Below are 68,862 nucleotides of genomic sequence, written 5' to 3'. Positions count from 1 at the left end.
TTCCTGCAGGTGGGTGAGATGGAAGGGGGGACCTGGAGATCTACCCCATTCCACAGGAAGGCTCCCTAAGGCAAGGCTGGGTGACAAGCCTGATTAAATCCATCCTGTCCTACAGCTCTGTTCATCTCCTAGCCCTCAGACTGCTAGGAGAGTCTTGTGATCCAGAGGTTTCTGGAAACTTCCAGACTTTGTTTTGTCAGTGGTAACCAAGGTGTGGGCTCCTGGGGTCCACTCTGTAAGGGCACTAATGAGGCTTTACCCTCACAGCCCAATCACCTCCCAGAGATCTCATTTTTTTCTTTTTTGGTGTAGGTCCTAGGGCTTGAACTCAGGGCCTGTGTGCTTTCCCTGAGCTTTTATGCTCAAGGCTAGCGCTCTACCACTTGAGCCACCGCTCAACTTCTGGCTTTTTTGTTTGTTTTGTAGTTAATTGGAGATATGAATCTCATGGTCTTTCCTGCCTGAGCTGGCTTCAAACTCTGATCTCACATCTCAGCCTCCTGAATAGTAAAGATTACAGGCATGAGCTACCAATGCCCAGTAAGAACCCATCTTTTAATACGTATGAATTTGTGGAGGACTCAAATATATTCAGTCTGTAGCAATATATGTGTGTGTGAGTGTGTAGTTGCATGTGAATGAGTGTGCATGTGGGTGTGTAATGTGTCTGGATGTGTGAAAACACTTGTGTGCATGAGCAGTATGTCCTGAGACTTTACTGACCTGCCTCCTCATCTAGTTCGTGTGCCTCCAAAGCTTATTTGGGCCAAGAACACTGATGGTGCAGCTATAACTGTTTTAGCATGCATAGGACCTAAATTACTCTTCATTCCTTGGATTCAGAGTGAAAAATGAGGTATTTTAAGGGTAAAACTAAGCTATACTGAATAATAACCATCAGGACCTACACAGAACACCGTGCAAGACTGTCTGTCTGCCAGTTCAAGACTATAAGGTTACTCTAGACTTGAGAGATGGCGGTCAGGGATGCCTGCTAGGCCCTGCCCCCTTTCCCTTTTCCTCTCCTTCAGTCCCTCAGCCTGGCCCAGTTTCTTGGTGTGGTTGCTGTGGTGCTAGGTCTCTTGGGAACCGGGACTTTGAGCTTCTAGTGTGGCCAGCATGGAAATTCTGTAGCAACTGACCATAGTGATCTGCTGGGCGGAGTCTCCTTTCAGGGACCCCAGGTGTGTGGGGAGGGGCAGAGCCTCTCTCCACACCCATAGCAGCCTTTAAAAGCCCCTTCTATATGTAGAGATCGATACAGAATTTTTTTTTTTGGTCGGTTATGGGGCTTAAACTCTGGGCTTGGGCACTGTCCCTCATCTCTTCAGCTCAAGGTGAGCACTTTACCACTTTGAGCCACAGCGCCACTTCTGGTTTTCTGGCGGTTTATTGGAGATAAGAGTCTCACGGACATTCCTGCCCAGGCTGGCTTTGAACCTGATCCTCAGATCTCAGCCTCCTGAGTAGCTAGGATGACAGGCGTAAGCCACCGTACAGAAACATTGATCCTGCACTGACATGTCTTTGGTCATTATGGAGCCTACCTAATATTTTTAAGAGGAAAAATTAGTTTGGGCTCCTGGTTTTAGAGGTTCCAGCCTCTAATGGTTGGCTTCTGTGTTCTGGGTCCGTGGCCAGGCAGCACTTCATGGTGGTGAGGGTGTACTGGACCAAAACTGCCACCTCATGGTATCAGGGAAGGAAGAGCTACGGTGTTTGTTTTTTTCCTGCCCTCCCAAGTAGATTATAAAACCCTGACTCCCACAGGGGCCTGCTTTCCTAAACTCCAGCCCAGGCTCTTCGAGGGATGGCGGGCCCCAGTTCCTAGAAGAGTCTGCATGTAAAATGGGTTCTGCTATTATGAGCCCAGAAAGGAGTCCTTCCTGGACCTTATGAACCCCACACTGTGCTCAGCTCTGCTGCCACCTCCCATGCCCACCAACTCTTCCCATAGGACCTGGTGCTGCACGGGTGGTTTCTAGAGGGTTGAGATGAGGTCTGTCTCAGTTCTCAGCTCAGCTGAATTTCCCCCTAAACTCTCCTTCCTTGTACAGCCTTTTGTCTGTGTCTGAAGTCTGCTCCCATCTGAAGTCAGGCATTTACAGGAAGCATTTACTTGTGTGTGTGTGTGTGTGTGTGTGTGTGTGTGTGTGTGTGTGTGTGTGTGTGTGTGTGTGTGTGCGCGCGTGCGTGTGTGTGTGTATGTGTGTGAGAGAGAGACAGAGACAGAGAGACAGAGAGAAACAGAGACAGAGAGAAACAGAGACAGAGAGAAACAGAGACAGAGAGACAGACAGTACTGGGACTTGAACTGAAAGCCTCACATTCTTTCTTAGCCTCTTTACTCAAGGCTGGTGCTATACCTCTTGGGCCATAACTCTACTTCTGTCTTTTTTCTGGTTAATTGAGATAAGAGTCTTTCAGATTTATCTGCCTGAGTAGATTTCAAACAGTAATCTTCAGCTCTCAGCCTCTTGAGTAGCTAGGATTACAGGTATGAGCAAGTGGTGCTGGGTGATGACAGTTCTCTCTCTCTCTCTCTCTCTCTCTCTCTCTCTCTCTCTCTCTCTCTCTCTCTCTCTCTCTCACTGGTGCTAGTACTAGGGGTTGAATTCAGGTCCTTGAATTCAGGTTGAATTCTTCCTTGGCCTTTTCACTCAAGGCTGGCACTCTACCACTTGAGCTACACCCCCGCTTCCCAGAACTACTTCCTGAGCTAGGGCTGCAGGACCATGTGCCTTCTCTTGTCAGCTGCTATGGTTTGTACTTGGTTCCCATAATATTCTTTCCAACTCACTGCAAACTCTGTAAGGCCAGAGGCTGGATTGTAGAACTTGTTTTCCTAGGTTCCTGAATAGTTTGGGGGCACATACAAAGTGCTGGATAATTGTCTATGTGTATGTGGGCGAGATAATGGGGCAGGAGAGATCAGGTTGGACTTGAATTCTCTTCTTTGATTCTTGTTATTGGCTGCTTAGTGATCCATAGGGAGGGACAGCTCCCTCTGGGCCCTGGAGCTAGTGTTAGGTTAGCATTTCCACTCTCACTCCCCACTCTCATTAAGCTGGGCCAAGCTTGCTTGATTTGAGCATAAGTCTGCTGACACAGCCATCTCTGTATATAGAATGTTCTGGGTATTTCTCTCTCTCTCTCTCTCTCTCTCTCTCTCTCTCTCTCTCTCTCTCTCTCTCTCTCTCTCTCTCTCACACACACACACACACACACACACATTCCTTGAAGTACTTACTTCTTTAGCTCTTGCTATATGTGATATACAAGTCACAACCTGGAAGGGTATGATGGCAAAATCACTTGACTAAGGACCTAAGAGACTGATTTCTTGTCCAGTTTCATTTCTAACATGTGGCATAATCTCTTGGAGAAGTCTTTGCCATTCTGTAGCATCTCTATTTTATCAGCTGAAATAGCAAAGTGTTTATGTCCAGGTCTAATACCTCACAAAGCAACAGAAACCCGGGTAACTTCAGATGAAAATCTCAGAGGTGAGATCGCATTGTTTCCTGACCAGCAGGGAGGATGAGGGAAGAAGGCACAGGAGGTCTGGGCTTCTCATCATCAGCGGTCCTGCTGGTTGCTGCTTTCGGGGCTACTGTCCAGTTCCAGAAGCATTTTCATGGCTTAGGGGTGGCTGTATAGTTCACTATATCCTGAAGAGGGCCTCTTTCTTGGTCACCTGCGTTGCCTTTCCTGCTTTCCTGCCCAGCCTGGCATCTAGCGCTTTCAGCACCTTGGACAGAGACAAAGTTCCAGCCAGGCTAGGAGGACAAAGCTGCCAAGAGAACTTGAGATCACCTCCAGGGCGTCTCCCTAACAGGATGGCTAAAAGCCTGGCTTGTTTCTTATTTTTTTTTTCCAGTCCTTTGAAGCTACCCCAGTGAGCTTCCCTCCACATAGCATCAGTAGCACCAGAAGGTTTTCATGACATTCCTGCCTGTCTTCTTTCCTCAGTTAGATGAATTTCTTAAAAGCTGAGATCAACTCATAGTTTGCCTATTGCCAGTAGACCCTGCAGGGGTGACACAATGGGTCTGTGGGGGACTGATCAAGGCCGTCTCCCATGTCCTTAATCGTCTTCCTTTCCATTTAGTTTTAGTCTAAAATAAATACAAAAGAAGGACCATGATATTGTTCGCCTTGCAATGCTTTCCCCCTATACAACATGATATTCCTCCATTGAGAGATGGGGTCTATGTCTTGTCTCCATACCTAATGGGACACGACTATGGCAGAAGTTCTTTTTTTGGGGGAAGGTCCGGTCATGGGGCTTGAACTCTGGGCCTGGGTGCTGTCCCTCAGCTCTTCAGCTTAAGGCTAGCGCTCTACCACTTGAGCCACAGGCCACTTCCGGCTTTTTTCTTATGTGGTGCTGAGGAATCGAACCCACGGCCTCAGGCATGCAAGGCAAGCACTTTACCACTGAGCCACCTTCCCAGCCCCGCAGAAATTCTTTTGTGTGACATTTCAAGGATAAATTACTGATGGTCCTTCAGATGTTGCCTGGTCTTGTCACGAGACATTTGTCTTTGAAACTCAGCAGCTAAGCAACCATGCCCAAATGGCTTCAATGTGGATGTCTAACCGTGGTCTGAGCCGAGGTCCCAGGGACAGCTAGCATTAACCATCAAGCATGAGGAATGAGCTTTCCAGTCCTGAACCTGGAGATAGGCAGAGACAAGTGGTCCCGGCTGAACCTGCCCCAATGGCGGGTCCATGAGCAAAATAAGCCCTGTCACTGATTTAAGACTGGGTTTGGGGAAGGCTCTTAGGCAGCAGTAGTTAACTAAATTACATCCTTAGTTTTATTAATTCACCAAAAGATAATTATTGGACACCTACCCTAGGCCTGTCTGGACAAAGGCAAATGCAATTTCTACATTCGTGGACAAAGCATTCCTGCTGCAGGGTGTCTGTAGACAAAATTTTTGTCTGTAGACAAAAATTCCCAGCCCTCAGCCCTCTGCCAATTCTGCCAACCTACGGCTCCACTTCACCGCACCTGTTTTGTCCATACCCCTGGCCTCCATTCACTCATGCCGTCCGTGGAATGCTTCTGCCGGCCTTCAATCTTCTGCTGAAGTCGCTGCCCCTCCCCCAGCCCTTCCAGACTCCCCCAGTTGACTGCATAGTTCTTGTCTGCCTACCGCCTGTCTCAAATCTCACTAGACTGTGAATCCCCGGAGGAGGGAGTCTGGCTTATCCCTCCTGTACCCCACAGCATTTGGCACCAGCACCCCCCCACAAGGTCCCCAAGAAACATTTGTTGACATGACAAGTAGCAGAACTGGAATCAGAAGCTAGGTGTCCTCAATGTCAATCTCTAGTACCTTGCTGACTTCTGACATCACAAGCCAGAAGCATGTCCCATCAATGGGGGAGAGGGAAAAGACCTTGGTATGGGCGGGAGTTGGCTGGAGGACTACACATGGAGCCAGTGAATGAAGGAAACTGACTTTTGGCTATGGGGTTGAGCTGGGTCCTTTAGTCGCCCCATCTCTCTTTCTCTGTCTTGCTCTCAGTGAGTCCTTAGCACCTGCTTCCGGCTTCTCTTCTCCTCCAACTCTAGTTCATATCTGAAAACATCTCACTTTGAAACCCGATGGCACAGAACAGAGCCCCCCTTCCAAGCCTGTCCCCAGTCTCCCTTGCAGTCTGAGCTTCCACTATGATGCCCTTCCTCCCTTGGGGCTTCCAAGGAGCATTGCTCCCGAAGCTGTCTCTCTGTGCCTGTCTGCTTGGAACTGCTTTCTAGTCCCTTGTGAGTGTGACTTGCTCTCCTGAGCCTGATTTTTTGCTGTGTCTGGCCTGGTCTGATCCTTGGGGGCCCTAGCAGCAGAGGTAGGCTTCAATTACTTCTTTCCTCCCAGGAAGTCCTGGCTCGACTCCCTCAGACTGAACAGGAGCAGAGAGTGGGGTGAGCAGGATGTTTGCTGCAGACTCTTCTCCCTAAATCGTCTCTTTCAAGGAGCTGGGAGGAGCCTATATGTCTCACTGTAAATACAGCCTCTCCCTTCCCTCAGTCACAGGCAGGGTGAGGGAGAGCTCTTCCCAGGAATGATTCCTGACAAAGGCTCTTGGGACCTGCCGTGGGGGTGGGACGATTCTAGAAGCCCTTGGCATGGGTTTGGGCACTTTTCTGTCCTTGGATCTGGGGCTAGGTAATGGAGGTTGGTACTCGGTAATGGTAAAGCTTCCTCATCTACCAGCTTGTGCTTAGAGCCCAGGGAGGATGCCTTGGGGGAAGCGTGTCCGTTTCACATCACAGTGGAACTTGTTTCAGTCCGTGGCTGTGGGGGCGGATGGTGGGACTGCCTTTAGGCTCTCCTCTGAGCTTCTAAAGAAGTCAGAAATCTCCATTTGAGATCAGAGACAGAGACAGAGAGACAGACTTCCAGCTCTCTCTCTCTCTCTCTCTCTCTCTCTCTCTCTCTCTCTCTCTCTCTCTCTCTCTCTCAGAGAGTTACTCTGCTGCCTGGTCTTATTGGGAGGGGAAGGGTTCCTCAACTCCTGGGTCTTCCCTCTGGGCTGAGAAGACACCTGCTCTAGGCATGTGGCTTCCTATGCTGGGGGCAGCTGGCCAGGCCGGATGTAAAGCCCTTCCCTGTGGGTTCAAGATTCCTACCTTCTCGGTCTGGGAAGAACCGACACATGTCCTTTCCCATTCTCTTTCGCTCTATGGGCATTTTAGCCTTTCTTTTCTCTCAGATCCTCACCCGAAGGGAGGACTGTCCACTCACACAGCGGCAAGCAAGCCCTGCGGTGTGGGGTGGCCGTGGCCGAGGCCCAGGGCGGGGGCTGTGCCAGTCATGAACTCGGAAGTACTGAGGTCCCTGATGCCGGGTCACAAGGGGTGGGGGGAGCCAGTGCCTGGAAGGCCCTGGGCATCTCGAGTCTGTGGAAGGTGGAGAGGGCCTGGGCGATGACTGTGCAGGCGGGAGCCTCTGGACTTTTTTAGCATCAGCTGGTGGAGCCACCTCCTTCTCTCCCACCGGCAGCCTCCCTGACTCACTGCCCACCCACCAGCAAATAAAAAAGAGTGTCATCTGCTGGCCGGTGGCCCTATTTGGCCCTAATGTCTGCATCTCTTTGCTCCTGGGTGGGAAGGGAGAGCCTGGGGAGGGTGGTCTCCCAGTGCTTCGCCTCCCTCCTTGCCAGACTGCTTTCCTCTTTTGTCCTTTGTTCCTCCCCTCCCCCTAGATTCCCACGTTGGTTCTCCCTGGTGACAAGACCCAGCCCCCCTTGCTCCCAAGGACAGAGGCAGCTGCAAGGCCTCAGGAGCCCCCACATGGCCCCATCCATCCAGACAGGCCTCTGATCCGGGCTGCTGGCTGGGGAGGGGACCTGCAGCGGGCCCAGCTGCCGACTCCTCCCCTCTCGCCGGCCTGCTCAGCTGTCAGCACTCGCCACCCGCCACCCTCCCTGGCCTGCCTAAGCCAGGCCCTGCCTGGGCTGTTCAGACCCGAAGACCCTCACTCAGACCCGGGCAGGCGGTCGGCCGGCGATGGGCAGGCGGCGGGCAGACACTCTGCCTGTCCTTGAGCATCCTCAGACCTCCTTGCCTAAATAAGGGAGCTGCAGCTGGAGCGAGCCAGCTGGCGGGGGGAGGGGCCTGCGGCTAGGCCAGGGTTTACCGAGGGGCCGGGCCGCCGCTGGGCCCCAAGCCCGTCCGTTGGGCCTGCAGGAGGGAGGGTGGCAGGCGGCTCGCACGCCGGGATCCCCCGGGTGGAAACCTGGAGCTCAGGGGCCTCTCCCTGACCCCGCAGCTAGGAGGCCGCAACTCTTGTTCGGACGTGTCTCTAGGCGTGCCTCGCATCCACGGGCGTGAATAACCAGAGAGGGCTGCGAGTGTGAGACGGGGGTGTGCCCTCGAGGGCTCCCCCACGCCTCTCTCAGACATCGGCTGGCCTGGGGCCTCCACATGGTCCTGCCCTTCCCAGGGCCGGGCCTGCGCCGGGCCTGGCAGGTCTTCCGGGGCCCAGGCCTCGCCCCGGCCTCCCACCGCAGGTTCAGAGTGTGCGCTGAGGGCGCCCGGGTGCTCCGGGGCGCCGTGGGGAAGCCGGGCACCAGGGACCGGACCCTCCGCCCCCCGGCCGGGGTTCTCGGTCCCCCCCGACCCGGCCTCCGCGCCGCCCCCCGGGCCGGCAGCCGCACCTGTCCTCGCGGCTCCCCCAGCCGAGGTCCCTTCCCCCTCCCGGACGCGCGAGTCCCGGGGGCTCCGCCGCGGAGCCGGGGGCTGGGGTTGGGGGAGCGCTCGGGCGGCTCAGCCAATGGGAAGGGCGGGCGCTCGGGTGGGGGGGGAGGGCGGGGCGGCGGGCGCGCGGCGGGCGGGCGGGCGGGAGGGGGCCGGGAGGCGGGGGCCGGAGCCCGAGGGGCGCGCGCCGCATTAACCCTTCCGCGGCCGGGCCGAGCCGCAGGCGCTGCCCGAGCCGCGGGCGCCGGAGCGGCTGTCGGCGCGGCGGCGGCGAGCGGGCGGGCGAGAGCCGGGAGTCGGGCGCTGGGGCGGGCGGAGCGCAGCGCGGAGACGCGGCGGAACGGGGCCCGTGGCTCCGCGGGGGACCCGCGGACAGGTGTGCGGGTGGCCGGGCGCCTCGAGCTCCGGCAGCTCCAGGCCCGGGCCGCGGTCCGGAGCCGGCGAGCCGAGGGGAGGGGGCGGGGCGCGGAGCGGGCAAGCCCCGGGCCCCGCAGTCCAGTCCCGGCCGCGCCCGGGCTCAGCTTGGCCGCGGGGTGCGGGGACCACGGCCCGGCCAGGCCACCCGAAGCCTAGAGCCGGGCCGGGCCGGGCCGGGGTGGGGGCCAGTCCGGCCCGCCCATGGGCTCAGGATGCCGGTGCGGAGGGGCCACGTCGCGCCGCAGAACACCTTCCTGGACACCATCATCCGCAAGTTTGAGGGCCAGAGTGAGTGGGGGAGGGGCGGCGCGGGGCGGGGGTCGGGGGGCGGGTCGGGCTTTGCCGGGAGTGTGTCTGGAGGGGCGTGCCCGGGCCGTGCGCAGCGCCCGGCGCCGGCCGGTGGGGGGCTGCGGGGCCCGGCGGCTCCGGCCCGAGGCCGGGGGCGGGAGGCGGGCGGGGGGCGAGGCTCGGTTGCCCGCGGGACCCAGATGCGTGGTGTTGGGGCTTCGGGGGCTCAGCTCCGACTTTTGGGATGCAGAGTTTGTGCGACACCCCGAGTGTGCCGGGAAGGGAGGTAGGATGGGAGTCTGCAGGTGTCCCCAACTCTGAGTGCTTGAAGTTTAAACGACTGTGTGTGTGTGTGTGTGTGTGCGCACACACACAAGGACAGGAGAATGTAAATGCCCTGAAAGTATAGAGTCACCATCTGGACTGTGTCGTGAGAGACGGAAGGCTCTGTGCCTCGAGTGTAGGAAAGTGACCCGGGTCCTGGGGTCATGAATTTGATCCTGTGTGGGCAGGGGGAGGTGTCTTTGACAGGGCTCCTGATTGTGGGTCCTGTGCTGAGAGGGTGTCCTCAGGCCCAAGCTGACTTTGAGGCTTCGGGGCTGGCTGTGGTGTCCCGCATTGTGGATTTGATGGTCCTGGGCACTCTCCTCAAACCTCCTTAGAGGAACCTTACAGCACCCCTAATGACAGTCTGGCAGCAGTGGCTTCTAGAAGTGTCCCAAGCTAGGTGAATGTTCTGGGCATTCATGTGCCTCTTCCCCAAGGCTGTATGTGCCACAGTAGGCGCAACTGCCAAGGGCCCAGGGAGAGGGTGACATTCCTTGCCCATGACCTGGTGCACACAGGACAACGTGTGCTCTGCTGTGGTGGGGGGAGGGGTCAACATTGTCTCTGGCCCCGGAACGGGATGATTAGACAGGGTGGAGACTGTGATACTGGGAGCTGGGAGCCGGTCCTGGGCTTTCCTTCCCACAAGTTGAGGTGGCTGAGTAGGCTCTGGAAGTACCTGGGAAAGACCTAGGAGGGGATTGGGGAGGCTTGGCTTCTGGCCCCACCTTTGCTACTGACTGCTCTGTGACCTTGAGTGACTCATCTCTGAGCCTAAGTTTCCCCCTCTGTGGAGGAGGAGGAGGAGGAGGAGGAGAAAGTGCACAAGGGCTTTCTAAGTCCCTTTTGTCCTGGTATTCCAGGATCTTAGTAAGGAGGGGTGGAGTGGGCCTTGCCTTCGAAGAAATGTGCTCTTCTCTCCCAGGCCTAGAAGTAGGACAAGGGGTGGCTTTTCTCCCATGGGTGGCCAGTGATCTGAACTGTCTTGGGCTGAGGTGGAGATGAGTCAGAATTCAAGGGCCTTTGCAACCCCAGCCCAGACCTGGGGTTGATGCCTGTCTGGAGCAAGTTTCTTTTTGCGGGGACCTTTAAGAACAGACGTAAAGATGACCCAACTCCAAAAGGTTAACTTCTTTGAAGCCAGGAGGAAGAATGATAGAGGAAGACAGGAGGAGGACAGAGATGTCTGATGGCTGCCCGTCTCAAGGGGTGCCTGCTGTGGCCGCTTGGGCCTTGCTCTGCTGGTTGTACAGCCTCAGAGCAGTGCCAGCTGGGGAGGGGAGGAGAGAGTCAGTCCAACAACTTCTCCAAAGCTCCGGTTTTCAAGGCTAAAGTGGCTGGAACTTCTGTTTCTAGAAAGCTCTTATCCCTGGAGCACCAGCTGAGGCTGGCCTGCTGCTCACCTACTGGCCTGGATCTTGGGGCAGGCATGGGGTGAGTGTAGCTGAATGGGGTCCATTGGGGTCTTCCCTGCCTGATGGGGCCGTGGAGGAGGCCGCACACCCCTGGAGAAGGTCCACACTCCTGCATATGTGTTCTTGCAAATGGACCAGTGTCTCAGGCCCATCCCTGAGTCCTAGGGGTTTCCAAGGTTGGGTGCCACAGATCATTTTCCTTGCTCCCCGTGACCTTGGGCTTTGGCTGGTAAGCCGGGTTATTCCTCTGCTTCCTGCAAGACAACGTTCAAAAGCTAGCGCTGCTGTTTTTGAGCTACAAGACACGGCCACATTGCTGAACTCCCTTGGGCCTGTTTCTTCCTCTCTAACAAGAGGATGACATCGACCTCCCCTGGTGCTCAACATCCAGAGATAAAGTGTAATAATAGGTGCCTGGCCGTTACCTCTCATCCTCCGGGCGTACCCGTCCCAGCCCCTGGCTGCCAGTGGATGGGGCGTGGAAGCTTTAGCAGGTACTGACCCAACCGGGCCTGCACGTACCTGGGGGAATGGTTTTCTAGGAAGTGCCCAGCGAGCAGGCATCAAGAGAGATAAGCCAGAGGAGCCACGCAAAGGGAAGGCTGGCCGCCATCTCTGGCCCTTCCCAGGCTCCCTTTCCAGGCCCAGTGTTTATCCCTCCGCCGCGGCCGCTGACACGCGTTGCTGACACCCGCCCATGCTGGCCTCGGGCCCCGGGCGCGGAGGGAGGGGGCGGCGGGCCGCTGGCGCCCTGCCCGGGGGAAGCCACGCAGCCAGCTCGCGGGCGGGGGCGTGCCGCCAGGCCCTGCCCGGTCCAGGCCCGGCCCGGTCCAGGCACCTGTGTCGGGGCACAGCCGCGTTCGTCCCGGCCGGGGAGCCCAGGCCCCACTTTTGATCCCTTGCTGCAGAAAGTGTGTGACGACAGGACGTGGGAAGGTCTGGGAGTCCCCGAGCCTGGGGGTCCCCGCTCACGTGCTCGCTCTTCCCCGCCTCCCCTCCCCCTCCCAGGCCGCAAGTTCATCATCGCGAACGCTCGGGTGGAGAACTGCGCCGTCATCTACTGCAACGACGGCTTCTGCGAGCTGTGCGGCTACTCGCGGGCCGAGGTGATGCAGCGGCCCTGCACCTGCGACTTCCTGCACGGGCCGCGCACGCAGCGCCGCGCCGCCGCGCAAATCGCGCAGGCCCTCCTGGGCGCCGAGGAGCGCAAAGTGGAGATCGCCTTCTACCGGAAAGATGGTAGGCGGGGCCGCGGAGGGGCGGGGCCGCGGAGGGGCGGGGCCGCGGAGGGGCGGGGCCGCGGAGGGGCGGGGCCGCGGAGGGGCGGGGCCGCGGAGGGGCGGGGCCGCCTAGGCTGGGGGGGGATGGCCCTTCCGGTGGCTGGGGGCTGCCAGGCGCGGCCCCCTCCGCTTAGGCAGGTGCGAGCAGGCTGCGCTGGGTGGGCTGCATTTGAAGGCTCTGCGAGCTGCGGAAGTGGTTGGAAGTAACAGGTCAGGTTGGTGCTGACCTCCGCCTGACCCCTCGACTCTAGCTCCCCTAGGGTAACCCCTAACCAGGTGGTTGGTTCAGGCAGAGGGTGAGGCCAGGAGGACAGCTGCTGGCCTTCTCTTGGCCCTTTGCTCTTCCATTTGTACCTGCGGGCTGGAGTGCCTCTTCCCACCACTTCAGTTCCCTTTGTCCTTTTGTTTCATCTGGTGAGCACCCGCCTCCCTGCCACCACCAGCTCCTGCACCAGGTGTCTCTGCTCAGCCACCGCCTCCCAGCCCAGCTGCTCTGGGCTTCCGGAGAGTGAATAAACAGAGCCTGCGGCCTCCAGCTCCCACACCATGCCTGCCCCTTCGGGATAGGTTCTGCTCTGGAAGTCAGTGATCTCAGGCTTAGGGCCTGTGGGCACCAGAGGGCCGAGAAGGGGGCTCCAGAGCCCAGGCTGGGCTATCAGCCCAGGGCATGTCCCACTAGCATTTACTGTACCCCTGTGAGACCTCAGAACTGGGCTCTTGGATGTGGAACAGACTACAGGACAGATTACTGTCCTCAGGGAGTGAACTCTACTTCCTGCTGGGGTAAGCAGAGACAGTGAGTCCTAGGCCCCCCTGCCATGCATACTTCAGGGTGGCTGAGAGGGCCATGTAATAGTTGGGCTTCTCAAGGTGTGCAGGTGTGCAGGCTGTGGTGTTACAGGACAGCACTTGGGGGACATGGTCACTGGGGCCTTAGGGGAGAGAGTCTGCTTGTAGCAAATTGGGGTTCTATCTCGGGGCAGGCAAGGCTGGGTGCATACTCTGAAATAGTGCATAGTTAGTGCCTGCTGGACACTGGGTGACTAGTATCTAGTGCAGTGTTCACAACAGCCCTGAGAGGTATTAGTGGCCTTCTTTTAAACCTTCATTTTATGGACAAGGACATTGCAGTTCAGAGAAATTAAGGAAGCTTTCAAAGTCACCCGGGCTGGGAATAAAGTCCATGTCTGTCTGACAAGAGCCTTCTGTTTTGCTGTCTGGCATATTTTGAAAATCACACCAGAGTGTTCTAGGTCTGTCTCATGTTGCATGTTACTTCATGTGAGATTAGATTTTTAAAAGTTTCCAAACCACTAGTATCACAAAACAAATAGGAGCACCTAAGTCCTCGGCTCAGAAATAATGAAGGAAATTAGAGAACACTGGTCAAGTTGGTTGGCTTTCTGGGATAATGTACTTACTTGGGACCTGAGAAAAGTGTTGATGTTTGAAGTTTTTTGGTTGTTTTGAGAAAGTCTTATCATGTAGCTCAGGCTTGCTTTGAACTTTCCACCTTCCTGCTTCTGCCTTTGTGTCCCCAGTGCTGGGTTTATAAGCATGTGTCACCATACCTGGCCTTGTGCTGAGCTTTTGAGAAAGTGCCCACAGCAGATCCTTCCTCTGTAAACCTTGTTCTAGCCCTGCAGCGGATGGTGCTTGTGCTGGTGGATCTGGTGCTTTGGCAGACAGGGTGCAGGTGCCCTTGCCTTCAGTGGTAGCATGTATGGGACCCTCCTAGGTGAGTGGGCCCTCCTCCTTTTATTTTTATTTTTTGGGTCCAGTCTTGGGCCTGAACTCTGGGCCTGGGCGCTGTCCCTCAGCTCTTCAGCTCAAAGGCTAGCGCTCTACCACTTGAGCCACAGCGCCACTTCCGGCTTTTTTTCCCCTACCTATGTGGTGCTGAGGAATGGAACCCAGGGCCTCATGCATGCAAGGCAAGCGCTCTACCACTGAGCTACCTTCGTAGCCCTGGGCCCTCCTTCTTGGTTCAGGCCCACTCCTTTGGGAGAGGATGGCCAGGGAACCCCTTCTTCGAGCAGCTCTCCCAGAATCTTGGTGATCTAGAAGGTCACTTAATTCAGCCCACTGGGGTTATAGATGGAGAAGCTGGGGGGCATCAAGAGAGGGTGGGCCTAGAACCCAGGTTCCCTCCCAAGTTCAAGCTCTGAGGAGTGGGTTACTACTCCAGATGGGGCAGCGAGCCAGAAGCCCTATGCCAGCGTGCTGCCTCCTGTCTCCTTCCGTGCTCTCACCAAGTTTCCATGGGGATCAGCTCACTCCCATTGGCCACATAGCTTGGCCTTCCGCCACCTGGGGCCCCTCTGACCCTGGCTCCAAAGGCCTGTGGTAATGTAGGCAAATTTCCTCAACCTTCCCTTCCTGAGCTATGCAGATGTCCTTGGTGTCAGCCTGTGGCTTGACCTGGGCTGTGTGTGTGTGTGTGTGCTGCAAGGGCCAGAGGGAGAGGAAGAGGAGGCATGCCAGTGCCCTCTCCTGTTTCTGTCCAGACTTTCTTTCTTCCTTTCTTTTTTCTTTTTTGTCAGTTGTGGGGCTTGAACTCTGGGCCTGGCACTGTCCCTCAGCTCTTCAGCTCAAGGCAAGCGCTCTACCACTTGAGCCACAGTACCACTTCCGGTTTTCAGGTGGTTCATTGGAGATAAGAGTGTCATGGACTTTCCTGCCCAGGCTGGCTTGGAACTGTGATTCTCAGATCTCAGCCTCCTGAGTAGCTAGCATTACGGGCGTGAGCCACCAGCGCTGGGCTGTCCAGGCTTTCCTGTGGGGTGCCTGGCTAGGCCAGCCCTGGGGGAGTGGGTCCCTGGCTGTAGCCCCGGGGAGGCGGGTGGCTGTGGGGGAGGCAGGGCCTTTTGCTGGCAGGAGCAACCAAGGACAGCTGGGCTGTGTCGGTGCCTCTGGCCTAGCTCTGTGCAGTCTCAGGGTCTGGAGCCAGACAGCCCCATTATTTAGTTGCTGGTACTGCTGGGAAGTGGAGGGGCTAGATTGGGGAGTGTGGGTGGAGGAAGACACAGTGTGCTGGGGCTTCACTGGCCCCTGACAGTCAGACCCAGGATTAAAGGGAATTGAGAAGGAGCCCCTCGGTGCGGGGTTGGCCGGTGGGATCCCTCCAGCAGCAGGTGCTGGCTGGATGCACACCTGTGCCCCCACAGTGCCTCGGCCAGGGTGTGGTTCAGAGGTCCCGCTCTCTGTCCCTTCTGTTCTCTACTCTTTGTTCTAGCTCTCTGTTGCCTCCCCACTGCTGTGCTCTTTCGTGCTCTGCCTGCCTGCTGTGACGTGTAGTCTTGGCATAGAACACTCCCCCGCCTTCCAACTTGGGCCTCCCTGCCTTTGCCTCCAGCCTGTCTGACCCTCTCTGGCCCTTTGTCTTTACCTCTTTCTGTCTGTTCTCTTCCTTCCTCTTGCCTTTCTCCCTCTCTGCTCTTACTCTGTGTTCGGTGGGCCTCTGTCTCATAGGTTCTGTCCATCTCCCCAATACCCACGGACTGTCCTGGACCTATCTCCATGTCCCTGTGTCCCCTGGAGCCTGTGCGTGGGTGGGGATCGGGGTGTCTCTGGAGAAGAGTCTATCAGCTTCTCCACTCCAGCTGCAGGCCCGTTGCCATGGCAACAAGGTCAGAGCCCCCCCCTCCCCAACAGCTGATGCCGCAGTTGGGGGAAGGGCAAGGACTTGAGGGCCAGACCTGTTCCCCAGTGTGCTGTGCCTCTCCCCCCGCCCCCCCCCCCCCCCGCACTGGGCTGCTGGCATCTGACTGAGACTGGGCCCCCCAGGTACTCATGAGGGCCCTGCTGGTGTCAGCCATATGCCTCTGGGCTCCCTCCTTCCTCCGTACCATCTGTGCCATCCCGCTGTCTCTGTGGACCTTTCCTCACCTTCCCTATTCCTCCCTGTCCCTTTAAGCAAGAGACCCTGCTTGTCACTGCTGCTGGGGCCTTTGCCCCCCAGGTCCTGGTTGGTCTGAATGGGTAAGAAGAAAGCTTTTCTCCTAAGGAGAAGCCTTGGGGCCAGGAAGACAGGGTTCAGAGGTTGGTGCATATCTGCTTGACATGAATAGCCTAGGACAGGGGTGAGGATGCCCTCAGGGCTGCCCGGGGTGGGCATGGGGCGTTAGAGGTGTCCCGGGCCAGCTTTGAGTCAGCCATCTACCCCCACTTTCCTGCCTTGGTCTGCCGGGGGTGGGGGTGGGGCTTCTTGTGCAGGTCCTTGCCCCCCCTCCCGCTAGGAGGCAGCCCCTGGCTGGCGGGTGCTGTTTGTCCTCACTGTACCCTGGGCCTGGACAGTGTTGGGAGGCGGCTCCTCCGTGTTGAGTCTCTCCCTGTATTTATCCCTCAGACCCTGAGAGGAGCTATGTAAATATTTGCCCAAAGCTGTCTGGGAGGAAGCAGAGTTGACCATGGCCCTGGGTTCTGGGGAGGGCGACAGAGGGTAGCAGGAGGGTTGGTTTAGAGGTATGAGATGGGGTGAGCCTCTTGTCTCCTTGTGTAGTGATTTGAGAGGCTCCAAAAAGGCCCTTTCGCACGTAAACATCTCCGGAGCCTTGGAGGCGTCCCCTGAGAATGACCCCTTTTCCTCTTTGCCACCTTGCCGTGTGCTGGCAGGAGCATAGGTGGTATTTGACCTTGTTGAGTGAGGGGTATGATGGAACTTCTTCCTAGATAGGTAGGGAGGCTGGGCTGGGGGAGAGTCAGGGCCCAGAGAAGAGCTGGGAAGGACACCTGGAACAGGTGCTGAGCCTGGGGGCCTCCAGCAGCTGCTGGCCCACCGTTAGCACCTCTGGGCTGGGCACTGGGCTGGCCTTTCCTAGTTCATCCATTGTCTGCGGGCCTAGTAGCAGAAGGGCTTGACAGGGGTTGCCCTCTCCCTGCCTCTCCCTTGGCCCAGTGCTGGGCGATCTTGTCATGCCATCTTTCCTCAGAGGGCTGTAAATTCAGGCAAGGCAGAGGGAACCTGTCTGTTTTCTTCTCTTCTGCCCACACACTGAGTGTGTAGTCAGAGCTCAGCATTTTACATGTTTGCTGAATGAAGGAAGGAAGGAAGGAATGAGGAAAGCAGTGTTGTATGGTAGAAGCCCTGCCCAGGGACTTAGGTGACTTGGGGACAGTTTTGGGCTCAGTGCTGTGTGATCTTGGGCAAATCACTTCCCGTCCCTGGGCTTCAGTCTGTCACAGTGTGAAGAGCCTTAGGGTCAGAGGCATCAGGCTGGGAGGGGTCATGGAAGTTGGGGAGACTTTCAGAGCTAGTGGAAGGTAGGACTAGTGGGAGGTGGCCTAAGGTGACCTCTGAGAGAGAGTCTGAAGTCCTGCAGCCTGGTTGCTGCATGTGGGGGGCAGTCTAGGGTACAGGGCAGCATCTGGGGCTCATGGCCTCACTCAGAGGACAGAAGAGAGCAGGGGGAGACAGCAGCCGCCCCACACGCACAGGCACGCCCATCCTGATGGCCAGCGGGCACACTGCTTCAGGACCTGAGGGCCATTCTTCTGTCATTTTCCAGGAGGGGAACTCTTGCCTAAGGGGCTTGCCCTGTTGTGCCCCACTGGTGGAGGCCGGAGTGGGAGCCCTGCCCCCTGTGGACTGCCTTGCGCAGGCTGTCTTCCCCAGAGAGGCTTTTGGGATGCAGTGGACTCAGGGCCTCAGGAAAATCTGGGTTTGGCTCAGCTCGTGTTTCCTAAGGGATCAGAGCGCCTGTCCCCTGCGCGTCCCAAAGCAGCAGCGAGCTGGGCGCACAGCAGGTGCCCCCCAGGTGGCTGCCAGTCCTGCTGTCAGGACTGCTGCGAGCCTGTCCACGGTCACCCCACCCCGGGCAGCGTTCTGTCCCTTCCCTCGGCCTCTTCTCCATTCCTCCTCAAGTGATGGGAACCACAACACTCATGTGAGTGTTTTTGTTCTTTTTCCCTTTTCTCATGTTATTTTCTCTTTCTTTTTTTCCCTCTCGCTTCCTGGTCCCGTGACACCCCCTATAGGCAACTATTCAAGCGTACAGTCTGTGAATGTGTTGCTCGCATATGTTCTTGCAAATGTGTATTTTGTCTGGATAGAGGCATGTAGATTAAATTTATGTAAATAATGCTGGGCCATATATTGTATTCTGGCATTCACTTTTCTTACACAAGAGTATGTTTGTAAGTAAGTCCAGGTGAGTTGGTATTTGATGTCTAGTCTGTGGCTTCCCATTCAGGGGTATATATCCATGTGTATTATGTGTGTCCTCTCCTGGAGAGGGGGATAGATTGCTCTATTTCTCATGCCACAGAACTGGGACTGCAGTGAGCATCTAAGTCCCTGGGACTTTCCACATTCATGTAAGGACGTGTGTGTGGGCTGCGTGCCCTGGGTGGCCTTGCTGGGTCATAGGCTGCGGAGTCTCGTCTGTTACCTGACTACACGCGTACACCTGCTTCCTGAACAGACCATGAGATCCCTATAAGCCTATATTGCTGCCACTTTTGGTGTCATTGACCTCTATAATTTTTTTCTAGTGCAGTAGGTGGAAGTGACACCTTGTTACTTTAATTTGCATTTCTTTGATTTCTGGGAAGGCTGATTATGTCTTAGGCTTCATAGCCTTTCTGGATTTAGTTCCTGTGGATGGCTTGCTTCTATGCTTTGTTCATCTCTTTCTGTTGAGGCTGCAGCTTTTGTTCCTGTGGGTGAATTTGTAGGAGTCGATCACATATTCTAAAACCATCAATGCTTACTGTTAATGTTCAATATGTATTGAACATGTTAACTCTTCGTGGAATTGTTATTGTGTGTGTCTTCTTTTTCTTAGTCTCTCTTCAATTTATTCAAGGAAGATACTTAATTTTAATAGAAACATAATGGATTTTTAGCGTCTGTTCATGCTAAAAAGAGGTGCTTCTCCATGGTGAGGCCGTGGGGTCCACAGGGCTCCTCCCCTCTCACTGGTGTGCCTTCTTGGGTTGGGTCTTGAATCCACCCCCAGCACTCCTCGGATGCAGCCTCAAGTTGGGATCAAGTTGTATTTTTTCCATGTGACGAGCCAACTTTCCTAACTCATCTCATCTGTTTTTTTCCATTGATTTCTGGGGTCACCTTCAGCATAGGTTTATTTTCCACATAGCCATGGATCTGCCTCTGACATTCTAGTCAGTTCCAAATATTTGTCTGCTTTTGCATCAGAACTATATTAAACAGCAACAAAACCAAAGCTATGGTGCTCAGCATGTCTCAGCATCTCATAAGGTGAATGCATCTTTTTTTTCTCCCCCGTTTATTGATCAGTTGGTTCACTTTTTTGAAATAGTAGCCTAGGCTGAGCTAGAATTCATGGTCCTCCTGCCTCAGGCTCCGAATACAACTTTTTTCTCCTGCTACAATCTTGATCAGAATTCAATCAGTTTTTGTAAGTTAATTTTGGGAGAATTATTTATTGTGTTTGTCTCAGTTAAGTGATTAGGCTGTCTTCATTTTTACTAGATCAATTCTGTATCCTTTATTATCTTAAAGTTTTATTTGCATGTTTTTTTCTTCCCTCCCTCCCTCCCTCCCTCTTTCTTCCCTCCCTTCCTTCCTCCTTTCTTTCCTTCCTTCTTTCTTTCTTTTTTGGTGCTGGTCCTAGGCCTTGAACTCAGGGCCTGGGTGCTGTTCCTGAGCCATTTTGCTTAAGGCTAGCACTCTACCACTTGAGCCATAACTCCACTTCTGTCTTTTTGGGTGGTTAATTGGAGATAAGAGGTTCATAAACTTTTCTGCCAGGGGTGGCTTTAACCACAACCCTCAGATCTTAGTCTCTTGAGTAGCTAGCAGTATAGGCATGAGCTTCTTGTGTCTGGCTATTCTCAGGAGCATTTTTTTTTTTTTTTTGGTCAGTCATGGGGCTTGAACTTTGGGCCTGGGCACAGTCCCTGAGCTCTTTTGCTTAAGGCGAGTGCTCTACCACTTTGCACCACAGCGCCACTTCCGGTTTTCTGTTGGTTCATTGGAGATAAGCGCCGTATGGATTTTCCTGGATTGGCTGGCTTTGAACCATGACCTCAGATTTCAGCCTCCTGAGTATCTTGGACTACAGGTATGAGCCATGAGTGCCTGGCTCAATAGTACATTTTTGGTTGGTTCTTGCATACTTTTTAGTTTTTGTTAGTTTTGAAATTGTGGCTGTTTGGGGCTAGGAAGGTGGCTCAGTGGTAGAGTGCTTGCCTTGTATGCATGAGGTCCTGGGTTCGATTCCTCAGCACCACATAAGCAAAAAGAAAAAAGCCGGAAGTGGTGTGTGGCTCAAGTGGTAGAGGGCTAGCCTTGAGCTGAAGAGCTGAGGGACAACGCCCAGAGTTCAGGCCCCACGACCGGAACACCCCCCCCAAAAAAAAAAAAAAGAAATTGTGGCTGTTGTAGAGAATATCTATGTATCTTGTGAACTGATCTTACATCTGGAAATCTTACTGAGTTCTCTTGTTAGTTCTTCAGTTTTTCTCTCTCACACACATGCACACAGTATGTATTAATGGTTTGATGGAGGTTAATTGTGATATTTATATATACACACATAATGTACTTGGGTTCCCTCTCCCCATTAAGTTCTAATTCCTTATCTGTTGATTTTGTTGGCTCTCTAAGAAGCTGATTGTCTAAAATAACACCAACTTTGATTATGTTTGAGTCATGGGCACATGTTTGTAGCCTTTGGGGGGTTTGTACAAGCATGTATATCTTCAGTGAATTTTTTTTTTTTTTTTTTTTGCTGGTTGTGGGGCCTGAACTTTGGGCTGGGCGCTGTCCCTCAGCTCTTCAGCTCAAGCCTAGTGCTCTACCTCTTGTGCCACAGCGCCACTTCCAGCTTTTTCTGCTTACGTGGTGCTGAGGAATCGAACCCAGGGCCTCATGCATGCAAGGCAAGCGCTCTACCACTGAGCCACGTTCCCAGCCCCTGCAGTGAGTGTTTTGCAGAGTGCTGGGAGAGGGTATATCAGGGAGGGATTGTACTTTTGGCTTGATATTCAAGAAGGCAGTGGGCACTGGTGGCTCATGTCCGTCTGTCATCCTAGCTACTCAGGAGGCTGAAATCTGAGGATCATAGTTTGAAGCCAGCCCAGGCAGAAAAGTCTGTGAAATTCTTATCTCCAATGAACCAGCAAAAAGCCAGAAATGGAGGTGTTACTCAAGCTATAGAGTACTATCCTGGAGTGAGAAAGCTAAGATACAGCACCCAGGCCCTGAGTCCAAGGCCCAGTATCTGCACAAAAAAAGAAAAGAAAAGGAAAGAGACACAAGATATTGCTGCTGGGTGCTGGAGGCTCACGCCTGTAATCCTAGCTACTCAAGAGGCTGAGATCTGAGGATTGTGGTTCAAAGCCAGTCTGGGCAGGAAAGTTCGTGAAACTCTTTTATCTCCAGTAAACCACCAGAAAACTGGAAGTGGCGCTGTGGCTGAAGTGGTAGAGCGCTTGCCTTCAGCTGAAGAGCTGAGGGACAGCGCCCAGGCCCAGTGTTCCAGCCCTTTGACTGACGGGGGCGGGGGGGGGTGTTGCCTGCTTTGTAACTGCTGTCCAAGCTGGCTTGGGCTTCTCGTTGTTTCTTAGGCACTCTAGGGTGTGTTGGGAACCAAGATGGAGCCAAGTCCTGGAAGCTGTGTGGGGCCCTAGAGGACCCCAGTGGACAGTGACAGACAGCTCTGTGTGCCCTTGCTGTGACAGGGGTGTGGCTGCAGCCGAAGAGGCTGAAGGAGCCCGAGACTTGGAAATACAATGCCTGCCGCATTACTGCCTGGCCTCATTTGGGCAGCCTCTGTTCCATGGTGACCGGTGACCAGATTTGTGCTGCTTTGGGGTGACATATCTGAGTGCTTGGGTGCTCTGTCTGTTGTCCACACTCAGGTCGGGGCCACGGGTTTGAAATGGGCCAGTTCTCCCCTGAAGGGTGCCAGGTGCCCTGGGCTCTGCAGGGTGATGAGATGGTAGGGACATAACCTGGCACATGTGCCGTAACTGCAGCTCCCTAGCTGCCATCAGCCGGCCTTGCACCCCCGCACGCCCCACGTGTCCCTCCTGTGCCAGACCCCTGGCTTCCGGCCTAGGTGCTGGCCTGGAGATGGCACCTAGAAGCCAGCTTGTGAGGGACATAGTTTTAGGTAGGGAAAGAAGTAGCCATTCCGTCCTCTCTGCCATGGGCCCTGGAGGGGTGGGGAGGAGCTGGGTGGACTGGAGCGCAGAAGGGCCCTGCAGGGACTCCGCAAGCTGGAGCAGTGGAGGCAGCTTTCCCCAGGACCTGGTAGCCTTGTCTTCCTGCGGCAGGGTGTGTGTCTCCGTTTATACCCCATGAGACGAGCTGGGGGGCACCATGAGCCCCGTGGCACATGTGGCAGTCAGAGAGATGGCTCGGGCACACGCCAGACCCTGGCTATGGGCAGTAGCTCTAGAAGCTCTGAGACCTTAGGCCCTGCACCGAGGAACCTGTCAGGGTCTAGCTGGAAGGTCAGTTGAGGCATCTGTAGATGGGAATTCTGTGGCTTTTGGCCGCAGTTGTCCCTCAACCCTGTCCAGGACTGTAGGTCTCAGTTTCTTTTTGTTTTTGTTTTTGTCGGTCTTGGGGCCTGAAATCTGGGCCTGGGTGCTGTCCCTCAGCTCTTCAGCTCAAGGCGAGCACTTTACCACTTTGAGCCACAGCGCCACTTCTAGTTTTCTGGGTTTACTGGAGATAAAAGTCTCATGGACATTCCTGCCTGGGCTGGCTTTGAACCTCGATCCTCAGATCTCAGCCTCCTGAGTAGCTAGGATTATAGGTGTGAGCCACTGGCGCCCAGCGTGCGTCTCAGTTTCTAGAATAGGAGCATAGGATTTCTCTCTCTCTCTCTCTCTCTCTCTCTCTCTCTCTCTCTCTCCCTCTCTCTCTCTCTCTCTCTCTTTCTTTCTCTCTCTCTCTCTCTCCCCTTCCCTCCCTCTCTCCTTCCCCTTCCCCCCCCCACCTACATCCACCCACCACCCACCCACATTTGCTGGCTGGCCTCTCAGTGTCTCTCGCTCTCGCTCTGTCCCCTGAGCCTGCAGTAGCCTAGGCTATCCCGAGGCCTGCAGCTGCCCATGAGAGTGGTGTTAGTGACACGGTGGCCCCTGGCCAGGAGCGGCTCCCGCTGCATCTTCCTGTCGCCGCCACCAGGCTAAATATAACCTGACACTGCACAGCCCTGGGCTGCTGCTCCGGAGACAGCCTCTGCCTGGGGGCGGACAGGGCCAACGGCAGCCCCAGCCTCCTGCCCTCAGTGTGACTTTGGGCCCATTCTGGGTACAGCTCCTTCTGCTCAGGGTGAGGCGGGAGGCGACCAGCGTGGGGATGTGTGAGGTCACCTTCCCTGCAGGGACCCGCCACCCTGCCTCATTATAGCTCCAAATGCTTCCACAAGGCCATCTGTCATTTCATCTGGCACCCAGGGCAGAAGCCGTTTGTCCCTGTGGTACCCCCAGAGTCTAAGCCCTGAGGTGGGTGACCTGCCCAAGAGCTACAGAGCAAACGAGAGTAGGGACTCCCGGGAAGGGGAAAGAATGGCCTACACTCCAGGGCTCCTCTACTGTCAGGTTGGCTCTCTGCTCTCCCTCCTGCCCGGGGCGCCACTTGAACACTTAACCTCAGTGGGGCTGGGTGCCCGAGCTGTTGTGCTGGTGGTTTCTTCCAGTGCTTCACCGGGGTGGATGTGCTCACTGAGCCCTGCAGTGAAGAAGCTGTGAGGACACCTGGCTCACAGGTGAGCCAGCTGAGTCACTGACCCTAGGAACCCGCCCAAGGCTGCTCAGGTCCTTTGCAGGCCTCTTCCTGCCTAGTTTGCTATGACAGATAGGGCCTGATTGTTAGAGCCAAGGATAGCTGCGGTCTGGCCAGGAGTGCTCAGAGGTAGGAATTGGTAAGGAAGGTGACCCTCGATGGGCTAGGAGGCCCAGGCGGGGTCAGTGCCCCAGGCGAAAGTTGGCACCAAATGTCGCGGTCTAATAATAGGGGCCTTCTCATGGAGCAATACACGCTGCACCTGAAGTGGGTCCGGTCTGCTTCTACCCCAGGCTTCTTTCTACCACCTCCTCCCCTCAGTGACCTTCAGTGAGCAGCATGACCTTTGAAGGCCTGCCGGGAGAGTGGCTGGGCCGCGTCACCCAGCCTTAAAACCAGAAGCTTTAATGTCAGGAGTCTGAGGCCAGCAGCTGTCAAGGTCTGCCTGCCTCCCTGTTCCTTTTCTCCATCCCACGTCGGGAGCAGGCCTGGGCTGGGTGTGGAGCTTCCGTCTCTTAGAGTGAGGTTTCTTCTGCCTGGCCAGAGATCAGGGGGGCGGAGGGGTGGCAGGCTGGCCCGGGCACCTTTCCATCATTAAGATGCTCTCTTGAGCTAGGCTTTGAGCCTTGCATGCATTAGATCATCATCCTGGGGGCCCTGCACTGCTGGCTTGCTCACCTCGTGGCATAGACCGCACTACCGTGCACCACAGAGTGGCTGGCCGATGGACCTCTTAACAGTGCACCCGCTCCCTTTCCTGTGAGACTGGGACTCTGGCTCCCTGCTGCCCCCTCCAGCCTGTCCTGCAGCCCCCTCCTTCCCGGAGTGCTCCTGGAGTATGCCTGCCACAGAGTGGCTCTCAGTGGAACTGCAGCCTCTCCCAACTCGTGGCCTCATGGCCCTTCCTGAGGCCACCTCCATCCTGGGTGCGCTGGGTGGTTGGGAGCTGGGGCAAGCTGGCTGGGAGCAGGGGCAGGTGGTTGGCAGGATTGTTCTCTTTCCCAGCCACCCCAGGTTCCTGTCGGGAGTGGGTCCTTGTATTTCTTCTCTTCTGGGAAGCAAAGCCCCCAAACTCCCCCGAAGCTTGCTATTTGTTCTGTGGGAATACCCAGCTCCAACATTCCTGGGTGTGCCCCTGGCCTGGCTGGCCTCTCGTCCTCGGGACCCTCCACCCTTCGAGCCAGTGATGGGGTGGGAGCCGGTCTGCAGGCTGTGTTGAAGAACTGGAGCTGAGGATAGTGAGATGGTGGTTCCTGGGAAACCCGGGACCTGTTTGGCGCCCAATTTTCTTTCCTTCCATGCCCAATTCTGGCTCTGTGTTATCAGGCAGGGCTGAGCTTCACATTTTTAGAATAACCAGGTCTTTGATAGGATTATTTGAAAGGAAGAATTCCTTGAGAGTCACCAAAGGGAGGGGATGTGGGCTCAGTGTGTGTGTGTGTGTGTGTGTGTGTGTGTGTGTGTGTGTGTGTGTGTGTGTGTGTGTGTGTGTGTGTGTGTGTGTGTGTGTGTCTGTCTGTCTGTCTGTCTGTCTCTGTGTGTGTGTGTGTGTGTGTGTGTCTGTCTGTCTCTGTGTGTGTGTGTGTGTGTGTCTGTCTGTCTCTGTGTGTGTGTGTGTGTGTGTCTGTCTGTCTGTCTCTGTGTGTGTGTGTGTGTGTGTGTGTGTGTGTGTCTGTCTGTCTGTCTGTCTGTCTGTCTCTGGGCCTGGGCCTGGGAGCTGCTGGCTGGTGTGTTGTGTGGTGGAAGGAGAGGCCTACCTGGAGTTTCTGCATGGTGAGGGTTTGGTGGTTTTGAGCTGCTAGGGTCCAGAGAGAGCGCAGTGATGTGACAAGCAAGGTCCGGGCTGGGTGGGCTCCAGAGTGAAGAGCTGGCTTCTCACTCTGAGTAGCCTGAAGTGAGAATGGGGTGGTCAGACTCAAGGTCACACTTGGTGGGGGGGGGTCTGTGTTGGGAACAGGGTCCCGGAGCCCTCGGAAGGTGTCATCTTGGCTCCAGACTCCAGGCTTCTCTGAGACAGGTGTTCAGGTGGTGACTGTGGTGCGGGGCCTGGACCGCTGGGGTCCACAGGTCTGAGGTTTCCTTGTCCATAGTCCTGAGGAGGCCAGTTCCTGTTTAGGCCGCTGCTGGCCATCACCATATTAGGGCATAAACTCCGGGCGGGCTGTCTGGGTGCCAAACGGTCTCCAGCTGGGCCCAGCCCCCTGCGGCTCCAACACCACAGCTGTGTGTCAGAGGCCGGAGGTCAGGGGACAAGCGCAGCTGCTGGAGGGAGACCCAGGCTGAGCCCCTGCACTCAGAGCCCTTGGAGGGCAGTGAGGGCCTGGCATGCGGTGAGTGGAAGGGCCGTGGGGTGGGGCGAGAGCTCCTGACCAGCCCCTCCTGGGCCCAGCCCTTCCTCGGGGTCATGCTGTTGAGTTGGGTTTAAAGGCCCCACTAGGATCCCGCTTGTCCGCAGTTCAGCTCTGTCTCCAGCAAGTCTGCATTGCACCCAGCCAGGGGCTCCTGGGAGCCAAGCCTGTCCCAGCCGGCCTGCTGGCCGGCAGCTGACATGGCTTCCCCTTCCACTGCACCTCCTCGCCCCCCTATCCCTCCCCCCTGCCAGCGCCTTGGCCTGGCTGCAGGCAGTAGGCACCTGCTCCAAGTGCCAGCGATGGTCTGAGCCACCACCACCGTCATTACCCTGCTGCCAGCCTAGACCAGAGGTAGGGTTGGGCAAGGGGAGACCGGGAAGGGAGATTAGCTCAAGGAGGCTCTGAGAGGTAGAGAGGTCAGCCAGAGGGCCGAGGCTGGGCCTCTAAGGACCAAGTGTGACTGACATGCTGCCACCTCTTTTTTATCCATAACTACCTGCTCCCTGATAGCATTCTGCCACCACTGACTTGCTGGTCCAGCGTTGGTTCCCAGGGTCAATTCCAGGGGTCGGTCCCACCGAAGCAGTGTGGGCCATGAGGCAGAGAAGACAGGTGAATGGAGCGGGTGGAGACGAGGCCATGCCCGTGTCCCTGCTGTCCCCAGAGGAGGAGGAACAGCAGGTCCCTGTGCCCTTCTGACTCATCTGGGAGGACTTCCTGCAGCGGGGCCATGTGCTCTCTAGTGAGCTTGGGAGTGGGCTGACGTGGCCTGCGAAGAGGAGGGAGAGAATTCAGAGCAAGGAGCAAGAGCAGGGGAGATGGAGATGAAGGGTGCTCAGCCTCTTTGGTGAAGGATTACTTTTCTCTATTTCGACCATGTCACACACCAGATGCAAGATCACATGCTTGGTCCTGTGGCACTGCCAAATTGTTACAGAGATTTTGAAACTCTTGCTTTCAACTCTGTACTTATCTTGTTGTGGACTGAGACAATGGCTGGGAACTAATCTAGAGAGAACAGAGACAGAGACAGCAAGCAGTAGCCGGCTGTCTGTGGTGCCAGACTGTGTCTGTGGTGCCAGAGCGCGCCAGCCCTTGCCCAGAGCACTTACATGTGACCATCGATTTAGTCTTTCAACTCATGAGGTGAGAATCATTTTCCAGGTAAGGACAAGGTGCCTCATCTTCCCTGTTTAACAGGAACATTGAACATTCCCAGAAAAACATATATGTCATCATCAAGCAGCAGAGCTGAGATCTGGGCCCAGAGATCCTAGAGCTGAAGGCTGTGGGCGTGGCCACTGGGGTACACTACCTTGAGTGATGGGAAAACAGAGATGTTGAAAGGATAGGGAAACCGCGCAGAAAACACGGATGGGAAGGATGTGAGGGATAATGTGCATAAAGAAAGTGGGCTAGGGAAGTACGACAGGCAGCCAGGGAACGAAGAGCCACGCAAGCAGAGCGAGGGAAGCAGCGCAGACTGGCTGGCACATACCCCAGGGGTAGGGTCAGCCCGAGAGGCAAGAGAGGCGGTATGGGGTCAGGGTAGGAGAGGCAAAGAGGAGGGAGGTGTTGGGGGAGGAGGAGGGGAGCAGAAGTGGTTGGCTCCCTTTGGGTTTGGGGCCCATCCTGCCGGACTCTGCTCTGTCTCTTGCGGGAGGGAACCCTTGGTTCCATCATGGCCTGTGTATCTCCTCCCCCCTCCCCAGGGAGCTGCTTCCTGTGTCTGGTGGATGTGGTACCCGTGAAGAATGAGGATGGGGCTGTCATCATGTTCATCCTCAACTTTGAGGTGGTGATGGAGAAGGACATGGTGGGGTCCCCGGCTCATGACACCAATCACCGGGGACCCCCTATCAGCTGGCTGGCGCCTGGTAAGTAAGCGGCAAAACGCTTTAAAACATTTTTTTCTGGGGCTGGGAAGGTGGCTCAGTGGTAGAGCGCTTGCCTTGCATGCATGAGGCCCTGGGTTCGATTCCTCAGTACCACATAAGCAAAAAGAAAAAAGCCGGAGGTGGCGCTGTGGCTCAAGTGGTAGAGCGCTAGCCTTGAGCTGAAGAGCTGAGGGACAGCTCCCAGGCCCAGAGTTCAGGCCCCACAACCAGACCCCTTCCCCCCAATTTTTTTTTTCTGTGTGCTGCTACTGGGGCTTGAATTTAGCCCTATGCTTGTGTTTAGCTTTTTCACTTAAGGATGACACTTTGCCACCTGAGCCATGCCTCTGTATCTGGCTTTTTGCTGGTTAACTGGAAATAAGAGTCTCAGGGACTTTCTTGCCTAGGTTGGCTTTAAACCCCAATCCTCAGATCTCAGCCTCCTGAGTAGCTAGGATTATAGGTGAGCTTAGCAGTATAGCAGATATCTTGAGCCAGCTTAAAGATACATAGTTTGAGTCTGTGGGGCCAGTGCTCTGCAGGAAATGAAGAGAAAGAGAGGAGGAAGGGAAGAAGGAAGGAAGGGAGGAAGGGAGAGGGAGGAATAAAGAGAGGGAGAGACTTGTGCCCTTCATATCAGAGGCCAGGGGGAGAACACTTGGAGGTCCCACTTGGCCCGAGATGGACAGACAAGGGTGGAGCAGCAGAGCCCAGAATCCAGGTGGTTGGGGCAGGAACGAGCCTGTGAGTTTTGGCCTTGTCACCTGGGTTCTCCTCCGGTGAAACCACCGAAGGAGGGGTCTTCTCTGCAGCCTTGCTGGAGCAGTCCTGGGATGGAGACTTGCCCTGTTAGCTGGGAGCGGCTCCTGCTTATAGCAGTGGTAGTTTCTGCCCTCTGGTCCTTCGTTCTGGGTGAGCCAAGGTCTCCAAGTGGCCTTGTCACCCAGAAGAGAAGATGCCAGGGCCTGCTTGCCTCTTTCCTCCTGGTCGACCCGGAGGCTCACATCCCCTGCTGTCCCCAGACAGCCTCTTTGGGTATAACTTTAACGCCTCCCCCAGAGTCATGCCAGAAGCAGTCACCTCTTGGTTTCTCAAGCTCCAAAACAGCAGCGTTAATGACCCTGGCCCTACAAGGCCAAATGCCACCGGGCAGCAGGTGTGGGACCGAGCTGTGACATCCCCCTCTGCGCATGCGGAGGCCCAGCCCTGATCATGGGACCTCACGAACCCCCGGGCCTCAGGCCTGCTGCCTTCCTGTGTGACGCGAGGAGGAGGATGGTTCTCCCAGTGCTGTGTGCGTTGCGGGGTTTGTGGGGTCTTCCCAGAAGTAGGGCTGGAAGTGCAGCTGCTCTGCCTACTTTTAGACAGGATTGCCTGGTTTCGGGGAGCGGAGTGCTGTGCGTGGGATGGGTCCCTCGTCCCTTCCAGGTCCCCTCGTTCCATTTGGCGAGACTCAAGTCACTAGGCCCTACCCCCTACCCGGGTGCTCCAGGTCTCTGAATCACACAGCCTTTCTCTCCCTACAGGCCGGGCTAAGACCTTCCGCCTAAAGCTGCCGGCCCTGCTGGCCCTGACGGCTCGCGAGTCATCCGTGAGGCCGGGCGGCACGGGCAGCACAGGCGCCCCGGGAGCGGTGGTGGTGGATGTAGACTTGTCGCCCGCGGCGCCCAGCAGTGAGTCGCTGGCCCTGGATGAAGTGTCGGCCATGGACAACCACGTGGCCGGAATGGGGCCGGCCGAGGAGAGGCGCGCGCTCGTGGGTCCCAGCTCACCGCCAGCCAGCGCACGGGGGCCGCACCCATCCCCACGGGCGCACGGCCTCAATCCCGATGCCTCTGGTTCCAGCTGCAGCCTGGCCCGGACACGCTCCCGAGAGAGCTGCGCCAGCGTGCGCCGCGCCTCATCTGCTGACGACATCGAGGCCATGCGTGCAGGGGGGCTGCCCCCGCCGCCACGTCACGCCAGCACCGGTGAGGGCCAGTGTGCCTGCCCTGCCCTGCCCTGCCTACGCTTCTGCTCATCAGCCCTGTCAGGTCCTAGGAGAAGGCCCACCATTTCCTCTCTTTCTCTTCCATGTCCTGGGTGCCTGGGAGATGGAAATCCCATTAAGCACTTATTTAATCTCATTAAGTGGCTTTTACTCTATTAAATGTTCGTTCAGCCCATTACACTCCCCCACTCCCAGAGCCCTTGCTGGCCGCGCAGCTGGCTGTCCCAGGACATCTGGAGGCAGGAGCGGTGGTGGAGCTGGGAAGGGCAGGCTGGTTCTGGGGCTCCTGATACCACCTGGCCCTCTGGCAGGTCCCCGTGCCCGTTCAGTGACCCTTTCTTCCCACTCCTGTGGTCTCCACCTCACATTGCTTTATGGGGTGGGGCTCTGGCTGGTGCTCGTCCTGTGGCTGTGGGTTTTCCTGAGCTGACCTCATTGGGCACTGTCCTGCACAGCCCTGGCCAAGCCAAGACCTGGCCTCCTGTCTGTGTTCTCCTGGCCTGGCTCCCCCTTCCTGCCCTGCTAACCCCGCTCTCCCTCTCCACCCCAGGGACCATGCACCCCCTGCGCAGCGGCCTGCTCAACTCCACCTCAGACTCGGACCTCGTGCGCTACCGCACCATTAGCAAGATTCCCCAGATCACGCTCAACTTCGTGGACCTCAAGGGTGACCCCTTCTTGGCCTCACCCACAAGTGACCGGGAGATCATAGCACCCAAGATAAAGGAGCGTACCCACAATGTCACTGAGAAGGTCACCCAGGTAGATGCCTAGCTGCCTGCCCTCCTTTTACCTTGAAGGAGCTTGGAGGGAGTGAATGCAGTCAGGGAGTAGGGGGGAGGCCCAGGTAGTGAGGACCACTTGGGGAAGAGAGTTGAGGCTGGGGGGTGGGGGTGAGGATGATCTAGATCTCGACTGTGAAAAGGAACAGTTCAAATTCCTGGAGAGAGGACCACTTGAGGGAGGGAGGGAAGGAGGGAGGGAAGGCGGACGGCGGCCCTTTGGGTGGGCAGATATGGAGAATGGGTTGATGGGATGTATGGATTTGAGGGTCCAGGGTGAGGACAGGAGCTAAGGATGTGGGGAGGGCTGGGATGGGTGGGAGAAGAAATCTTCAGGGACATGAAGGCTCTGGCGAGGGGCTATGTGCAGGGTGCTGCAGGAAAGCCAGTAAGAGGAGGCTTCAAATGGGGACCGCAGAGGTCAGAGTTGGGAGGATCTGGATTCTTCTAGGCCAAGGTGCGGGGGTTGCCTGGGACTGGCCCGATAATGCAAGAGAGGATGGTTTCCTTCCCGTGTGAGGTAGGGAGGGGTTGGTAATGGGTACGAGGATGTGGGGGGATGGAATCCCTGAATCCTAGGCCAGGACCAGCAATTTTGGCCAGTATACCTCTGTTTCAGGGTGTTTCTGGTCTTCTGTCCCCTGCAGCAGCGAGGTGGCTGGTCTGTAGTACCCCCGAGGCCCAGCCCGCCTCAGCTGCTGCGTCCTGGCCTGGCCTTGGCGGTGGAGGGTTGGAAGAGGGGCCTTGCAGTGAGAACCGGGGACAGGAGCGGACCCTTGTCCCCGGCTGCCCCCCCTGTGGCTTCCACGGAAGCTGCCCTGGGGGTTGTTTGGGAGCTGCCCCGCCTGGGCCTCTCTTGGCAGCATCCTGCTCCTGCTCCCGCTCCCACCGGCCCTGGCTCTCTGGGATCTGCCAGGTCCTCAGCCCTTTGGCCTTGACTCCAGAATGTTCCTCCTCATCCCAGGCCCTTATCTGGCTGCCTGCATTCTCTCCCTCTGGTTGCTGCCTCTCCTAGTTCCCATCTGATCCCTGGTGTTTGCCCTGCCGCTGCCAGGCCCACACTGTGTGCCTGCGTGTTGTGTGTCTGTGAGTACATTTGTGTACGTCTGTTTGTGGTGCCCCTGCCGGTCCCTGGGCATCTCTCCATCTCTGCGTGTCTCTGTCTGACTCTGACTGGCTCGGTGCTGGGCTGCGGGGCGGGGGTGTCGGGGAGACCATTAATCTGCGGTGACAGGCCGGGCTGCTGGGCGGAGGGGGAGGGGCACGGGCTGCGGAGCGCTGCAGCAGGAGCCAGGAGCAGGCTGCGGGAGGGGGGAGTGGGGGAGGGGGCCCCCCGCTGGCCAGGCTCAGGGTAGAGGGCGGGCAAGGGCTGGGCCGGGGAGAGTCCAGTGTGATGGCGTGGGGGTAGGGGTGGGGACCTGGGGGGAGGAGGGGCCAGCCCGGCCGGAGGAGCTGCGGTTCCCACCGCGGCTGCCGGGCTGGCAGCAGGCGGGCAGAGCACAGCACCCTGGCAGCAGGACCCACAGCAGGGCACCATGGGCATCCCGAGCCAGGCAGGCTGCTGCCCACATTCACTGCGCAGGTGACCCCAGCTCCGGGGCCCAGCCCAAAGCACCCTGGCTTCATGCCAGAGGCAAGCCCTGGCCACCCGTTGGCCAGGGTCAGGGGCGCGTGGCCTGGGCCGGGACTGCTGCTGGGGCCCCAGGACAAGCAGGCTGGGGGGAGCCAAGTCCCCCGTGGCGGCCCCAGCCGGGAAGGAGAGCAGGACAGGGGCTCTGCGGCCCAGGGCCCAGAAAGGCCGGCTGAGGCGGGCAGTGCGCATCTCCAGCCTGGTGGCCCAGGAGGTAGGTGACCCCCAGCCCCTCCTCTTTCCAAGTCTGGGGTACTGAGGCACGCGGGGAGAGAGCTTCTGGGAAAGCAGGATGGGCCGGAGGCCAGAGGGTCCACAGCCCTGCCCACCACTGACCGAGCACCTGCCTGCCCTCCTCTGGGCTTCTAGGTGAGGGTCTTGGGGTCTCCTTTGGGTAGCCCCTCACCGGCGGCTCCCGGCTCTCAGTCTTCTGGCTTGAAGTGTGAAGGTGGGAAGACACTAGGAGTCGGATGGGCGCCCAGAGAGGATGGCGAGGAGGTAGAGAGAGATGGAGGAACTAGCGGCCAGCGGCCAGGCCTGGCACAGTGGCAGCAGGGCTCCTACTCTGCGCCTGGTGTGGACCCTGCAGCTGGAGAGAGGGAGGCTTGCCTTGCTTTCAGGGGTTCTAGGGCTGGTGCCTGAGGAGGCTCGAGCTGAGACCCCTGAGAAGATATGAGGGCCTACTGAGTCTGGTACCTGGGCTATCTGACCCACCTCTCTGCACAAGTGGCCTGTGAGGCTACGAATCTGCCCCAGCTACCCCTCCCCTGCCCTCTCTCCCCGGCCACGCCACCCCTGCTATCCCTCTCTCTGCCTGGGCTTCTTGTTGCTCCCTGCTGGGGCATGGGCACAGGTGAAGACTCAGGGTCTTCACGGGGCAACAGGGAACGAGGGTCACGGGGCTCAAGACCATGTGGTAAGCAGTTTGTTTCACGGCCAAGGCTGGCCCTTGGACAGATGAGGTTTTCTGGTCCAGACCTTGTGTCCTGGGATTGGAGGTGCATTTGTCCACGGGCTGTGGGGCAGACTGGAGAGCAGGGTCACTGCTGTCAGGGGGATCCAGTGTAGCCCCCACAGCCTGCCCCCCTCAGATGCAGAGAAGAGTCTTATCTGAGGGGAACTGACTTCTGTGCGTTGTCTGTGGGGTCCTGCTCCCGTCTTTCAATTCCTGCTTGACCTCTGAGATGCCACTACCCCATGCCCATTTGCTGTTGGCCTTCAGAAACAGACCACTTGTGCAGAAGGCAGGGCAGAAATTGGGGCCTATGCACAGGCTTCTTCTCTGCCCCAGATCCTGGCCACTTGTCTTTATCCCATCTGGGATGGCTTCAGCCTCTGTTATCACCCCCATGCTGCTCAAAACCCTGTGACCCATCTTACCCCTAATTACTTTCTCTAGGGAGATGCTCTTCAAACAGCATCACCCACGCAGGCGGGCCCAGGGGATTTCCCACTTGAATTGGAATGGAAATCTTTAAGACTCATCTGCTCAGAGGCCTGAGACTGGGGGACCAGGGGGCCCAGTGCTCTGGGAACAGGCCCAGTGACTCTGGGGCCTGGATGAGGCCTTGTGGTTGCTGGGAAGGGCAGGGTCTAGGATGGGAGGTTTGGGTTGAGTCAGAAGTCTGTGAGAAAGAGTTCGGAGGGGCTGAGGAAGGCACAGAGGAACACACAGCGGCTTCTGTTTGGGAAACCTGGCCCAAGCTCTGTCTACTTGAGCCTAGGAGAAAGAGTGGTGTGGCTGCTGCGTCCTGGTGCAGATGGCAGGCCTTCCTCTGCCTGGTTGTTGAGGGAGCAGGATGTGGCTCCTTGTCTGAGTGGAAGCGTGACAGGCCATGTGTGCGGCGCCAGCACTGTCCTGGGTGCACGGCCCTCTGTATGCTTTGGACACCTGCTGTCCTGTGCTGGGCTCTTTCCTCTGTGTCCTTTCATAAGAGGGTGAGAGACTGCCCGGGGCCCAGGGGGAGAGGAGCTGTGGCAGGGGCAGGGTAGGGGAGTGTGTTGATTCCTGTCTCTAAGGAGACCAAGGTGCCAGAGACTGGCATCCTTGGGCAAATAGCTTGATGGACTGGTAGTGAGCTGCAGTAACCATTTTGTGTGTTGGGATCATGGCTCCTGGGCCTGTTGCCTCAGCTGGGAGCTGTAGTCCTTGGAACATTTTTCTAAATTCAGGCTATGGTGGTGTGTGTGTGTGTGTGTGTGTGTGTGTGTGTGTGTGTGTGTGTGTGTGTGTGTGTGTGTGTGTGTGTGTGTGTGTGTGTGTGTGTGTATGTGTGTGTGTGTGCGCGTGCACGTATGTGTGTGTGCGCACACCCTCATGTGCCTGCTTATGGTTTTCCGAATGAGATTGCATGGTGTGAGAGTCTAATCTACATGGCTAGGGAACAGTCACAGGCTTTACTACGTGATGCTCTGAATTCAAGTATTCTGGGAATGTCTTGGAACACTCTGAAACTGTCTTTGGGTCAGCCAGGTCAGCCTGCGGTGTCATTTTGGGAACTCCTGTGCACAGGTTTGGGGGTGGTCAGAACTCTGGCTGCTTGGCTAGGGATGGGCCTTTTGCTGGGAGCAATGTTGGCCTCTCTCTTCATACTCTCCTTGTCTTCCGCAGCAGGGCTGTTCCAGCTGCCACCCATGGCCTGTCCTTTCTTTGTCTGCATCTTTCCAGGTCCTATCGCTGGGTGCTGACGTGCTGCCCGAGTACAAGCTGCAGGCGCCTCGTATCCACCGCTGGACCATCTTGCACTACAGCCCCTTCAAGGCTGTGTGGGACTGGCTCATCCTGCTTCTGGTCATCTACACGGCTGTCTTCACGCCCTACTCAGCTGCCTTCCTGCTGAAAGAGACCGAAGAGGGTTCCCAGGACCCTGACTGCGGCTATGCTTGCCAGCCGCTGGCCGTGGTGGACCTCATTGTGGACATCATGTTCATTGTGGACATCCTCATCAACTTTCGTACCACCTATGTCAATGCCAATGAGGAGGTGGTCAGCCACCCTGGCCGCATTGCCGTCCACTACTTCAAGGGATGGTTTCTCATTGACATGGTTGCCGCCATTCCCTTTGACTTGCTCATCTTCGGCTCTGGCTCTGAGGAGGTAGGTGGTGTGTGTATGTGTGTTTGTGTCGGGGGAGGGGGGTGAGAGTAGAAGGTAATAGAATCATGCAAAGTGTGGGCAAAGGATGGGAAGTTGATGGGAGGTGGTAGGGTTGAAGGGGGGGAGAGGAGAGGGGTGTGTACAGGTGGAGTGGGTGTCCTGATACATCAACGTGTTCTTTTCTCCAAACAAACTACCCACAGGGTTGTAGGGAGCAGAGGGGACCGCCATTTTCTTTTTTCCCACCATTTTCTAATGACACAAAAGTGCCCTAAAAGCTGCTGGGAACTGTCCTGGCACCTTAGGCTAACTGCTGCTCCTTTCAGAGCCCTTGGGAGGCATTACCACCAATTTGTCTTATTAGCGGGCACCAAGATGAATGAGATGCTTGTGCTTGGCATAATGTGGGAGGTGCTTCCGTGGTTAGGAAGGGCCTGGGAGGAAGACGGTGCGCCTGCCTTCCAGCCCCTCCCTCATTTGCCTCACACCGAATCTCTGGCCCCCTCTCCCCTCCCCTCCCCGCCCCCCCCCCCCCCCAGCTGATCGGGCTGCTGAAGACCGCGAGGCTGCTGCGGCTGGTGCGCGTGGCGCGGAAGCTGGACCGCTACTCGGAGTACGGGGCGGCCGTGCTCTTCCTGCTCATGTGCACCTTCGCGCTCATCGCGCACTGGCTGGCCTGCATCTGGTACGCCATCGGCAACATGGAGCAGCCGCACATGGACTCGCGCATCGGCTGGCTGCACAACCTGGGCGACCAGATCGGCAAGCCTTACAACAGCAGCGGCCTGGGCGGCCCCTCCATCAAGGACAAGTACGTCACGGCGCTCTACTTCACCTTCAGCAGCCTCACCAGCGTGGGCTTCGGCAACGTCTCCCCCAACACCAACTCCGAGAAGATCTTCTCCATCTGCGTCATGCTCATTGGCTGTGAGTGCGTTCTGGGGGCGGGGCCTGGCGGGCTGGGGGCGGGGCCGGGGCGGGGCCGAGCTGGGGGCGGGGCCAGGGTGGGCGGGGCGGGGCGGAGGGAGGTGGCTAGAGCTCTCCGGTGCCCGGGCCAGGCCTTCCCGCAGTCCCTCCGGGCCCACCATCGCCGCGTGGTTTGGGGGTTGGGGCCCCAGGGCAGGAACTACTGAAGGCTGGTGTGTGTTTGAGCATGTGTATGTCCACTCTCAGACTGAGACGTGACCGGACCGCGAGTGTCGTTGACCTGGTGCGGGGCCTGAGCAGAGGGTCCCCATGGGCGGGCGGGGTCCCTGCGGATGCTGATGGCCCCACTCACCCACGCCCCCAGCCCTCATGTATGCCAGCATCTTCGGCAACGTGTCCGCCATCATCCAGCGGCTCTACTCGGGCACGGCCCGCTACCACACACAGATGCTCCGGGTGCGGGAGTTCATCCGTTTCCACCAGATCCCCAACCCGCTGCGCCAGCGCCTGGAGGAGTACTTCCAGCACGCCTGGTCCTACACCAACGGCATCGACATGAACGCGGTGAGGCGCCGGGGTGTGTGTGTGTGTCCCCGCACATGCCCCCCCGGGCCCCTCGCCATGGGTCAGTGCCAAGAAGGGGCCTGGGAAGTGTAGTTGTCTCTGTTTCTATCTCTGTCTGTCTCTTGTTGGTCCTGGGGTTGAACTCAGGGCCTGGGTGTTATTCCCTGAGCCTTTTCCCTCAAGGTTAGTGCTCTAGCACTGGAGCCATAGCCCCACGTTGGGCTTTTTCTGCGTAGTTTATTTTCTGGGCTGGCCTCAAACTGTGACTCTCAGCTCTCAGCCTCCTGAGTAGTTAGGATTACAAGGGTGAGCCATCAGTGCCCCACTTGTCTCTTCCCCTCCCCCCTGCAAGGAAACTGAAGCCCACAAAGTTCAGTTACCGGAAAGCTCTCCCTGTTGAGCAGGCCCTGTACCAGGCCCTTCATTGGCAGCAGCTTTAAGCTGTGCCGCCGTTAGTGGCTGAACTGATCTCTGCACTAGCACACAGGAACTTGGAGGACCAGCTGCAAAGGGTGTCCAGCCTGGGGTGGTGCAGCTGGAGTGGGAACCCAGTCCTTTCCAAGACGCTTGACCCAAAACTGGAGAGGGGCAGGGGGAAGGGAGGCATCCTGGATCACAGCCCTGGAGAAGTTTCCCAGAAATGGAGAGGTCAGGCAGTGGGCTGGAGCGTGAGTGGAATCCCAGGGGCGGGTGTCTTGAGCCAGCCCTTCTGCCCCCAGGTGCTGAAGGGCTTCCCCGAGTGCCTGCAGGCCGACATCTGCCTGCACCTGAACCGCTCACTGCTGCAGCACTGCAAGCCTTTCCGAGGGGCCACCAAGGGCTGCCTTCGGGCCCTGGCCATGAAGTTCAAGACCACACATGCACCACCAGGGGACACACTGGTGCACGCTGGGGACCTGCTCACCGCCCTCTACTTCATCTCCAGGGGCTCCATCGAGATCCTTCGCGGTGACGTCGTGGTGGCCATCTTGGGTATGGGGTGGGGCCACTGGACAGGAATGCCCACCGCAGCCTAGAGAGGCCTGAGCCCTCAATACACAATCACTAAGGCCACAGACCTGAGATGGGCAACTGGGTTCTTGGGCAACTTTAATTCACCTAACCTTAGGCCCTCCGAAAGGAAGCGTCAGAGAGGAGCCCCTTGGTATGAGACTGCTGAGTTCTGGGAGTTCCCAGATTTCCTTGAACTTTAGGAAACCTTAGGATCTCTCCAAAGGCAGATTCTTCTTGCTTCCTTAAAGTTGGATCCAGGGGTTCGGAATGTGGCTCAGTGGTAGAGTGCTTGCCTAGCATGCATGCAGCCCTGGGTTCAATTCTTCAATACCACAGAAACAGACAGAGCCGGAAGTGGCACTGTGGCTCAAGTGGTAGAGTGCTAGCCATGAACAAAAGAAGCTCAAGGACAGTGCCAAGGCCCTGAGTTCAAGTCCCAGAACTGGCAACAAAAGAAATTAATCCAGTCTAGGAGTTCTGAGGGGGCAGTGGAAGGGCAGCTGTCCTCTCAGAGGCTGTGTATCAGATTTTTCTAAGGCCATGTGGACCCCTGGGGCATAGTGCAGTAGATACATGCCTGTCCAGAGCAGGGTGAGTTCTGACCCTCCCTCCCCTCCTTGCTTTCCACCTGTGCAGGTGTATAGGTATCCAGGACACTGGAGACGTGTTGGCCTTTCTTGTCATCTCCTTGGGCCTGCATGACTTTGAGGCAAATACAGCAGACCTGCTTGACCATGGCTCATGGGGAACATCTTAGATTTTTATATTTATACCACCCCATGACTCCCCAATCCCCCAGCTAAATCAAGTTTCATACATTTTAGTACAGTTTGGTTTTTTAAAAAATACTTTTTTATTGTAAAAATAGCATACAGAAGGGTTCTAGTTACATGAGTAAGGTGATGAGTGTATTTCCTATCGAGCGTTGTTACCTCCTCCCAGTCTGGTGTTTTATGACATGTTAAGCCTGTTATTTTGTTTCTTTTCTTTTTTTGGGGTCCGGTCATGGGGCCTGAACTCTGGGCCTGGGCGCTGTCCCTCAGCTCTTCAGCTCAAGGCTAGCACTCTACCACTTGAACTACAGCGCCACTTCCGGCTTTTTTCTTTTTGCCTATGTGGTGCTGAGGAATCGAACCCAGGGTCTCATGCATCAAGGCAAGCAAGTGCTCTACCACTGAGCTACCTTCCCAGCCTCTTGTTTTCTTTCAGTAAAAAGAATTCTGGTCTTGATTCACTCTTGTTCTCATCTCTAGTTTGAAGGAAGTTGCTTATGAGGACACAGGAGTTGGCTAGGAGGATGTTTAGGGTATAGGGTTTGGGGATAAAAGTTGGGGTCACAGCCTGAGGAAGTCAGGACCATAGACAGAGCTGGGGCATCCTGTGTGGTCCTGGATTCTAGTTGTTAGGAAACCCCAAATTCCTTGCCTCTTCTCCTTCAGGCACTTCTAGCTGCTTGGTCCCCAACTTCTGGGCACTGAGGAAGGATGGCTGGTAGATGCTTTTCTGGCTGTGTACCCCAAACCATGTTGCCTGCTGCCTTCTGTGCTGGCCCCATGGGCTGAGGTCTCCATCTCCCTCTTGTTCTCCAGGGAAGAATGACATCTTTGGAGAGCCTCTGAACCTGTATGCTCGGCCTGGCAAGTCCAATGGGGATGTGAGGGCCCTTACCTACTGTGACCTCCACAAGATCCACCGCGACGACCTGCTGGAAGTGCTGGACATGTACCCCGAGTTCTCCGACCACTTCTGGTCCAGCCTGGAGATCACTTTCAATCTTCGAGATGTGAGTGGGCCATTCTGAGCTGGCTTCTTACTCTTTTATCTGAGGCAGAAGGCTGCCTCTTCACGGTGTAACTAACCTTGAATGTGCTGCTTCTCTGCCTCTGTTTCCCTGTCAAGTGCTATCACATGCGGGGCTATGAAAGTCCTGCAACTCTTAAGAGGCAGAGATCAAGAGGGCGCTGTGTGTATGTGTGTGTGTATTTTCCCCCTACCATATTCTCTTGTTGTCTCTGTCTCCGTCTCTGTGTCTTTCTCTTTCTCTCTCTCTTTGTACTTGTGCTGGGGCTTGAATTTAGGGGCTGAGTGCTATCCCTTAGTGTTTTCCTCTAAAGGCTAATGCTCTACCACTTGAGCCACAGCTCCACTTTGGGCTTTTAGCTGGTTAGAGATATGTCTCACAGACTTTTCTGCCTGTGCTGGCTTTGAACCATGATCCTTGCTCGGTCGCCTGAGTAGCTAGGATTACAAGCATGAGCTATCTGGAAGCCACAGCTTCTGGCTCTTCTTTATTAACGGGGGGCTGAGGCTCCTTGACACAGCTTTTGGTTCCAGACGAACATGATCCCCGGTTCCCCTGGCAGCGCGGAGTTGGAGGGTGGCTTCAACCGGCAGCGCAAGCGCAAGTTGTCCTTCCGCCGGCGCGCAGACAAGGGTGAGATGGTTAGGGGGAGGCGGGGAGGGGAGCCAGGGACCCCTGGGCTGCGTGGGAGGGTGAAGGACTGGCGGGAGGAGCCAGGGCCCCGTGGGTTGGGTGGGCAGTCTGCTCCTTCAGGCCTTCTTTCCCCCTTTGTCCATACCCAGCCATCTTTACCAGCCCTTTGAGCTGTCACCTCTGGGAAGCCCCTCCCACACCCCTGGAGAGGGGCTGGGCATTTTGGTCTTCCCAGGACCTGGGGATTGGCGAGTCCTGTCTTGATCTGATGAGAGAGGGGTACGTGGTGGTGGTGATGTGGCGGGGGAGGACACTGGACTCAGGAGGTTGAGGGGCTGGCCACGGGGGTCTCAGGAAGCCCCCCCCAGCTCTGCTTCTTGGAGAGCTGACCATGAGGTTGAAAAATGGGGGGAAGATTACAGAATAGACAACTGGGGACAAATCCTGCCACCTTTCCCAGGCCTAGCTCAGCTCCTCTTCCCCTGTCCCTTCCCTGCCCCCCCTCCCCTGTGCTGCCCTCCCCTCTCTGAGGCCGGTTCTCTGTTTCCCACAGACACGGAGCAGCCTGGGGAGGTGTCGGCCTTAGGATCGGGCCGGGCGGGGGCAGGGCCCAGTGGCCGGGGCCGGCCAGGGGGACCGTGGGGGGAGGGCCCGTCCAGTGGCCCCTCCAGCCCTGAGAGCAGTGAGGATGAAGGCCCAGGCCACAGCTCCAGCCCCCTTCGCCTGGTGCCCTTCTCCAGCCCCAGGCCCCCCGCAGAGCCGCCCGGCGGGGAGCCCTTGACTGAGGACTGTGACAAGAGCAGCCATACCTGCAACCCCCTGTCAGGTAGTGGGGGCAGTGGGCCGGGGGTTGCTGGGGGCAGGAGGGGGTGGGGTAGGAGGGGCAGGGGGCAAAGGAGTTTTGGCCTTTTGGATCTCATTCCTTTTCTCTGGTTCCAGGAGCTTTCTCTGGGGTGTCCAACATTTTCAGCTTTTGGGGGGACAGTCGGGGCCGCCAGTACCAGGAGCTGCCTCGTTGTCCCGCCCCTGCCCCTAGCCTCCTTAACATCCCTCTGTCCAGTCCCGGCCGGCGGCCACGGGGAGATGTGGAGAGTAGGCTGGACGCACTCCAGCGGCAGCTCAACAGGTACTGGAGGGGTTCCAGGGAGGCGGGAGGGGGCCCCCAAATGGAAGGAGGATGGGTCTGCCGGTGGGCTCCTGGTGGTGTTGCAGGGTTGAGGGAAGGATCTGCTCTTGAGTCAGCTGCCTGTGCCGGACGCTGGCCCCCCTCCCTGCCCAGCTGAGGCCGGACTGGCACACCCAGCGTGCGCGGGCGCCGGGCACGGGCCAGCGCCTCTCTCACATTCAAGGCGCCTCCGTTTGCTTGTGTCTTCTCCTCCCCGCGTAGACACCACAGCTTTGGTCTTCTTCCTTTCTGTCCCAGGCTGGAAACCCGGCTGAGTGCAGACATGGCCACTGTCCTGCAGCTGCTACAGAGGCAAATGACACTCGTCCCTCCTGCCTACAGCGCTGTGACCACGCCCGGGCCAGGCCCCGCCCCCACCTCCCCGCTGCTGCCCGTCGGCGCCGTCCCCACCCTCACCCTGGACTCGCTTTCTCAGGTACGTTCCAGAAACCCTCTCCCCCAGCACCCCAGCTGCACGGGTCCTGTTACACATCTGCTTGACTTCCCTTCCTGCAGGGCCCTGCGCCCGTCCTGTGTGCTCTGCACCCCCCTCGCCCCCCTCTAGACATGACGGGTGTCTGAGCTCGTCACCGGCGGTTGGGTGCTGCATGTCACTGGATCTTGGTACAGGGTCCCAGGGTCTTGTGGTGACGCACCTCCTGCTGGCTGTCTGCCCATCCTGGCTCTCACTCTAGCTGTACTCCTGTGCCATCATGAAGGCAGCTGGCATTTCCAGGGTGATCAAGCAAGCCCCTGGGGCAGGACTTCCTGTGCCTGCATTTGTCCCTCCCTGCTGGAGGAGGCCTCCGCTGCCCTCTGTCCTTCCTGAGGGGTCACGTGTGTCCCTAGCCTTGAAAGACAGCCTCTCGTACCAGTCCCTCAGGAGTGGCTCCCAGAGGTGGCCTGGGATCTGCTCCCGCACCCCTGGCACTGCTTCTCCTCCCATATGCTGCCTGCTCCTGTTTGCAGACATCGGTGCCCACGTCAGCAAGCGTGCCAGTCTCCCTCCCAGCCTCCCCCGCAGGGACCCACAGGCCCCTCCTGCCTGCCCCGCCACTCTCCCTGGCCTTCAGATGCCTGGCCACCAGCCTGCCTCTGTTTCTAAGTCCCCAGAGTTCTTTCTAGAATAGCAGCAAAGATCTTCTGGTTCTGTCCCAGCTTTTGCCCCTGCTGGACTCCTTATTCTAGATTGGGTCTAGATCCAGCTGCCCTGTTCCCTGGAGGAGGAGGAGGCCATGGCATAGACGCTCCCCCGGCCCCAGGACAGGCAGCTCTGCTGTGGCTCCCAGCTTCTCTGGGAGCACGTTTCTCCCCCTCCAACCTCAGGGCCCATCTCCTCCCATGTTCCTTGCCCTGCTCTTCCTACTGCGTCCCTGACCTCTCCAGTCCCACTCCATTCATTCTACTCCTTCCTGGCTTTCAGTCCTGTTCCTGATTGCCTGGATCCTTAACCTCTTAACCCCTCTGTCCCTTTCCTCTGGTGCTGTGGCCTCCCTGCCCCTTACGTTCTGTGTTCCCTGCAGGTTTCCCAGTTCATGGCGTTTGAGGAGCTGCCCCCAGGAGCCCCAGAGCTCCCCCAAGATGGCCCCACTCGACGCCTCTCCCTGCCGGGCCAGCTGGGGGCCCTCACCTCCCAGCCCCTGCACAGACATGGCTCAGACCCTGGCAGTTAGTGGCACTGCTCAGTGTGGACACGTGGCTCACCCAGGGCCCAGGGAGCGCCCTGGGCCGCTCCCCCCGGAGGCCCTGCCCAGGAGGCCCTGGCCGTGGTAGAAGGGAGCATGGTGATGGACAGCTCCTCCCCTGCCTAGGGAAGGTCTTCTCCTGCAGTTCCCCTGGGCCCCATGGGGAGGGGCAGGGCCAGGGCCAGGCAGTGGAGGGGAGTCTATGGTTCCCCCACTGCCCTGGGGGCATTAGCTGGTCTAACTGCCCGGAGGCACTGGCCCTGGGTCTTAGGCACCTCAAGGACTTTTCTGCTATTTACTGCTCTTACTGTTAGGGATAATAATTAAGGATCATATGAGTAATTAATGAAGATGCCGATGACTATGAATAATAAATAATTACCCTGAGGAGACTCCAGCGGTGGGGAGGGTGTGGCCCTCCCTGCTGCGTCCTGAGTTCCTGTTCTGGCAGTATCTGGGTGGAAGCCGAGGGCCCTGCAGGGTCCGGGTGGGCCATGTGTGTTCGGGGACAAGGTCAGCTTCCCTGCTGACCCTGGAGTTGGGGTGATCTCATGGGACAGTCTCCCTCTTCTTCCATCCTCTGCTCTGGGGCTGGTCCCTCGGGGCGATGTTGCTTTTGAGGGTCTGGCTGACTCCACTTGTCTCCCACATGGTCCCAGCCCCACGTCGTTGCCGTTTGGCTGGAGTCTACCCTCCTTGCGCCACCCCCTTTCCCCCCAGTTGGGCTTTATCTTGACCCTGTATAATTGGCCCTCACACGACCTCACTCTGGGCACACCGGCTGTGCCCAGCCCTGGCCCTGACCGGAGCACCCCAGTGTGGTGGAGCTGGCCCCGTCCTCACCACCCGCCACCCACGACTTCACAAAGAAGGTGCAAGTTTCCAAGCGGGTCATTACCACATTGGAGAATCAGTCAGTGTCCTGAGGACAGTGTCAAGTCCTCCATGTTCCTGTGTGTGTGTATGTACAGCGTCTGGGCCTGGGATGGGGCCTGGCCAGGCCAGGGGACCTGGTAACGTGGCCTCTGTTGCAGTGCACCGCCATCCCAGGGGCCACCTATCTGGACCTGTGCCAGACCCCTGCCAGGTCCCCTCAGAGCGGGTAGTGGACAGCAGCCACAACGGTTCCATTTCCTCAGTTCCTGCCACATGACAGCCTGTCTCAATTGGAAGAACACATTGACACCACCCCACCCCTTCTCCAACATGGTGGTCACTGGTTCATGCAGGAGAGTCAGCCTCGGGATGTCAGGGCAGTAACTGCATGGAGAACAGGTGGCAGGCTGGTCTGACTCCTGCGTTCTCTGCCTTATCCCTACTCTGCTGAACACTTAGGCAAATGCCTCATCCTCCCTCATTCTACCCCAGTTCCTGGAGTCACAGACCCTGATGGGGTGAGGGAGGTCATGGTCTCTCCCCTCCTATAGGCTGGGCACCTGCACTGTAGGGGATCCACAGAGCTGAGGGTTCTTCTAAACAGAGAGCTACAGGTGGGAGGCAGGAGATGAGCTGGAGGATGCTGTGGTAGGCCAGGAAAGAGATCCACGTGGCTATGGTGGGGAGAGAGTCTGGATCCCCAGGCTGACATCCAGCCAGGAGTTGGGGGCTGGAAGCAAAGGGGTAGGGCCTGCTGCCCCCACCCCAACCTCTACCTCTGCACCCAAAGCTCCAGGAACTAAGCAGGGCCTTTGGTACACTGGCACAGTGGCAGTGACTAGAACTTGGGGTGCTTCTGGAATTCCTAGACCTTCCTGTCCTGTGTAGGTGTTCTGGCGCGCCCTATGGAGAATTCCTGCTGACCTGCAGGTCTCTGGGGCTCAGATGACTGGAGGAAGTGTCGGGTGCCCCGTATCCTCTGGTGGGAGCTGCTCTGGCTGCAGTGCACTTCCTTCCCTGGACCACGGCATCCACCCGTGTGCCTCTCTGGTGCCAGGGACTGTGTCCATGCCCCTGTCCCCCAGCACAAGGCACAGGGGATCCCATGGAAACAGATGAATTGTTCAGGTCTGGGTGTTGGTAGCAATGAGCAATAAAAGCCCTTAGCATCAAGAGGACCCACACATTTGTCTATGGGGACAGAAGGAGCCCACAGCGAGGGGCTGTGTCTTCCTCTGCGGACAGGCTTGGGATGTGGCCAGTGAGGAAGAGGCTCTTTTTTCTGTACTTCTTGAGGGTTTGGATAGCCTGTAAGCATTCACTTCCACCTGATGTTGGCTCGGGTCCATGCATAGAAACTGATCCTTGCCCTGAGTTACAACTCAAGGCCATGTTTAGTGCCTTCTGGGCTGGTATTGGGAGGCAGACAGTTGGGATGGCCATGGCTGAGCATATCACCTGAGCAATGGCCCTGTAGCCTGTGTTGTGTGAACAGACAGACTAGAGCCTGCCCATCTCTATGTGACTGGAGGCCCTTTCCTTGTCTGCAGGACAGTTTGCCTCCATGTCAGCTTGGCACAGGGACTCTCCTATCCAGACTCACCTTCTGTTTGTGCTCTGCTCCAGCCCCATGAGCTTCTGCCTGGTGATGGGCTTGCTACATCCTACCATTTGCTTGTCTGTCCTCCGAAAAGGGGAAGGGCTGTTCTTAATCTGACACCTGTTATCCAGTACCCACTTGGCCACCAAGAAATCCATCCTCAAGGCCTTGGTGGTTGATGGTTTGTACTGACTGGAGAGATGTCTTTCGGGCACAGTTGGCTGGGCTGTCTTGTTTCTGTCCCTGGAACTCATCTTCCTCTTGAGGCCTAGTCTTTTTTTTGGGGGTGGGGGTGGGGGACGGTGCATGTGTGTGCCAGTCCTGAACCTTGAATTCAGGTGACTTGAACTCAAGAAACTGTCCCTCATCATTTGTGCTCAAAGCTAGCCCTCTAGCACTTGAGCCACAGCTCCACTTCAGGCTTTTGGGTGGTTAATTGGAGAAAAGAGTCTCAAGGACCTTGCTGCCCAGCCTGGCTTTGAACTGCCCTCCTCAGATCTCAGCTTCCTGAGTAGCTAGGATTATAGGCCTGAGCCATGGGCTCACTGGCCTGTGTGTGTTAACTCAAATCTTGGGTGGCCAAGGCGGGGAGATGTTACTTCAAGGGCTTTGTGGGGCTCGCTTCAGGCTTGTGGGGTCCATGTTGCTCCCCAAGGGGTGAGTGATCTCATGGACATTGAAACTTACAGATCCTGCCTCTCAGGTCTCCTCCCTGTGCCCTCTGGGAAGGAACTTTGCCACCCTATGATCCTAATGTCAGAGGATATGGAGCCTGGTTCCAGGCGATCTCTCTCAGGTACTCAACTATGGAAATAAGTTTGAACCACGCGGGTCCTTCTGGGACTTGGAAAGTTAACTGTATATTGTAAGATTGGTTAATATGAACATTAATGGCTTAGTTACTTAAAGGTACACGTGCATGATAACAAATTAAAAACTCCATTTATCTCAATCTTAGTGAAGTTGCATTGAAACTAAAATGATTTTTTTTTATATTTCATGTTCTGAAAGTAGGCACAGTTCAAGACTTTTTTCCCTCTTGTTAACTTAAACAACTAATCAACTCCTTCCCCCCCCCCCCAGTGAATGTATACTGAGACATTTGTTTAAATAATCAAGTTCATTATTTTATAATCACACCTTATAAGTGAGTTGGAAGTCAGCAACTCAGCACGTGCCATTGCTAAGAAACCAGAACAGAAAACGTAGCCTGGCTGTCTCACCATTATTTTAAAATTAGCAGTAGCAGAAGGTCCGGCTGTAAAAGGCCCCATGCTGACTGGTGGGAAGGTAGTCTCTGTGGAAACAAGTCTGCTGTGGGTTCTCCGGATGGGAACAGGTGACCACACGTGTCCCCACTCCACCTCGTGACAGCAGCTAGACAAGCTCCTGGAGCTCACTGACTAGGGACACTGACAAGGGACACTGTCTCAGAAGCAAGGCCAGCCTGGTGGCCTCGGACAGCAATATCAAAAGGGAATGGAACTCAGAGATAGGAAAATGCTGACTGGTGCTTCATTCTGGGTCATTCTGTCTGGACACTGTTCTACAGGGATGTTGGCTTTCTATGAGGTTCTGAGTGACCAGAAAGGAGACTTATTCTTCACACTTGAGAAAGGAGTCCATGTGGGGGTGAGAATTAGGGTGCACAGCAGTAATATGACTCAGCTTTCCAGTCTCCATGCCAGTGCACCCTTCCATGTGGGTGCTGTCCCAGGCAGAAGAGGTGTGTCCCAGGGTGAGGGGGGCATGCCATGGGGTGTCTGAGATCCGAGGTCCATGCGTTCCCATAATCCACCTGTAACGTCTGTCTGTAGGCACTCAGCTCCAAAACACAAGGAGACAGCTACTGGTGCTCTAATCTCAATTCCAAGCCATTCTGGCTCCCTTGGACGCTCCCTTCCTCCTTCTCTGATCCCAAGCTAGAGACCACTAGCCAAGGGCTGTTGGATGCACAGATGACTCAGGAAGGTTCTGGAGGTTATCATGAACCTTTGCGAAGTTACTTCACTAGATGCTCAGAAAACAACCTCAGAGATGATCTCAGACCTTCCAGCCCTGAGTTCTTGGCCACTTTCCTGTTGGCGCCTTTCTCCCTGGCCGATCTCCTTCCGGTCCTCACAAGGCCGTGGAGGGGTACTGTCTGGCAGTGTACCCCCAGAGAGGAGCTCAGCGGTGCCCTTACAAGGGAGAAGTGGCTTTGAGCCACGTTGAGCAAGTATTTTCCCCACTAATAATGCAACTTAGTGATTCATGATGAGCAACTGTGGCGGAGAAGGCAGAGGAGAGGCAAAGTAATGGGGCGGACTGGAGAAGGGGAGCTCCCCACCCTCGGAGGCTGGCTGCTGGTGGCCCGTGCGGCCCTGTGCGCATGCCTGCCCATGACTCCACTCAGCCTCAGTGACCCCCCCCCCCCGCCCGGGGCTCCGTACACCAGCTCGCACCCACCATCCTGTGACAAGTCTTGGTTGTAAGGACTGTCTTGTCAAACAGCTGGATTTGAGGGGACAGCTCTCACGTGGAGGACATTGAGGGGATCTCCCCGAATAACGACTGTTTCTGTCCACAAGAAACTAGAAGCTGTCCTGTGAAAGACAAGGGGTCTGTATGGATTAAAGTCCATTGAGAAGCCATTTCCTCTCCAGGCTGTCTAGGTGCTCCATGGTTGCCTGAGTTCATCTGTGGCAGACCCCAGGGTATTCCTCTTCCCTCTCCACCACCACCACCACCTCCTCCTCCTCCTCCTCCTCCTCCTCCTCCTCCTCCTCCTCCTCCTCCTCTTCCTCCTCCTCCTCCTCCTCCTCCTCCTCCTCCTCCTCCTCCTCCTCCTCCTCCTCTTCTTCTTCTTCTTCCTCCTCCTCCTCCTCCTTCTCTTCTTCTTCTTCCTCCTCCTTCTCCTCCTCTGCCTGTTCCTTTTCTTCTACCTCCTCTTCTCTTTCTCCTCTGTCTTCTCCTTCTCTTCTGCCTTCTCCCCCTTTTCCTCTCCTTCCCCCATCTTTTCCTCCTCCTTTTCTTTCTCCTCCCTCTCCTCTTTCTGTTCTTCCTCCTTTTCCTCTGCCTCCTCCTTCTCCCCCTTCTCATTTTCCTCGGACTCCTCCTTTTCTTCTTCTTTCTCTTCCTCTCTTTCTCTGCCTCCACTTCTCTCCTCCTCCTCCTCCCTTTTTTCTTCCCCTCCTCCTCCTTTCTCCACAGCCTTCTCTTTCTCTTCTCCTCTTCCTCTTCTCCCTCTTCCTTCTCTGCCTACTCTTCTTCCTCCTCCTCTGTCTTCCCTCCTGTTCTTCTTCCTACTCCTTATGTACTCCTCCTCTGTCGCCTCTTCTTTGTCCTCTTCATCTGCCTCCTCTTCTTCCTCCTTCTCCTTCCCCTCTTATGCTCCTTCTGTCCTTCCTTCTCCTTATACCCTCCTTTTCCTCCTCTGCCTCTGCTTCTCCTCCTCTTCCTCTCCCTCCTCCTTCTCCTCTTCCCTTTGTTTTTTTTCTTTCTCTTCCTGCTTGCTGTTGGTAATGGAGACCAGACACTGTACATGCTAGGCTAGCATCTACTACTGAGCTGTATCCCAACCCCTGCGATCTCCCCAGGATGACTCTTGAAAGGTCTGAACTTTTACGTCTCACAGCTGGTAGGGGCAAAGCTTTTCTAGATTGGGGGAATGTCTAGCTCTGAGCCATTCCATCACCTCTGTTGTGTTCTTTTTGCTCTCAAGGAGAGACTGCAGCGGGACTTCACTAAGTCCCACCAAGAAAGGTAGCATAGATAAAGTAGCCCGTCTAGGGAGTGTGTTGGTCAGCTTTGTCTTGTTACAAAAAGCACCTCAGGGAAGCTGCTTGTAAAGAGAAAGGTTTATTTGGCTGTCTCTCCATTCAGGAGGCTCAAAAGGGCCCTGCCCTGGTGAGGGCAGGGATGGCAGCATCATGGTGGGAGACTGTGGAAGTGAGTACTCACACTGTGAACCAGGAAGCAGAGAGAGATAGAAAGCCTGCGTTCCCACAATCCCCTGCGAGGGTGTCACCCTCCTCCCACAAGACCCTGCCTCCCAAGGGTTCTGCTGCCTCTCAAGACTGCCATCCTGAGACCCACTGCTTACCTGTGGCCCTGTGGAGGACAATCAACCCAACCATGGCTCTGAGATAGGCAGGGATGATTTTCCCCTTCATCCTAGACAGGGCTGATCTGATAACAATGCCACGGCGGCCGCACACTGACACCGTAGCAGGTGGATGGTTGTGAATGGGGAGATGGGCTTGGGCAGGGATTATACTCCTTGGTGAATTAACCCTGAGAGCACTGGGTGGAGGCAGGAAATGCAGGTGCCCAGACCCTGAACCTGGGAATGTTTGAGGATCAGGATGGACTTCCGGCTGCCCAACCAGCGTGTCTGAGATGGGATGGGAGAGGGAAGGGCGCTGAGGAAACCAAATGTGATGTTGGCTTTTTTTTTTCTCTTTCTGTATTTTAAGTAGAACTTTAAAGCCCAGGTTAAGGGTTAAAAATTATGAAATCAACCTGATATAAACTGAGCTATTTTGGGGATAAGCTTTGCTGGTGGCTGCTGTGGGAAAGGTGGCAGGTTTCAAAGTTGGCAAAATAAAATAGAACTGTGTGTTAGCCTCGTCTCCCTACATGCTATAAATTCCCTGAAGTTGGGGCTGAGGCTGCAGTTGAAAGAAAGTAGGGGAGGGGGGAGGCGGGCCATTAGAGAAAGTCTCTCGCCCTAAGGTGTACAAGGCAGAGCAGCGGCCGGGTGGCAGCCCTGAGTACATTTCCACTGTCACCCTGGTCCCTGGTGGAGGAAATGGAAGCCTGAGGTTTGAATTTTTCCTGTCATTGTCATTGTCGCTTGTCACTGAGCTCAGTGGCTGGATAATGGAAAACGTCAGGAAAGGGGGATGTTTTAAAGTTTCAAGTGATAGAGAAACAAAGGCTGGAAAGTTCTGTGAGGCCAAGCAGGCTTCACAGAGCTTGTGCTGCCAGAACTGAACGCCTAGTGTTCAGACCCAATCCAGTCACTGCACAAGGAGAAACTGAGGACAGGAGGGACCATATGGCTATCCTAGGCTAAACAGACCAGGAGGAACACAAATCTCCTGGTCTCTCTGTCTTACCATGTGCCCAAGTGATAATTTCCCAGCCCTTAGAACATCGGGTAAGATCTGGACTGCTCTTTGGGCATGAAGATGGCACACTAGGGGTCTAGTGTGAAGTAGCCTGGGTTTGGGCCTTCTCCCAAGGGACGGGAGCAGGATCACACGAACCATTCAGCCTGTGCTCCCCTTCCTGCAGTGCTGATCCCCCAGAGCAGAGGAGAGCATGGAGTCTAGTTCAGTGATGGGCTCTTGGACCCTCAGCCTCTCATCATCCTAGCTCTCCAGCCTCTCAGACCCTCTCCCTGTCCCCCTGCCAGCTGATTCTGCTCACAGGCCTCTCCAGTCTCAAGTGAGTGGTGAAGATGATCTCTGTCAGAAGGGACAGAGCCAGGCTGTCTTGCCCTGCTCCTGCCCCAGGCAGGCAGGTAGGCAGGTGCCTCCGTCTAGCCTGGGGCTCTCAATCAGGGGTGATCTTGCCTCCATCAAGATTTTCATATTTTCGATTGTGGTTGTCACAAGCAGGGGTGCAGGTAGGCGGGCTGTTAGGGGCATCCAGTAGGTAGACAGCAGGCAGGATGCTGCTCAGTGTCCTATGAGACACAAGATAATAAAACGTTAGCAGCGCTGCTATCGTCGGATTTATTGGGGAGGGCATTTCTCAGCCCTTTCCTCTCTCTGTGCAACTGTGTCAGTCATTACTACACAGAATTTGACTCTCTCCTGCAATATTTTCTCATTGCAAATAGAAACAGTCATTCCCAGTTTTTATATGTTGTAGAAAATATAATTTCCAAAGGCTGACTGTAGATTGAGCAGAACATTGTAGGAAAAGGCCGATTATTCCTTTTGGGTAGAAGATGCTCCTTTTGTTTAGAAATGCCTTTGGGGCCCATTCATTATTAAAGACAAAGTCCCTGACAGAGTCCTGGCTGAGTGAGGGCAGCCCAGGGATGGAATGACAAAAGTCAATTTTGATGTTTGATGGGCAGAGGGTGAGGAGGTTTAGGGTGAGAGAAAAAGAAGCCAGAAGACCCAGGGCCTATGATGACTTAGTGACAGTAAGAAATGATGTGTGTGTGTGTGTGTGTGTGTGTGTGTGTGTGTGTGTGTGTGTGTGTGTGTGTGTGTTGGTCGTAGGGCCTGAACTCTGGGCCTGGGCACTGACCCTCAGCTCTTCAGCTCAAGGCTAGTGCTCTACCACTTAAGCCACAGTGCCCCTTCCAGCCTTTTCTGCTTATGTGGTGCTGAGGAGTCAAACCCAGGGCCTCATGCATGCCAGGCAAGCACTCTACCACTGAGCCACCTTTCAGGTGGAAATGTCTAGTGAATTTTTAGGAAGATTGATGTTTGACATCAATCAATCTAGTGTTACATTGGCTACTTTCCCCCCAGATTATTCCATTACCCTCCAAGCCTTTAGAAGTGGTCTAAAACACACACTGCCGTGTGTTAGAAGTGCTTTGGGGAAATAGAGGAAGAGGCTGTTTCCGAAGGCAGGGCACAGGGAGTGGGCTAGGAGTCTGGCACCCTTGCAAGGCTTTGTTACAGTGAGAAAGGGAACAAGGAAACAACACCTTGGCTCCCATGTCATGAGTGAAGGTGATTTTTTTTTAAGCGGTTAAAGAATGAGGACAAATCAACCTCTATTGTGGGTGTCTGGGGCTCTGCATATAGCAGACATATAAATTCTGACTCATTGGGTTAATGCCTGTCTCCAGCATCCATGATGATTTTCTTCTTTGACAAGGAAACTCTCAATTTTTGAACCAAGCCCATGGCCCTCTCAGAATAATGTTCACTGGTCCCCTTTGCAGTTGGTGTCATTATATGAAGAAGATCTGATGTGAGTTGGCTTTCCACTAAAATACCTCAGGTAAACAATGTAAGAAGAGTCTTATTTTGGCTCATGGATTCGGAGGTCTCCGTCCATGGATGCTGGGTGCAGGTGCTTTGGGCCAGTGGTAACACAGTGCATTACAGCAGCCGTGTGCGAAGGAAGAACACTTTATCTCATGGTGGCCAGGAAGCAAGCGCAAAAGAGACGGGGGGAGGGGCCAAGGTACTTTAATTGTCAAGTATGCTCTCCAATGATCTAACAGCCTTCCCTCTTCCCTCCATCTACTAAGGTTCTACCACCAATAACCCTACCATCAAGCCTTCAAACACACAAGCTTTTGGGAGAAACCACATTTGGGCAATAGGATAGGAATGAAGGTGTCATATGTAACGGCTGAGATGTGCCCTTCAAGAGAAGAGTCCTTCAGGAGAGTCCTCCTTCTTGTTAGGTGAAGAACCACAGATGGGCAGACCCTGGGTCTCTAAGGACTGATAAGTATGCGTTCCAGCACTACCCACCCCTATCTGGACCTTGCTCAACTTGAGAGACAGCTGTGATGGCTGACCCATAGCGAGAGGCTGTCAGGGAAAGATGGAAAGGCTGATGTGTATAGGAGCAACCATGGGTGTTTCCCCTCTTGATCATCATTTCCTTCACCGGAAACTGGAGGAAGCAAAGGCGTCTTCTTTCTGGGCTTGTGGAGTAACCACAGGACCCTTAGACCCATTCCAGAGTCGTTCCTGGCCCTTTTGGCCTTGGCCGCTTGCCCTCATACCTTCTTATCAGCTCTACCCTCACTGTGGCCATATCATGGTGTATTCATAAAAACAGACACCAGTCCGGGAATTTCAAGTGAAGAAGAATGTAGTACAGGGAATGCTAAAGATATCAGCTACAAATGTCGTCCAGGAAGCTGCTCCTGTCCTGGGCTGGATCCAGCGCGGGGGGCTGCTACACACCCTCATTCTCCTGGTCCACGCAAGGCCAGGAGTGCAGCGCCCGCTCCTCTGGCTGCAGCACAACACAGTGTCTTCTCTCCCTCCCTTCCCTTCTCTCCTCTCCCCTTCTTCTTCTCTCCCTTCCCTCTCTCTCCTTCCTTCATTCCCCCCTTCCCCCTGAAGACTCTTCTCCCTTCTCGATTCCTCTTCTGTCATTGATTTCTCCATGGTAATAACCACAGAGCCATTGGAAAGAGAGACTGAGATGTGTGGTCTTCAGTCTCCCAGCCCTCACCATCCAGAAGGCAGTGTAGAAAGGCAGGAAAACAGACAAATGATTGGGGTGTGGAGGAAACTGGTATTAACAGACCTCAGCTTTCCAGTTGAGTCTCCTTGTTCTTTTTTTTTTTTTTTTTTGCCAGTCATGGGGCTTGAACTCAGAGCTTAGGCACTGTCCCTGAGCTCTTTTTGCTCAAGGCTAGTGCTCCACCACTTGAGCCACAGCACCACTTCTGGCTTTTTCTGTTTATGTGGTACTGAGGAATTGAACCCAGGGCTTCATGCATGCTAAGCCACATTCCTAGCCCATATTACTTTTCTTCTTTGAATTAAATTTTATTTTTGTCATGGAAATTTAAATATATACAAAAATACTAAGAATACTATAATAATATTTATGTATCCATCATCTCACTCCAACTATAATCAATTGATGCCTAATTTCATTTCCTTGGTATTATTCCTCCACCAACATTAGATCATTTTGATAAAGATTGCAGATACCATATACGTTCATCTGTAAATATGTGAGTTTTCTAAGAGGTGAGAGCTATTTCTGTTTTGATGGTATTGGGATTTGAACTCAGAGCCTTGCTTGTTAAGAAGGCCCCCTACCACTTGAGCTATGCACTCATTTTTTTGGGGGGGGGGGTCTGGTCATGGGGCCTGAACTCTGGGTCTGGGCGCTGTCCCTCAGCTCTTCAGCTCAAGGCTAGCGCTCTACCACTTGAGCCACAGCACCACTTCTGGCTTTTTTCTTTTTGCTTATGGGGTGCTGAGGAATCGAAGCCAGGGCCTCAGGCATGCAAGGCAAGCGCTGTACCACTGAGCCACCTTCCCAGCCTGCTCTCATTATTTTTTGCTTTAGGCTTTTTTTTATTTTTTTAAATAAAGTTTCACACTCAGCCTTGGACTGAGATCATTCTGTCTAACCTTCTACATAGCTGGGATTATTTGGACACTTTACTATGCCTAGGTCTTTGCCTAGGCTGGACTTGAATTATGGTCCTTCTGATCTCTACCTCCTTAATTGCTGAAATTAGAGATGTGAGGCTCTCTGCCTGCCCATGAGGACTCATAATAAGTGCATAACCACAATAACATTGTAATCTCTAAAATGTAATCCTTTGCTGAGATCATCCATCAGTTGGTGATACAACTTCCTTAGTTGTTTCATGTGATTTTGAAAATGTTCTTATTTTGAACCCAAAGAATTCACTCATTGTAATTTGTAAGAAAAACTCTTTTGTTTTGTTTTGTTTTGTTTTGTTTTTGGGTCCGGTCGTGGGGCCTGAACTCTGGGCCTGGGCGCTGTCCCTCAGCTCTTCAGCTCAAGGCTAGCGCTCTACCACTTGAGCCACAGCACCACTTCCAGCTTTTTTCTTTTTGCTTATGTGTTGCTGAAGAATTGAACCCAGTGCCTCAGGCATGCAAGGCAAGCGCTCTACCACTGAGCCACCTTCCCAGCTAAGAAAAACTCTTTAAGCACCTTTTAATTTGTAGCAATTTGTTCCCATATTTTAAATTTTCTGTGCTGTTGCTGGAACTTGAACTCCAGGCCTCATGCTCTTGCTGTTTTCCTTCAGGCTGGCACTCTACCGTTTGAGTCACACCTCCAGGTATGGGTTTTTGCTGGTTAATTGGAGATAAGAATATCTCATATTATCTTCTTGGACTGACTCTGAACTGCCTCAGATACCAGCCTCCTGAGTAGCAAGGATTGTGGGTTTGAGCCACTGGTGCCCAACCACTATTTTCTTAGGAATCTAAGAGCACTCTACAACCTAGATTCTGCTGATTGCATCCTTGTGATATGGATTAACATTAGGGTACCCAACAGATTCAGTTTACCCATTGTTGAAACTGAGACTGTTGTTAGTAAACAGGGATGTTACATTTTGTCTGCCATCTTTATTTCTTATGAGTTGGAAGTTAAACAGAGAACTTTGGTTGGCTCAGGCTTTTTTTTTTTTTTTGTCAGTCGTGGGGCTTGAACTCTGGGCCTGGGCACTGTCCCTCAGCTCTTCAGCTCAAGGTGAGTGCTCTACCGCTTGAGTCATGGCACTTCTGATTTTCTGGTGGTTAGTTGCAGATAGAGTCTCACAGACTTTCCTGCCCGGGCTGGCTTTGAACCGAGATCCTTAGATCTCAGCCTCCTGAGTAGCTAGGATTACAGGCGTGAGCCCCTGGCGCCCGGCTTCAGGCTTTTTTTTTTTTTTTTTTTTTTTTTGACGATCATTCCCTAGTTGATTATGTTCATTTCCAACAGGAGACATAAAAATCACTACATATATTTTTTTGCCCATCCTGGGGCTTGAACTCTGGATCTAGGTGTTATCCCTGAGCTTCTTTTGCTCAGGGCAAGTGCTCTACCACTTGTGCCACAGTGCCACTTCTGGCTTTTTTTGAGGAGTTTATTGGAGATAAGAGTCTTATGGAGTTTCCTGTCTGGGCTGGCTGCAAATTGGGATCACAGGTGTGAATCACGAGTGCCAGGCCTCTTTTTGTGAATAAACATTCTAATTACCATTTTGCTTTAATTTTTTAATTATTAAATTATTTATTATTATTTAAATTATTAATCATCAGGACTTGCAAAATTCTGAGATCATCCTATCTAACCTTGATGCTCCGATTTTCTTCCTTTATTAGCTGGATTTTTTTTTTTTTTTTGGTCCGGTCGTGGGGCCTGAACTCTGGGCCTGGGCACTGTCCCTCAACTCTTCAGCTCAAGGCTAGCGCTCTACCACTTGAGCCACAGCGCCACTTCTGGCTTTTTTCTTTTTGCTTATGTGGTGCTGATGAATCGAACCCAGGGCCTCATGCATGCAAGGCAAGCGCTCTACCACTGAGCCACCTTCCCAGCCCCTAGCTGGATTTCTTTTGTCCTGAAAAGCTTACTGTCAGTGACAATTTGGGTCCCCAGAGCTACATTTATATAATGAAGAAAATATAAATACTTGGTTCTTTCCCTTTTTTTTTTTGTTCTTTCCCTTTATTTACCAACTTTTCACGATATGGATTCTTGGCTTCCCTCAAAAATGAAGAATGAATTTTCCCTAGTAGCCTTATAAACTTACGGAATGAAACAAAATGTGGCTCAGTCTTTGTGGTAACTGACTTTACGATATGGTTGTGTCACCAGAGTTGGCCAGTGGGAGCTGCCATTCAGATGAGTTAGTTCTCAAGTCAGTTTGATATGATCCTCACAGGTTTTTTCTCCACACATTGAGGTATATAATACAAATAAGTCATACATGTTTAATGTGTATAATTTTTGATGGGTTTGAACACAGGGCATTGCCCATGTTACCATCACCACAATCAAGGTAATAGAATCTAGCACCTGCCAAGGGTTTCTTGTGTCCCTTGGTATGTGTCAAGAATATGAAACTAAATAGCTCCCTTGTTTTATGACATGACAAGATGTTCCACATCAAATCATTTTTGTACATTTTCTGTCCCTGTCTTGGAAGCAGGAACTTCTCCAAATGAGTCCTGGCTCTTTATAATGGGAAATGTATTTATAGACAGCAGTTCTCATTACTTACGGACAGGTCCAGGTTCTTTATGGAAATATGCTTGGCAATGGAAAGATAAAATATGTAATATGTTCATATCGACACTACTAATTCCGATTCAAAAGGAGCATTATTTTAACTTTATTGATCTATGTTTTTACCTCTTGTTTTCTCACAATAAAAATCATATGTAGGGGCTGGGAAGGTGGCTCGGTGGTAGAGCGCTTGCCTTGCATGCCTGAGGCCCTGGGTTAAATTCCTCAGCACCACATAAGCAGGAAAAAAAAAGCCAGAAGTAGCGCTGTGGCTCAAGTGGTAGAGCACTAGCCTTGAGCTGAATTGCTGAGGGACAGCGCCCAGGCCCAGACTTCAGGCCCCACAATCAGACCCCCCCCCAAAATCATATGTATGGATGTATATATGGTGTATATGGATGGATGGCATTATGGTCTTGCTATATAGCCAGTCTGGCCTCATATTTATGACGCTCTTGCCTCAGAACCCTGAATGAAGGGATTATGGCATGCGCCACTATGTCTGAATTTAAATCCTCATTTCTTTTTGTGCTGGTACTTGGGGACTTGAACTCAGGGCCCCATGCTCTTGCTTGGCTTTCTTGTTCATAGCTGGTGCTCTACCACTTGAGCTACACCTCTACTTCTAATTGGTGGTAAGAGTCTCATGGATTTGTTTGCCTGGGCTGGCCTTAAACCTCAGTCCTCCAGATCTTAGCCTCCTGAGTAGGTAGGATTACAGGCCTGAGCCACTGGCAGCCACTGGCTACTCATTCCTTTTCATAGCTATATTATACCTCATCACACAGACACATTTAATTGATGTGAGCCAAGCCCTTATTGATTGCCAGTTATTTACAGTGCTTTGTGCTATTACAAAATTATGCTACAATGTATAGCCTTGTGCATACTTTTTTTGTGTGTGTTTTGTTAGCAGATCTTTAGGACAAAGATTTTCTTTCTCAGATTTTCTGGGTCAATGTTATTTTGCAAGGCAGATCTGAATTTCCTGCCAGCAGTGTGAGAATCCTGCTTTCTTAACCCCATTAACAGTAGGCGGTCACACTTCTGCATTTTTGCTCAGCTCCATAGGTAAGAAAGAGTAGCTCTGGGTCTTTTTAATTTAGGTATTTTTGTCACAGGTTCCATTCCCTGACACAGATTCTGGGATAGGGATTGGAAAGGAAGTAGGATTGGGCAGAGGATGTGATTTAATCTCCACAGAGGACTCATCCAAAGGCACAGGGGCCTCTGGAGCTGGAGTTTCCAGGGAGGCTGGGTTGGGAGGATGACTCACATGATCACATCATTGGATATGCACTGCCATGGGCTGAGGGGGGACCTTGAAACTCCTTTTGCAGAGGTAAGTCCACAAGAGGGCTGGCTGGGGAGGCCCTCCCCTGGAGAATGAGCAGACGGTGGAGGAATTGAGCCTTTCTTTTCTGAAGGGCAATCTGATGGCTCTGAATCATTCACCCTCAATTCTTCACGTATCTTTAAGATTGACTTGTATTTAGTTGATTGTTCTTGGAGTCAGATAGTTATATTATATTAAACACGGTTTCTTACAAACACGTGTCCTTGTCTATTTCCCCCCAGGTCTCCTAGCTTCTCCGCCTTAGGAAACTGTTCCTGGGTCACTGCCTGCTCTATTGCAACTATGGTTAAATCTTCACCGGGAACTGCAGACTTTGGAAGCAGAAAGCGTCCTCTGCTACTCGATGTTGTTGGTCTGAATGTTTGCTCACTGGTGTCAGGATGGGACTGCCATGTCTTCTAAGGTTTTCATTTGCCTCTTCCATCTTTCAATTACACTCCAAGCCTTCCTACTCTTTGGGTTTTTAACCTTTCTAAATATCATTGCATTAGAAGTATCTTTGTATCTATGTAACATGGTATTAAGTTTTTTTTTTTTTTTGGGTCCGGTCGTGGGGCCTGAACTCTGGGCCTGGGCGCTGTCCCTCAGCTCTTCAGCTCAAGGCTAGCACTCTACCACTTGAGCCACAGCTCCACTTCCGGCTTTTTTTTCTTTTTGCTTATGGTGCTGGGGAATCGAACCAGGGCCTCATGCATGCAAGGCAAGCACTCTACCACTGAGCCACCTTTCCAGCCCCAGTATTAAGTTTTTTAAAAATCTTTTTAGACAGTGCAATTTCTTTTAATAGCGGAGGTGAAACCCAATTACAGTTTTCTTAAAGCTTAAATTTAAAAAAACTTTCTTTAATATTAAACATTAATAGTACAGTTTTTTTGGGTCATTCATGGGGCTTGAACTCAGGGCCTGTGCACTGTCTGAGCTTTTTTTTGCTAGCACTCTATGACTTTGAGATCACTTCCACTTTGTGAGTGATTAATTGGAGATAAGACTCTCACAGGGACTTTACTGCCTTGGCTGGCTTTGAACTGCAATCCTTAGATCTCAGCCTCTTGGAGAGCTCAGATTACATGTATGAGAAACCAGTGCTTGGCTACAGGTTGATTTTTTTTGTTGTTGTTGTTGTTGTTGGTCTTGGGGCTTGAACTCTGGGTCTGGATGCCATCCATCAGCTCTTGAGCTCAAGGTGAGTCCTCTACCATTTCAGCTATAGCGCCACTTCCTGTTTTCTGGTGATTAGTTGGACATAAGAGTCCCACTGACTTTCCTGCCCAGGCTGGCTTTGAACAGTAATCCTCAGATCTCAGCCTCCTGAGTAGCTGGCATTACAGGTGTGAGCCACTGCCCCCGGTTGGCTATAGGTTTTTAAAAATTATTCAAAGTACAGTGTACTTTGAAAAGTTCCCTTTCTATGTTTGGTAGATTTTTTACAATGCTATCTTTATACATATATACATAGATGTGTGAGTGAGTGTGTGTGAGTGTGTGTGTGTGTAAGTTTTTGGTACTTTGTCAAAAATGAAATGGCTGTAGCTGGGTGGTGCATTTAGGGTCTTCTGTTTTGTTTTATTGGTGTTTATGTCTCTTTTTGTGTCAGTGCCATGCTGGTTTTTTTTGTTTTTGTTTTTTTAAAATTTTTTTATTGTAAAGATACTATACAGAGGGTTACAGTTACATGAGTGAGGTAATGAGTACACTTCCTCTTGAACATTGTTACCCCCTCCATTGTTTTCCCCCTACCATCCCCTCCCTCCCTCCCTTCCCCAAGGTTCTTTTTTTTTTTTTTATTGTGATTAAGTGATTACATAATTTCCAGAAATTCACAGTATTGTGGAATAATGATGCTCATTTAAAGTCACAAGTTCATTCTAACTTTCCTTGAGAAAATTGTCTATCACAGTCTGTAATATATAACGGTGCTCACATGTCATATACCATATATGTGATCAGCAGCATGGGGATATTTGGTAGTGGTTCCACCAGATGAGTGGGAGTTCTTTGTTTCTTAAGTCCTGTTAGTTTTGTCATATCACCTAACATTTTGGATTTAGCATCCACTTATCAGGGAGACCATGTACTGTTTGTCTCTTCGTTCTTGGCTTACCTCGCTCAACATGATTCCTTCTAGCTCCATCCACCATGCTGTTTTTATTACTATGGTTCTGTAGTATAATTTGAAGTCTGGTATTATAACACCTTCAGCATTACTATTTTGTTCAGGTTTACTTTTTCTAATCAAGGTCCTTTTATGCTTCCGTCTGAATTTTAGGATTGGTTTTTATATTTCTGTAAAGAATGACATAAGGACTTTGATGAACCAAATTGTATTGAACCTTGTAATATTCTCTAGTGATCTTCTGAGTTTCATTGGCATTTGTTGTGATGGACCACTGTTTCCATGTCTAATTTTATTAATTTGAGCATTTTCTGTCCTAATTTGACCAAGGAGGTATCAGTCTTACCTTTTCAAAGAACCACTTGTTTTTAAAGAACCACCTTTTAAATTTCATTGTTACTTTGTATTGTTTATTAATTTTTATTTAACTTCTGCTCTAATACTTACTCTTAATTTCTATCTGTTAATTTGAGGTTTGGTTTGTTCATGTTTTGTAGGAGCTGTTTGAAATCTCTTCCTTTGGTGTAGATTCTCATAGGTATAAACCTTTTTTTGTTGATATATCACAGAGGCTCTGGTAATTTTTAAGTTTGTTTTTAAAATTTTTCATTAGCTTCTAGGAATTTTTTAATTTTCCTCTTTAATTCTTCTGTGAATAAGACTCAAACAATGCATTGTTTGTTATACATGTATTTGGATATTTTTGTAGCCTTCTTTTGTATCTTTCTAGTTTTATTCCATTGTGAGTTGATATATCAATTTTCTTATAGGTGTTAAGACTTATTTTATGTCCTAACATATGATCTATTTTGGAGAAAGTTCCATGAAAAGACTGTGTATTGTGTATCTGCTGGATGAATACTCTGTAGATGTCTGTTAAGTCCACTTGATCTATAGCATCCATTAATTCAGAAGCTTCCTTCCTCCCTCCCTCCCTCCCTCCCTCCCTTCATTCCTTCCTTCCTTCCTTCCTTCCTTTCTTCCTTCCTTCCTTCCTTTCTTTCTTTCTTTCTTTCTTTCTTTCTTTCTTTCTTTCTTTCTTTCTTTCTTTCTTTCTTTCTTTTCTTTCTTTCTTCCTTCCTTCCTTCCTTTCTTTCTTTCTTTCTTTCTTTCTTTCTTTCTTTCTTTCTTTCTTTCTTTCTTTCTTTCTTTCTTTCTTTCTTTCCTTCTTTCCTTCTTCCTTCCTTTCTCTTTTTTCTTTCTCTCTTTCTCTCTGTCTTTCTTTCTTTTTGCCTGAATGACCTAGTTATTGGTGAGAGTGGGCTTTTGAAGTCTCCGGTTACTATATGGTTGAAGTCTGTGCTTGTAAGTCAGTAGTGTTTAGTGAAATGCAATGTGGTAATATTTGGTGCATGTATGTTAACAATTGTTATCTCCTCTTCATGGATTGCTCCCTTTAATAATATAAAGTGAAGGGTTTTTCTTTTTTGGTCTCTTCTGACTAATTTTGGCTTGAAGTCTGTTTTGTCAGATATGAATATAGCTATTCAAATTTATTTTGGGGGGTCTGTTTTCTTGGGAGATTTTTTTCCACCCTAAGTCAACATTTATCTTTGGGAGTAAGATATATTGCTTTTATAAGACAAATAATTGAGTTTTGTCTTTTAATCTCTTATTATTTATGTCTTTTTATTTTTTTTATTTTTATTTTTTTTTGTTTTTTTTTGTTTTTTTTGTTTTTTGTTTTTTGTTTTTTTTTAATTTTTTTATTGTAAAGATACTATACAGAGGGTTACAGTTACATGAGTGAGGTAATGAGTACACTTCCTCTTGAACATTGTTACCCCCTCCATTGTTTTCCCCCTACCATCCCCTCCCTCCCTCCCTTCCCCAAGGTTCTTTTTTTTTTTTTTTTGATTGTGATTAAGTGATTACTTAATTTCCGGTAATTCACAGTATTGTGGAGTAATGATGCTCATTTAAAGTCACAAGTTCATTCTAACTTTCCTGGAGCAAATTGTCTATCACAGTCTGTAATATATAACGGTGCTCACATGTCATATACCATATATGTGATCAGCAGCATGGGGATATTTGGTAGTGGTTCCACCAGATGAGTGGGAGTTCTTTGTTTCTTAAGTCCTGTTAGTTTTGTCATATCACCTAACATTTTGGATTTAGCATCCACTTATCAGGGAGACCATGTACTGTTTGTCTCTTCGTTCTTGGCTTACCTCGCTCAACATGATTCCTTCTAGCTCCATCCATTTCCCTGATTTATGTCTTTTTATTGGATACCTAAGATGATTAACATTCAGTGTTAATATTGAAGGGTATAGAGTAATTCCTGACACTTTCTCATTTTTGTGATGTTTGTTTCTAATTCTCATTTGCTTAGATACTTGTGCACTGGCATTTATTTTTTCTTGTATTTTTCTGATTGTATTTATCTTCATTATCTGTGTGTAGAATTCCTTGAAGTACTTTCTGCAGTGCTGGTTTTGTGGTCATAAATTCCTTTAATTTTTTTTATTGTGGAAAGTTTTCATTTCTCCCTCAGTTATGAAGGATGGGGGTACAGGATACATTAATCTATATAATAGTTCCTTTCAAGGCTTGGAACATATGATTCCATACCTTCTTTGCTTTTAGAGTTTCTGTTGAAAAATCTGCTGATATTCGAATGGATTTGCCTTTATATATGACTTGTTTCTTCTCTGATAGCTTTTTACTAGTTTTTTTACTCTATACTTAATGTTTTTTTTTAATTGTGAAAATACTGTACAGAGGGGTTACAATTACATGGGCAAGATAATGAGTCCATTTCTTATCAAGCATTGTAGCCTCCTCCTTTGTTTCCCCTTCCCATCCCATCCTTCCCCCAACCCCCCTATACTTAATGTTTTAACTATAATATGTGTAGAGATATATGGGTTGTTTTTTTTTGGGGGGGGGGTTCTGTCATAGGGCTTGAACTCTGTGCCTAGGCGCTGTCCCTTAGCTCTTCAGCTCAAGGTGAGTGCTCTACCACTTGAGCTACAGCGTCACTTCTGGTTTTCTGGTGGTTTATTGGAGATAAGAGTCTCATGAACTTTTCTGCCAGGCTGGCTTTGAACCATGAGCCTCAGATCTCAGCCTCCCGAGTAGCTAGGGTTACAGGTATGAGCCACCGGCAACTGGCGAGATGTTAGTTTTTTATTTTGCCCACTGGTGTTCTCAGTGCTACCTGTACCTGGGTGAATCTCTGAAGAACCTTTCTGCTATTATTTTGTTGAATATGTTTACTATGGCTTTAGCGTGCATCTCGTCCTCTTCTTCTTCCTCCTCTTCCTCCTCCTCCTCCTTCCTCCTCCATCTTTCCCTCCTCCTCCTTCTCCTCCTGTATTTTTTTTTTTTTTTTAGTTTGTATCAACAATTTTATTTTATCTGTTTTTTTTGGGTCCATCGTGAGCCTGAACTCTGGGCCTGGGCGCTGTCCCTCAGTTCTTCAGCTCAAGGCTAGCGCTCTACCACTTGAGCCACAGCGCCACTTCTGGCTTTTTTTTCCTGCTTATGTGGTGCTGAGGAATCGAACCCAGGGCCTCATGCATGCAAGGCAAGCGCTCTACCACTGAGCCACCTTCCCAGCCATCAACAATTTTATTTCATGGATCCCCATGAGATAAGATTGGGGTGAGATCCTCCCATATTTTGTATGTTTGGTCTTTTGATTGTTTTCTGGAGCTGTTACCATTCATATTTTCTTTGTCTTTGTGTAGTTGATCTAATTCCTTTACTTTATCTTTAAAAATTTTTTTAAATTAAATTAAATTAAATTTTTTATTTTTTAATAAGTTTTTTTATTGTGAAAATACTGTACAGAGGGGTTACAGTTACACGAGCAAGGTAATGAGTCCATTTCCTATCAAGCATTGTTGCCTCCTCCTCTGTTTTTCCCCTGCCATCTCTTCCCTCCCATCTCCACGACCACACCCCCCTCCTTTACTTTATCTTTGATCCCTATTTTCATTCCCTATTGATACTCTTCCTCTCTTCAGAATACAGTTTCTTTGTGTTAGCTGACTCTTCTCATTTATGCAGTCAGATGGTAGACCCTTTCAATCTGCCACCTTGCCCCTCTCCCCATTACATTTATTGATATGCTTTATATATTGGACTTCAATTCTGTCACATTGTTTTAAAATACATATTGTCATATATATGTACCTATATCAATCTACCTGTCAATGTGGTCATTTTTGCTTGTTCTTTTGATATTTATTTCACATTGTTGTTCTAATGAATATCTTTTTTTTTTGGTCTGTCATGGGGCTTGAACTCAGGGCCTGGGTGCTGTCCCTGAGCTCTTCTACTCTACCATTTTGAGCCACAGTGCCACTTCCAGTTCTCTGGTGGTTTATTAGAGATAAGGGTCACATGAGTTCTTTTCAGTCCAGATCAGCTTTGAATCCTCAGAGCTCAGCTTTCTGAGTGCTAGGATTACAGGGGTGAGCTACTAGTACCCAGCTTTTCTAATGAGTATCTTTACTCGAATACCTTTCAATTCCTGAGTTTTAGCCATCTTGTATTTGTTCCCTACTTAGCAATGCCCAAACTAGCTAGTAGCATCTTCTTCTTCTCCTAGCTACCTCCTCCATCACATAATCTAAAGTAATATTTTTTTGCTTCCCTTTTCCACTTCTGTTGACCAGCATGTTTATTCTACTTTTTATATACTGTCCCTGCACTCTTACTCCCTGTCTTGATAGTTGTCTTCTGTGTACAGTGTCAGAAATCGGTCTTCACCTTTGTGCAGACCCCTTAATGCTTACCATTTAGTAGTGAGGAAAAAACCAACAAAGAGCTCAAGGTCCTGAATTCAAGTCCCAGTATCATCACACACACAAAACAGAGGGCTTATTTATCTTGTAGTTTTGGAGGCTCAATGTTCAATCAGCATATTCCTGGGCTGGTGAGAGCCTTCTAGTGGATGACAGGAGTGTGTATGAGGAGATATTGCACTGTAGTCAAGAGGCTGGAGGCTCACTCTTTCAACAACCCATATGCCGGAGACCACCACCCTTTGCCCCTCGGAGTGAATCCCTGATTGACCTAAGGTCTGACCACTAGGTGTCACCTCTTAAAGGTCCCCCTATTTCTCACATCTCCATAAGAGATGGAGCTTGCAAACATGTGAGCCCCGGGGGACAAAGCACATCTAAGCAAGTGCATGCGAGTTCCCATTTCCTCACATCTTCATCAGCATTGGCTATTTTTGTCTTTTTGATAATGGCCATTTTAACTTGGGTGAGATGAGAACTCATTATGGTTTTGATTTGCATTTTCCTGCTCACAAAGGGATACTGAGCACTTTAAAAATGTACTTCTTGGCTATTTATATGTCTTCTTTTAAGAAATGTCTACTTAAATCATTTACCCATTTCTAAATCAGATTACTTTCTTTTCCTTGATGAGTTTGTTTGAGTTCTTTGTATATATTTTGGATATTAGCCTCTTGGTGGATGAATAGTTTGCAAATATTTTCTCATGTTCTGCAAGCTGTCTCATATGATGTACAGAAGATGCTTTGTTTGATATAATTCCATTTGTCTATTTCTTTTTAAAGAGGATTTTTTTTTTTTGGGTCTGGTCGTGGGGCCTGAACTCTGGGCCTGGGCGCTGTCCCTCAGCTCTTCAGCTCAAGGCTAGCACTCTACCACTTGAGCCACAGCACCACTTCCAGCTTTTTTCTTTTTGCTTATGTGGTGCTGAGGAATCGAACCCAGGGCCTCAGGCATGCAAGGCAAGCGCTCTACCACTGAGCCACCTTCCCAGCCCTCTATTTTTGTTTTTAATTGCCTGTGATATTGGAGTAACATAAAAAATGTTCACATAGACCAATGTGAGGAGGAATTTCCTCTATGCTTTTTTCCTCTAGAAGATTTGTGGCTTGGTGTCTTACATTTGGTCCATGTTGAGTTGACTTTTGTACATGATTAGAGAGAGTGTCTAGACATTCAGACTATTTAAGTCAATCTCTTACCATCTCTTGCTGTAGGCAAGTGGTTTGTGTCCTAATAAGCAAGAAGACCTTGGTGATAAACACACTCCAGCCACCTTAGGCTCTTCCCGAGGGCTGGCCATGCCCTTGAATACCTCTATTGGACTAATTTTGTGTAAGCCTTGTACCAAGATAGGAGCTAGGCTTGGTCCAAGGGGGTTTAATTCTATGCTGTTCTTTAGGGGGTCCATACACCTGATGAATTCTGTCAGAGAAAATTCTGTTAAATTCTATCTCTGGACTCAGGAGGTGGGGAGCAGAAAAGAAGGCCATTCTGTATCCTCAGTTCTGACCATTAGATTCCTACATATGAGCTTCTTTTGGAAAGCCTGCAATCCTCAAGAAGGCTGAAGAAGAAACAAGGAAGTCAGAATATGTGCCAAGAGCTATAAATTTTCTCTGTCTATTTGGTGCTATTATTTCTTTGCCCCCGGGCACTCAGCAGCTCAAAGTAAATCAGTCACATTCACCAGTCCAGGTGGATGCATTGGTTATTTAATTAATTGCATGTACATAGTTCAAGGTCCTAGCTCTGGCTTGGGGTGTCTGCCAAGTTCTCCATAGTCTAGAAATATCCCAAGGAACTTTTCTAATTTATAAATAGAATCATTATAATCACAACTTTCTTGGTCTACTGCCAAGATGACCTCTCACTGGTGTATTTGAACAATAACAACACTACCGTTGTCAGTAGTGACAATCCCACTACAATTCACTTTTGGACAGAGTTTTATGCCTTTAGAATATTTTACTCACAGCCGGGCGCTGGTGGCTCACGCCTGTAATCCTAGCTACTCAGGAGGCTGAGATCTGAGGATTGCGGTTCAAAGCCAGCCCGGGCAGGAGAGACCGTGAGACTCCTATCTCCAATAAACCACCAGAAAACCGGAAGTGGCGCTGTAGCTCAAGTGGTAGAGCGCTTGCCTTGAGCTGAAGAGCTGAGGGACAGCGCCCAGGCCCAGAGTTCAAGCCCCACGACCGACAAAAAAAAAAAAAAGAAAGCCCAGCTCACATCTATTCTCTTTGAGGGAGATCTCATCTACCATGGAAGGAAACTTGATTAACAAAGAGCAAGTGGATTTCTGAGAGGAAGGATGGGAAGGAGACAGTTCCTGAGGCAAGTCGTTTAAGGATTCAGGTGGACCTGTTGCAACAATGAGAAGTACAAAATGTCATGTCAAAACCAGCTTTACAATGCCGGTGTGGGGGGGGGAGGGGGGTATAATTGGGTGGGGGGAGGGGGGTAAAATTGGGTGGGGGGAGGGGGGAGGCGGGGAAGGGAAGTGAAGGGTAAACAAAGGAGGAGGCTGCAATGCTTGGTAAGAAATGTATGCATTATCCTGCCCATGTAATTGTAGCCCCTTTGTACAGTATGTTCTCAAATAAAATAAAATACAATTAAAAAAAAAAAAAGAATATTTTACTCACATGAGCACGAGAGAAACCTTTTAGCTACTTGTTACGATCTTACATGTGATCAGCATGCTCTATAGCTTAATGCATCATTTTTGATGGCATAGAGGGGCTTTGCCAAGAACGCGAATTCTATTAGAAATCTCACACTGAGTTTCTGATGTTTGGGACCTGGGGCAGCTTGGTATGGGGGAGATGTTCACCCTCCATACGTCTGGACTTCTCAGCCTATTCATGCCATTCTCTACTGTACTCTAGAACCTTCTATTCATTCTCCACTAACATCCGACCAGCTCCCCCTCAGCCTCACATCAGGATAGCCACTTAATTCCATGTTAGCAGCCAGGGACTCATCCTCCATGCCTCCGCATGGGGCCAGCAGGTGCTTTATTCTTTCTGGGATCGAAGTGCGTGTCCTTGCAGGTCTCTTGGGGCCTTGCGCCTGTCCTTGCATTTCCTTTTTTCTGCATCCTTCTCTCCCTTCTGTGATACTGGCCTTCTCTTTTTCGGTTTCTTCTGTCCCCTTGACAGTTAGATATGTCCAGTCCACCTTCCCTCTATCCCTTTTACTTACAAGGGTAACAGGCAAACCAAAGCTGCAGACAGTGGGAGTCACTCTGGCTATTCAAACCAGAAAGGGATCCAACACAAAGAAGTAGGCGCTTATATA

At 52.7% G+C, this 68,862-nt stretch overlaps 1 protein-coding gene across 4 annotated transcripts; it reads left to right on the top strand.

Annotated features, from left to right (window-relative positions):
• Positions 1 to 8,423: 8,423 nt before the first annotated feature.
• On the top strand, positions 8,424 to 43,552 carry Kcnh2 (potassium voltage-gated channel subfamily H member 2). 4 transcript variants are annotated; one of them, XM_069997071.1, is made up of 15 exons: positions 8,426 to 8,917; positions 11,668 to 11,898; positions 27,728 to 27,892; positions 29,419 to 29,862; positions 30,433 to 30,644; positions 34,963 to 35,391; positions 35,931 to 36,318; positions 36,683 to 36,882; positions 37,602 to 37,854; positions 39,465 to 39,658; positions 40,210 to 40,309; positions 40,863 to 41,135; positions 41,249 to 41,435; positions 41,733 to 41,910; positions 42,998 to 43,552. In XM_069997071.1, exons 1-15 carry the CDS (start codon positions 8,842 to 8,844, stop codon positions 43,145 to 43,147), a joined length of 3,480 nt encoding a protein of 1,159 aa, XP_069853172.1. In that variant the 5' UTR covers positions 8,426 to 8,841; the 3' UTR covers positions 43,148 to 43,552. The 4 variants fall into 4 exon arrangements, with proteins under 4 accessions (XP_069853175.1, XP_069853172.1, XP_069853174.1 ...); XM_069997073.1 differs by lacking the exon at positions 8,426 to 8,917 and adding an exon at positions 11,075 to 11,153; XM_069997072.1 differs by lacking the exons at positions 8,426 to 8,917; positions 11,668 to 11,898 and adding an exon at positions 25,949 to 25,994.
• Positions 43,553 to 68,862: the final 25,310 nt, after the last annotated feature.

Source organism: Dipodomys merriami, unplaced genomic scaffold (genome assembly GCF_024711535.1).
Source record: "Dipodomys merriami isolate MVZ:Mamm:240054 unplaced genomic scaffold, mDipMer1.0.p SCAF_5, whole genome shotgun sequence".
NCBI classification, from domain to species: Eukaryota; Metazoa; Chordata; class Mammalia; order Rodentia; family Heteromyidae; genus Dipodomys; species Dipodomys merriami.
Note: the sequence above shows the minus strand (reverse complement) of the source record. Positions and strands in the feature narration are given on the sequence as shown.

What these genes read in the sequence shown, in the direction of transcription:
- Kcnh2 (XM_069997071.1), top strand. Translation starts at nt 8,842, where the DNA reads ATGCCGGTGCGGAGGGGCCACGTCGCGCCGCAGAACACCTTCCTGGAC. An exon ending in CGCCTTCTACCGGAAAGATG is followed by an intron (nt 11,899 to 27,727) that starts GTAGGCGGGGCC and finishes CCCCCTCCCCAG; the next exon opens with GGAGCTGCTTCCTGTGTCTG. An exon ending in CCGCCGGCGCGCAGACAAGG is followed by an intron (nt 40,310 to 40,862) that starts GTGAGATGGTTA and finishes TGTTTCCCACAG; the next exon opens with ACACGGAGCAGCCTGGGGAG.